Genomic DNA, 72,089 nt, shown 5'->3' with positions numbered 1-72,089 from the left:
GATGACATCACATCCTCTGCCTGTGTGAAACTACACACAGGCAGGGGAGGATTCCTATTGGCTGGGAGCGATCGCGAGGGGGGGGCCACGATCGGATGGTCTCCCCCTCGCCTCCCGACGCTCCCAGTCAGATGCCGACCGCCGATGGCACCGGGGGGGGGTCCAATCGGACCCCCCGCCCGCGGGAGGCAGATCACGTATATATACGTGATTCTGCCTGCCCGTGCCATTCTGCCGACGTATATCTACGTTAGGCGGTCGGCAAGTGGTTAATAGTGATTGCCTTAGCTGCTGCATCCAAAAAACTTCTCATAGAAATAGATTACAGATGCTGTGTGTGTGAATGCGCTGCTCCCATCTAAATACGCTTATATACTATCCATAAAGTGCAAACTTATTCCATATACAACATGGATCCATATAGGATCATTACATTAGAAAATATATCAAAAATTATATAAAAAAATCCAAAAATTCAACAGTTCAATGATGTGTGTCACATTTGTGGCAAAGTCTCCCAGTGATGTATTCAAATCTTCTATCAATTGCCGTGATTGGCGTGCTCTTGTGCTAATTCAATGTACTAGTGACTTAGTGCTCCACCACCACCTGTGAGATTGGCCACTCACCAGATGTTTCTTTAAAACTACACCTTTGGTTCATTCATAGGGATAACCACTCCACTCAAAGGGAACTTCTTCAACAGTTATGATTGGACCTTAGTATTCCTCATAAAACATGAATAAAACGATCATCGCGCAATACCGTTTAAACTGTTTATTGTAACGGGACGGGTACGAGGGGAGGAACGGAGGTTGCACAGCACACAACTAGACTGCTATACCTACCCGTCCCTAACTGTTGGAATAGCTTGGTGCCGGCTCAAGGGCACATATAAATGTGAGTGCACAGTTTTATTTGTTTTTTACAATAAACAGTTTAAACGGTATTGCGCGATGATCGTTTTATTCATGTTTTATGAGGAATACTAAGGTCCAATCATAACTGTTGAAGAAGTTCCCTTTGAGTGGAGTGGTTATCCCTATGAATGAACCAAAGGTGTAGTTTTAAAGAAACATCTGGTGAGTGGCCAATCTCACAGGTGGTGGTGGAGCACTAAGTCACTAGTACATTGAATTAGCACAAGAGCACGCCAATCACGGCAATTGATAGAAGATTTGAATACATCACTGGGAGACTTTGCCACAAATGTGACACACATCATTGAACTGTTGAATTTTTGGATTTTTTTATATAATTTTTGATATATTTTCTAATGTAATGATCCTATATGGATCCATGTTGTATATGGAATAAGTTTGCACTTTATGGATAGGATATAAGCGTATTTAGATGGGAGCAGCGCATTCACACACACAGCATCTATAAGGAGTCAATAAGGCCACCCAAAAATGGAACTTCCGCTTTTCCAGTTCCTCCCCCCCTCCGGTGTCACATTTGGCACCTTTTAGGGGGGAGGGGGGAGCAGATACCTGTCTAATACAGGTATTTTGCTCACACTTCCAGGCATAGATACCCGAGCCACCCGTGGGTATCTACGCCAATTCCGGCACCTTCTCCGTCCCTCTCCCCCGCTGTGTTCTGGGAGACACAAAGGTCCCAGAACACAGCAGGAACCAGTGGGATAGTGCAGTAGGTAACCAGGAAGTGAAGCGCAAGCCTTCACTTTGTGATTCAGTTACCGAAGATGGCGGTGGCAGCACCCGACAGCCGAGGGACAGATCGGCTTCGGGTGCCGACATCGCGGGCGCCCTGGACAGGTAAGTGTCCAAGTGTCCATATTTAAAAAAAAATCAGTGGAACTCCGTTTTAAGGGTTAATAAGGGGTTAAACAGAGGAACAATTTAATAAACCCCCCCCAAAAAAATGTTTTTTTACTTGACAAGGTTGCTTTAAACTGAATTCCTTTACAGACCGAAGTTCATCCCTTTGATCTGTAAGTGAATAGAAAGATAAAATGTTTCTTTTTATTAGACATGTGCAATTCGTTTTGTTCCAAATTAGTTTTTCGACGGAATTCGACAAATTTGTTAATTTGGAAACATTAGAATTAATGAAAATCCGTTTAACACATTTTTCCGAAAAGGTAAATGCGTAAATGCGTTAATTCCCGAATTCAAAAATTCGTAGATTTGAAAATTTGTAAATTCGAAAATTTTTAAATCTGAAAATTCAAAAATTGGAAATCTGAAAACAAGAATGAAAATCCAAAAATTCAAAAGACCGAAAATCCGAAAATAGGAATGAAAATCCAAAAATGTGAAAATCTGAAATAATAACTAACTAACTAATAATAATAACTATTACTCACTATTAAATTGTAGATATTGAAATTTCCTTTCAAATTTGTCTGTTAGTGAACGTAACTAATACAAATTTATCCGAAGTTACGAATTATCCAAAATAACGAATGCCACATCTAAATAAATGGAACATAACAAATTAAAATAAATAATAATAATAAAAACTTTTTTAATTTTATTTTATTTATTATTATTAATTTGTTACGTTCCAATCATTTAGATGCGACATTCATTATTTCGGATAATTGTAACATAAGATAAATTTGTATTCGTTACGTTCATAACAGCCAAATTTGAAAGGAAATTCCAATACCTACAATTTAATAGTTAGTTAATATTAGTTCGTTATTATTTTGGATTTTCTCATTTTCGGATTTCTGAATTCTATAATTTTTTCGAATTCCGCATTTAAACGAATGGAACATAATGAATTCAAATTTTTCCGAAGTTACAAATTTTTTCAAAGTATCGAGTTTCAATTATAGCGAATGACCGAAAAAAACAAAAAAAAACAAACAAATTTTTCGGCAATGCACATGTATACTTTTTATCTCTCTTTCAGCACTGAGCAATGTTGTTGATAAACATTGCCGGCTGCTTCTTTTTTTTTTTCTTGACAGCTGTGAGCACTTGTTACATGAATTGTGGAAATGCGGGATTAAGATCGTGTGGGGAGGTTGAATCGAGATTGCAATCTTTTAACAATTAATCATGCAGCTCTATAACCAAGCTTATAAAATTCTTGCAGGGGCAGCTCTTGGGAACTCCATGCCAACTGAATTATACAAGCCCCCCAGAACTACATCACTCAAGAGCCCTTTCCCTACACACAGTGTGTGGTCAGGCTCTTGGAAGCCAAGGCTGCAAGTGTTTTGCTGATAAGCATAAAGAAATAAGCACAGGGTAGGTGGAGTTCTGTAATACAGTATAGTAGGGAAGAATTGGAGACAGCTGAAATTGATGATTGGGATTTAAAGCGGTAGTGTATTGTGTGCTTTCTAAAAATAATACATTTGAATATAACATAAAACCACATCAAAACATCGATCAGTATAAGTCCTCTTATAATAGCCAGTGCATAAAGTGTCCGTGGTAATCAACTCAAAAACAATAATGTGCTCCAATGTGTCATCCAAAGAACCACCAATCCACTGTCACACTTACCCCTAACGCAGGTGGTCAGGCACTATAGCTGGATTCTGTGTTCACCTATACCAGCCCCCTTTCCCATAAGACAAGTAGGCCTACCGCTACTCAGTTACCCCCAGGACTTATACACACTGCCTGGCCACCACGCCGGGGCAGGTGCAAACTGAGCACAGCAAACAGGTACTTGCAGTAGGCAGCAAGGCAGAGTGGTTCAATGACAGTCCAGGTACAAGGCAGGCAAGGTTCAGAATAGTCGGGGTCAAATTTGTAGTCAAAAGGCAGGCAGAGCTCAGAGAATAGTCGACATCCAATCCAAGGTCATAAACAGGGGAATCCAAACAGCACAACAGGACAGACAGAGCGTTTGAGCATGTATAACACATGCTATCACAAGCACAAGACTGCAGGCTTAGCTGGCTTAAGTCAGGTTTGGCCTCTACCCAGAGACTAGCTGCATCAGTCATCTTGCAGGTGAACAGACAGACAAGGATGTATCATAGCCGAAACCAGGATGCTGGAACCAGCAGCTATGATGGAGCAGGAGCACTACATGCTCCTGACATCCACCAATAGGCGCAGTGCTCGCTCACCTTGGAAATTTACCTCTGTAGGTCAAACACACTTTTGGTATGTTATCCTTGAAGATCCACCATCCAGCTATTTACACCAACTTCCTATGCAGGGTCCCTTTAAAAGGCCTGCTGCCTTCACTTGAAATGTCACTCAAGCAGGAAATGGGGATATACTCCTAAAGCAACATATATACTGTATGATAAAATTTATTTATTCAGCTCATAAATGCACACACATTTAATAAAAAATAGATTGCACAGTGTTTACAAATGATCAGTGCTGTATGCCTCACCACACTTCCGGTTCTAAACTCTGACTGTGACATCACAGGCTCCACCCAATGCGTTGCATCACTGGTCACGCAATTTCCTTGGACACTTTATGCACTGGATATTCTAAGAGGTACTTGTTTATACAGATCAATGTGTTTGTGTGGTTTTATGTTATATATAGATATATTGATTGGAGAACAGCACATAACACGTGTTTCTGTGTGTGATGCCCAGGCCATGGCACAGAAACGGCACTTCTAAAAATATGAGATGATGCCCTCGAAGCTGCAGATGACGGAGAATCATGTCTCCTGATACTGCTAGACCTTAGTGCAGCATTTGATACAGTGGACCAAAATACTCTACTTGTCCGCCTCACAGAAGTTGCAGGAGCCACAGATTCGAGACTAAAATGGTTTGCATCCTTCTTAGAGAATCGCTCTCAGACAGTGAAACATGGAGCATTCACCTCTGGCACCCAGACAATTTCCTGTGGAGTCCCCCAGGGTTCACCTTTGTCGCCAGTGCTATTCAACATCTACATCCGCCCACTCCTCAAAATCATCAAAAAATCAGACCTCTGCTTCCACTCATACGCTGACGATACCCAAATCTACTTTCGCATCACCGGACAAAAAGACCACCATCATCAACTAGAGCAATGTCTCACTTTGATAGATGACTGGATGATCATCAGTTCCCTCAAACTCAACGGGTCAAAAACAGAACTTCTCCTCCTAAACGCTAACCAAAATCCCACAACCAAACTTGGATGGATACCTCCCACCATCTTTGGACAGACCATTTCCCCGAGCACCAAAGCCAAGAGTCTCGGAGTTATCTTTGACTCAGAAATGACAATGGATGCACAAATAGGATCAGTAGTTAGTGGATCTTACCATCTCCTCCGCCTGCTACGCAGACTCATTCCCTTTATCCCAGAAAAGGACAAAGCAGCAGTAGTTGGAACAATTATCAATTCCCGTCTTGACTACGCAAACTCACTCTACATAGGCTTACCCCAATATCAGCTTGCGCGCCTACAGGCCATTCAAAACGCGGCGGCAAGACTGATAACAGGAAAAAAACCCTGGGAGTCCATCTCCCCATCCCTGAGGAGCCTACATTGGCTAACGGTAAAGAATCGGATCACATTCAAGACCCTCTGCCTCACCCACAAATGCATACAGGGATACAGGGAAACGCCCCTCAATACCTCCGAGAGAAAATAAAACACTACACACCCAATCGCAATCTGCGATCATCCAACCAAAACCTCCTCCTCGTTCCCAAATACCGCTACAAAGCAAGGGGAGAACGCAGATTCGCAGTCCAGGGACCTCGGCTATGGAATACTCTTCCGACTCACATCCGCATGGAAGAAAAACATCTGGCCTTCAGGAAAAAACTAAAAACCTTCCTCTTCTAAGAAGCTGCTCAGACACAAAACGCATTAGTGCCTTGAGGCGATTCAGTTCGCATTTGCAGCGCTTTACAAATCATTCATTCATTCACTAATTTAGCACATGTATGCACCATGTTTGTATATCACTGCCAGAAACCATGAAATTAGACCGAGACAGAAGTACAGTTAAATCACACTTGTTTAATAATAAAGGTAAAAAGGTCCTTTTCAGACTTGCAGACCAAACACAAATTACCAAGGCAAGCATTTTATGGGTATCTACAAATACGACATTATGCACTAACTATAGCCCCGAACCTGCAATTTTCACCTCCATCCCCGTTTGAAACCATCATTCTAGCAGGTAATTCGCAGAAGGGACTTATATCAGGAATCTATAAGATTCTGAATGCCATCTCCCTGGAAGAGCAAGGTAAACATTATTACATGCTCAAATGGGAGAAGATCCTTAAGGAACAACTTCCATTAGCACAGTGGCAGGCAATATGGAATCAGACAGCGAAGAGTTCAATGTGTACACTATATAAAGAAAACTCATACAAAATTCTCTACTTCTGGTACATGACTCCAGATGTGCTTCACACAATCTTCCCCAATAGCTCAGATAAATGCTGGCGCTGCCAGGAAGCTAAAGGCACTCTTATACACATATATTGGACTTGCCCACTACTTGCTCAGTACTGGGAGATGGTTCGTCACCTCCTTTCCCGCCTCTTAGAAGTCGAAGTCCAAGCGACTCCAAAATTTTTCCTATTGGGCTTATCACCACTAAAAATATGTAGACCATATAAGAAATTGGTTCGACATATATTTACGGCAGCACGCTGCCTCATAGCCCTAAATTGGAAACGTACTACTCCTCCCTCTGCTGAAGATCTTTACTCTAGAATTAAAGATGTAGAATTGATGGAGAAAATGACAGCTAAAATTCAAGATAGGCTGGAGGCACATAACAGGATCTGGGAGCTGTGGCACCTCCGGGAGGACCCACCATGACCAGGTAATAAAACCAACCAGAAGGCTCATCTTCTCTTTTCCCTCCTTTCTTTTCTTCCCTCCTATCCTATTCCCAATTCCCATATACCACTGGTTCATACAACTTTGTTTTCTTTTTAAAAAAAAAAAAAAAACTTTTTTTCGTGTGTTTCTTGTTCCTTTCCAGTCGAGGAGACTGGAACACAACTCAGCAATTGAATGAACGTTTTTATTTGCTTTCCTGTTTACTATAGAAACTAATACCAGCTAAGTCATATAGAACACATGTTTAATACCACAAATGGATACACTGAACAATGTTTGCAATTTTCCATGTTCCTTTATCTTGTATTACTAAAACCTATAATAAAATTGTTATTTGGAAAAAAAAATAAAGGTAAAAAGAACAAACGTAGTCAAAACATAGCCAAAGTTTAGTAACCGGAATGGATAGTCAGCCAAGCCAGAAGTCAGGTATCAATGTAGTGGAACAGCAAGCAGGATCTGGAGCCAGAAGGGATATCAGCAAAGCAAGTCTTTACAAAGGAACACAGGAGAATGTCTCTATGATGTTGACCAAGGCGAAGGCAGAGATCCTCTGGACTGGACGGCTTAAGTAGGCAGGACTGATGAGCAGGAAATCATCAACAGCTGAGTAACTGTGGAGAGAGATGGGAGCTGGCAAATAGCCGACAACTGAGTGCCCAGCTCTGAGAAGGAAGGGCTGAGCCCAGCACTGACAATCACTTATATCAGGGCTTGACAAATTTGTTGTGAATCTAGCAGCCGGCTAAAAAAAGTTAAATTTTTCTTTTTCTTCAACTAACAAAGCTTAATTTTTAACGACAAAACCCCTTCTCTTATGTAGCCCTGATGTGAATCTTTACATATGTCTCTGACACAGGTTTACACATGGAGAATACACGGAGGTGTCGGTATGTGAAGAAAAAAAAAAAAAACTTTAGCTCCGCTATGGGTAAGCAACAGAGCTACAGTTTTTGGTTTTTTTTCAGATGGTAACCACTTGCCTACCGAGCACTTTCACCACCTTCCTGCCCAGGCCAATTTTCAGCTTTCAGCACTGTCGCACTGTGAATGACAATTGTACAGTCATGCAACAATGTACCCAATTTAGACAGATATAGCTTTATTTTGGTGGTATTTAAATAAGGAGGCACTGATGAGGCTGCACTGATAAGGAGGCACTGATGGGAGGCTCTGATAGGCTGTACTGCTGGGCACTAATGGGCTGCACTGATGTGATCAGCTGCTTGGACATAAGTGATCACATGGTAAAGGGCTGCTGTGATTGGCCCTTTACCTTGATCTGTGATCAGCTGTGTTTGAAGGACACAGCAATCACAACATGTGCCCAATGCTCACCCCGGGGGGGGGGGGAGAGGGTGGGGTTCTGGGAGGACATCAATAGACGCCCTCCCATAACTACTTGACTGCGCAGTCAGCAACTAGCTACTCGGCGCCCGGAAATTCACTTCTGGGGCGTCGGGCAGTAGAAATTGCTCTGGGAATGGGCTAATAAAAGATCAGGCACCAGGACGCAATTTCTAGTCACTATGACGACCTGGCGCTTAGAATTTGCGGAGCCCTGACTTGTATGTTTTAATTATTTGTGTGATATCACTAGCAAATACTATTATTTATTGAAGTTTACTATTTAATTTCATTTAAAGGAGCAGTGCATCTCTATTATACTGTGTTAGAAGTTATTTCTGTTTTAGTGATGGATAGGGATGAGCCGAACACCCCCCGGTTTGGTTTGCATCCAGAACATGCGAACACGCAAAAAATTTGTTCGAACACGCGAACACCGTTAAAGTCTATGGGACATGAGCATGAATAATCAAAAGTGCTCATTTTAAAGGCTTATATGCAAGTTATTATCATAAAAAGTGTTTGGGGACCTGGGTCCTGCCCCAGGGGACATGTATCAATGCAAAAAGAAGTTTTAAAAACTGACGTTTTTTCAGGAGCAGTGATTTTAATAATGCTTAAAGTGAGACAATAAAATTGTAATATTCCTTTAAATTTCATACCTGGGAGTGTCTATAGTATGCCTGTAAAGGGGCGCATGTTTCCCGTGTTTAGAACAGTCTGACAGCAAAATGACATTTCTAAAGGAAAAAAAGTCATGTAAAACTACTATCGCTACTATAACCCTTCAGGTCTGGTATGGATTTTAAGGGGAACCCCGCGCCAAAATTTTTTAAAAAAATGGCGTGGGGTCCCCCCAAAAATCCATACCAGACCCTTATCCGAGTGCGCAACCTGGCAGGCTGCAGGAAAAGAGGGGGACACGAGAGAGCTTCCCCCCTCCTGAACCGTACCAGGCCACATGCCCTCAACATTGGGAGGGTGCTTTGGGGTAGCCCCCCAAAGCACCTTGTCCCCATGTTGGTAGGGAGAAGAGCCTCATCCCCACAACCCTTACCTGGTGGTTGTGGGGGTCTGCGGGCGGGGGGCTTATTGGAATCTGGAAGCCCCCTTTAACAAGGGGACCCCCAGATCCCGGCCCCCCCATGTGAATTAGTAATGGTGTACAAATGTACTCCTACCATTTCACAAAAAAAGTGTCAAAAAGGTTAAAAAACACAAGAAACAGTTTTTGACAAGTCCTTTATTAATTTCTTCTTCTTCCATAGTCTTTCTTCTGGTCTTCCTTTGGTGTTCTTCTTCTTCCTCTATCTTCTTCTTCCTCCGCTCTTCTCATCCCGCAAAAAGACAATGTTGCCAATGTTGTCTTGCCAATGTTGTCTTGAATGACCAAATTTTTCAGTACAGCTGCTTTTGAAACTTTGACCTTGCCTGGCCTGTTACTCAAAGGGTGTAGAGCAAGTAACCGATGCAAGTGTACGCATGGATTCAGTGCTAGGTGCACAGCGGGGCTCCATTGTTACTGGTAGTGCGGTAGCAGAGATACACTGGACAGGTGCTGAGGGCATTGGCTCTGCATGTCCTTCCTAAAAGCTACATGTGACTGTAGTGTATAGTTAGTCAAGTAAAGGTACCCCATGTGTAGGAGAGTGATCTGTATCAAGTGCCTAGCATAGTCCAGAAAAATCCACCCTGGGACAGGCCTTTCATGTGACCCCTGCTTGGTGTCCGATGAGGAGGAAACATGGAAGAGACGCCACTCGCCTACATCCCCGCTAGCCTCCTACATGCTATCATAACTATCCAAGAAGTAAAGTATGCCCTTGGTGGATGTGGCAATCTCTTTTCTTAATAAAAGCCTTACATGCCCAGTGTTCCAGTCTTTAAGGATTGAACTGACAAATGTCTGGAAATGTTTGACTATTTTGTGCCAGCTTCTTCGGAAGCAGTCTGTTCATCTTCTGGAACACAATGTATCTCTCATGGTATGCACTCTGGAGGGCTTTGGTTGGGTCTTCAATCTCCAGAGATCGCCATTGTTTCCTGTCCAGTGATTAAGACAGGTGCACAACATTTTGAAGAGCATGGGCCATTTAAGTGATTTGGTAACCAGTCGAGGGCCACAATGAAATGAAATGGTTCTAAATTTAGAATTTTTTATTTTAAATAGCATAATGAACATTTTCCTCTTGCAGCCGCTGAATGCCAGTGGGAGGGAGAGGAAAAGAAGCCAGCTTTCAGCAGTTGCAGGAGGAAAACGGAGAGGATTGGTTTCTGTATATGCGGCCCCCCACTGCCCCTCCTGTCCAAGTGTAAAACAGAATATGACAGAGAGGCCACATGGAACCCCTGGAGCATGGAGTAGGTTCGCCATTGTGACCCCTGACGCTACAGCAGTGGTTGGGGGTGTGGTAAAAACAAATCTCAACTATTGGGTTTTACCCAAGCCGCAAATTTAAACAAGCCCTGTCCAAAGCTGTCCTAAGCCCCCTAAAAAGCTGTTTTCACACCGATGCACTGTGGTTTACCTGCACAGCAGTGCACCTGTGGTTTTCCTGTGGGTTAGCTGGGCATTGCCATAGACTTCTATTATATCTTGCGGGTATGGTGCACTTTCTCAAAGCGCACCAAAACTCCTGCATTCAGTTTCAGATCGAGGAACACATCAGAGGGCTCTGAGGGCCACGTGTGGCCCGTGGGCCACAGATTGAGCACCCTTGGATTAAGATATCTGGGTCTGCTCCTGAACACTGTCCAGGCAAAGTTGATTTTCCCTCTGGAGAAATGCCTTGCAATAAGGAATTGTGTGGCTTTTCTCAGAACCCTGAGGTATCTCTCAACTTGGCCCTGTATGAGAGTTTTGGGGAAGATGGTGGCCTTATTCGAGGTAGTTCCCTTTCCGCAGTTATATTCCAGACCTCTTTAGTAGAATGATCTGAGGATATGGGACAAAGATAAGAAGTTGTTGGACTCTCCAATGTTCCTGCATCCCCACACTCTTCAGTCTTTGGACTGGTGAATGTCTCTCCAAAGGTTGGAAGCAGATAAGTCTCCCCTTTTCTTGGAAAGGGCTGACGATGGATGCCAGCTTCACAGGATGGGGGGAGTGCTGGATGACATTTCAGTGAAAGTAACTTGGTCTCCACTAGAAAGGTCCTTATCTATCAGGGTGCTGGAACTGTGAGCAGTCCTGCACTGGTCAAATCAACTGCAGGGTCTCCTAGCAAGGGTTCAGTCAGACAATGCCATGACTGTGGCACACATATAGGGGGGCACCAGGAGCTGAGTGGCCCAGAAGAATGTGAACCTCATCTTGTCATGAGCAGAGCTCTATGTTCACACTGTATTTCCACAGTCAATAACAGCTGTCACCAGGGAGTGGGTTCTCCAACTGGAGGTTTTAAGGCTCTTTGTCGATGGTGCTGAAATCCAAACATGGATCTGATAGCATTCAGGGTCAATGTGAAACTGGACAGGTTTGTTGCCAGGACAGGGGATCTTCAGGTGTCTGCATTAGATGCCCAGTTCTCTCCAATGTGTGCCTTTACGCCACTACGCCTTCGCAGGATTCAGGCGAAGGGAAAATGGTATTCTGATATCCTGAATATGTCATTGGATGGTCCTAAGATACTTGCAACTTTCCCAGACTTCCTATCACAAGGTCCGATCTCCTATCTTTCTTGTGGTCACTGGCTTGACAGGATGGCTATTAAAGTCATGGTTTGAAGGAGTGGGGAGTGTCTGATGTTGCCATTTCCACACTTTTGAGAGCCAAAAAGGATACTTTGATGGAAGATTTTATCACAGGACCTGGAAATCCTTTGTGGCCTGGTGTGAGGCTAGTGGGTTCATCCTCATAGTTATGTTATGGGGAATATTTTGGTCTTCTCAAGGGTGGATTGATATGCAACTGCTTGAGTACAATCAAGGGACAGATTTCAGCCTTGACAGTCTTTTTTTTCAAAGGCCAGTTGCTGTTCATTCCTTAGTGTGTACCTTCGTTCAGGGTGTCATGCATGTTATGCCTCATGCCGTGTCACCTTTGACTTCTTTAGATCTGAATATGGTGCTGCCAGTGTTACAGAAACCACCATTTGAGTTGACTATCCACTAGTCCTTTTGACACAGAAGGCTGTGTTCCTGGTTGCCATTATTTCATTGCAAAGGGTGTCAGAACAGGCAGCTCTTTCTTGTAGGGAGCCATTTCTGGTACTTCAGAATGATAAGGTGGTTCTTCGAGCTCAAGTGTCATTTTTTTTCTAGAGGTGATATCAACCAGGACATTGTTTTACCTTTTGTTTTCCCAGGCTTCAGGCACTGGGGGACAAGGGCCTACACACTTGGGATATGGTTCATGCTGTCAGGATGTATCTGAAATTGATATCTGCAGTCAGGCATTCAGACTCTCTTTTTGTCCTTCCTGAAGGACCAAAGACAGATCAAGCAGCTTCCAAGTCCACTATTTCTTGATGGATTTATCACCTTATCTCTCAAGCCCAAGGCTTAAAAGGAAGGGTATCGTCATTAGGCTTCAGTGGCTCACGTCTGCAAGGCTACAACATGGTTTTCAGTTCACACCTTTACAAGATTTTGCCAGGTGGATGTAAGAGCCACAAGAACATTGGTTATGGTAACAGTGTTTTGCAGGCTTCTGTGTACAGTACTTTTGGCCTGTCAGTCGCTGCTGTGTCTCCCTCCCTCATGGTCATTGCTTTAGAACAGGGGTCCTCAAACTATGGCCCGTGGGCTGGATACGGCCCACCAAGGTAATTTATCCGGCCCGTGGGGGGGGCTGTCCAGGTGTGAGCCGCGGCAGATGCTTTGGAAACCAGGTCTGAATGTCTTTTCATCCTGCACCATCCACGATCGTCCGGTGAGCCTCCCACCTTGCTCAGCCTTTCTCCCTCCATCCCCTGCTATTATCCCCGTCACTATTTCCCACCCAGTCCGCTCATCCGCAGTGTTAGTCCGGCCACCGCCAGCTGCATACTCGCGGCCCGCTGTTATCTTGGCCATCTCCTGGGCTCTCTGAGCTGCATTGATCCCTTGGGCACACTCACCAGCTTCATCCTGTCCCTGAGGTTGTCTGGGGCTGGTCGACTGGATCTTGGCTGCTGTTTTCCATGTCCTCACGGCCAGCCACCATCTTGGCTGCATCCTGTGTCTCTGTGCTATACCCATCCCTCTGCTCCCACTCACTGGCTGGACAAACTCATTTGCTCCTACATCCTCCTCTGCTGCATTGATGGACACTGGTGAGGCTACATTGATGGGCACTGATCAGGCTGCATTGATGGGCACTGGTGAAGCTGCATTGATGGGCACTGGTGAAGCTGCATTGATGGGCACTGATGAGGCTGCATTGATGGGCACTGGTAAAGATAGATTGATGGGCACTAGTGAAGCTGCACTGATGGGCACTGGTGAGGCGGCATTGACGAACACTGGTGAGGTTGCATTGATGGACACTGATCAGGCTGCAATGATGGGCACTGGTGAGGCTGCATTAATGTGCACTGATCAGGCTGCACTCATGGGCACTGGTGAGACTGCATTAATGGGCACTGCACAGACTACATTAATGGGCACTGGTGAGGCTGCATTGATAGGCACTGGTGAGGCTGCATTGATGGCCACTGACAGGCTGCATTGATGGGCACTGATCAAGCTGCACTGATGGGCACTGATCAGTCTACATTGATGGGCACCGGTGAGTCTGCATTGATGGGCACTGATCAGACTGCATTGATGGGTACTGGTGAGGCTGCATTGATGGGCACTGGTGGGGCTGCACTGATGGGCACTGGTGAGGCAGCACTGATAGGCACTGGTGAGGCTGCATTGATGGGCACTGGTGAGGCTGCATTGATGGGCACTGATCAGGCTGCATTGATGGGCACTGGTGAGGCTGCATTGATGGGCACTGGTGAGGCTGCATTGATGGGCACCGGTAAGGCTGCACTGATGGGCACTGGTGAGGCTGCATTGATGGGTACTGATCAGGCTGCATTGATCTGGCCCCCCAACAGTCTGAGAGACGGTGAACTGGCCCCCTGTTTAAAAAGTTTGAGGACCCCTGCTTTAGAACATTCCTATGAGTAAGGAATATTACGTCGACTCTGTGTCCTGTGATGTACAATAAAGTAAACTGCATTTTTTACTTACCTGTAATATCCATTTCTTGGAGTTCATCATGGGACACAGAGATCCTTCCTTTCTATATTGACTATGCTTGCTACAAAATAGGGGTACTTCCTGTGTGGGAGGGGTTATATGGCGAAGGCCTTCCTGTCTTTTTCCAGTGTCCAATTACCTGTAGGTGGTGCATAACCCCTATGAGTAAGAAATAATGTGAGCGCTTTGTGTCATACGATGTATTCCAAGAAATGGATTTCAAAGGTAAGTCAAAAATCCAGTTTTTATTAGTACAATGTCACATCAGTCAAGTAAGCCAACATATTTGGGCCCATGCAGGGTCCCTTCTTCAACATTGACATTGCACTAATAAAATAGTATATACGTTTGCAAAGGAAAGCTAGTGATATCTCATCATTTTAAGAAGGGTTCCCCCCCACAATGTAGAGGTCTCCTCTTACTTCCCATTCCCAGGGGTTCTAACCTTTCTCTAACCTTTGACTTTAGAAATACTTTAATATATACACAATTTAGTTTGTGCACTGGCTGCTATAGAGTTCTTATGAGATCCACTGTGCAAAACATACCACCAGTTTCCTCCATCTGCTTGAGGGATTTCCCAGCCCTGGGGATTTAATTATGACAAAGGCTCACCATCTACAATGCTTTACTGTAATACTATATATTGAGAGCACAATGACGATTCCAAGACTCCACCGCAGACCTCCAGAGTATCAGGTATAGTACACAATAGAGACCCTTCCTATACCTTACAGAGAGCAGACCACTGCTCACTACTGGGAACAAAGCAGAGTTGTCAATCTACTGGAAATTCACAGACAGTAGGTCAATTCAAAAGTGTTCACCTATTGGAAATTCACAAACGGCCTGTAAAAATACAGGCTAAAAAATATTGTCAAATCTGTGGGGGAAAAAATCACTACCGTATTTATCGGCGTATAACACGCACCTTAACTTTAAGAGGGAAGTTTCAGAAAAAATCCTTACATTTTAAAATAAGGGTCAGTGCCCATCTGCAGCCTCTAACATGCCCATCAATGCAGCCTTATCAGTGCCTATCTGCAGCCTCTAACATGCCCATTTGCAGCCTCTAACATGCTCATCATTGCAGCCTGTTTAGTGCCCATCTGCAGACTCTAACACACCCATCATTGCAGCCTGTTTAGTGCCCATCTGCAGCCTCTAACATGCTCATCATTGCAGCCTGTTTAGTGCCCATCTGCAGCCTCTAACATGGCCATCTGCAGCCTCTAACATGCCCATCTGCAGCCTCTAACATGCCCATTTGCAGCCTCTAACATGCCCATTTGCAGCCTCTAACATGCCCATTTGCAGCCTCTAGCATGCCCATCATTGCAGCCTGTTTAGTACACATCTGCAGCCTCTAATGTGCCCATTATTGCAGCCTGTTTAGTGCCCATCTGCAGCCTCTAACATTCCCATCTGCAGCCTCTAACATTCCCATCTGCAGCCTCTAACATGCCCATCTGCAGCCTCTAACATGCCCATTTGCAGCCTCTAACATGCCAATCTGTAGCCTCTAACATGCCCATTTGCAGCCTCTAGCATGCCCATCATTGCAGCCTGTTTAGTACACATCTGCAGCCTCTAATGTGCCCATTATTGCAGCCTGTTTAGTGCCCATCTGCAGGCGGGACTGTGTGGGACTGAGCGCCGGATACACAGGAGATTGCAGCTGTGTGTAATCCTTCAGCGCTCGTCCCCTCCTTCCACTCCGAGGCAGCAGGGATCGGCGTATAACACTGATTTTCAGGAGGAAAAAGTGCGTGTTATATGCCGATAAATACGGTAATCCATATCGATTGGAAAAAAATAATACAATGGGTGAAAAAAATTATTGTTATAGTAAATAACATATGGAGGCACCAATTCAGTTACCCTTACCTGTATACCCCCCAGAGGTATAACACGCACCTTAACTTTAAGAGGGAAGTTTCAGAAAAAATCCTTACATTTTAAAATAAGGGTCAGTGCCTATCTGCAGCCTCTAACATGCCCATCAATGCAGCCTTATCAGTGCCTATCTGCAGCCTCTAACATGCCCATTTGCAGCCTCTAACATGCTCATCATTGCAGCCTGTTTAGTGCCCATCTGCAGACTCTAACACGCCCATCATTGCAGCCTGTTTAGTGCCCATCTGTAGACTCTAACATGCCCATCATTGCAGCTTTTTTAGTGCCTATCTGAAGCCTCTAATGTGCCCATTATTGCAGCCTGTTTAGTGCCCATCTGCAGCCTCTGATGTGTCCATTATTGCAGCCTGTTTAGTGCCCATCTGCAGCATCTATTATGCCTATCTGCAGCCTCCAATATGCCCATTTGCAGCCTCTAACATGCCAATCTGCGGCCTCTAACATGCCTATCTGCAGCCTCTAACATGCTCATCTGCAGCCTCTAATATGCCCATTTGCAGCCTCTAACATGCCAATCTGCAGCCTCTAACATGCCAATTTGCAGCCTCTAGCATGCCCATCATTGCAGCATTGTTTAGTACACATCTGCAGCCTCTAATGTGCCCATTATTGCAGCCTGTTTAGTACACATCTGAAGCCTCTAATGTGCCCATTATTGCAGCCTGTTTAGTACACATCTGCAGCCTCTAACATGCCCATCAGTGCAGCCTGTTTAGTGCCTATCTGAAGCCTCTAATGTGCCCTTTATTGCAGCCTGTTTAGTGCCCTTCTGTAGCCTCTAATGTGCCCATTATTGCAGCCTGTTTAGTGCCCATCTGCAGACTCTAACACACCCATCATTGCAGCCTGTTTAGTGCCCATCTGCAGCCTCTAACATGCTCATCATTGCAGCCTGTTTAGTGCCCATCTGCAGCCTCTAACATGCCCATTTGCAGCCTCTAACATGCCCATTTGCAGCCTCTAGCATGCCCATCATTGCAGCCTGTTTAGTACACATCTGAAGCCTCTAATGTGCCCATTATTGCAGCCTGTTTAGTGCCCTTCTGCAGCCTCTAATGTGTCCATTATTGCAGCCTGTTTAGTGCCCATCTGCAGCCTCTAACATGCCCATCTGCAGCCTCTAACATGCCCATCTGCAGCCTCTAACATACCCATCTGCAGCCTCTAACATGCCCATTTGCAGCCTCTAACATGCCAATCTTCAGCCTCTAACATGCCCATTTGCAGCCTCTAGCATGCCCATCATTGCAGCCTGTTTAGTACACATCTGCAGCCTCTAATGTGCCCATTATTGCAGCCTGTTTAGTGCCCATCTGCAGGCGGGACTGTGTGTAACTGAGCGCCGGATACACAGGAGATTGCAGCTGTGTGTAATCCTTCAGCGCTCGTCCCCTCCTTCCACTCCGAGGCAGCAGGGATCGGCGTATAACACTGATTTTCAGGAGGAAAAAGTGTGTGTTATATGCCGATAAATACGGTAATCCATATCGATTGGAAAAAAATAATACAATGGGTGAAAAAAATTATTGTTATAGTAAATAACATATGGAGGCACCAATTCAGTTACCCTTACCTGTATACCCCCAGAGGGATTTTTTACATTTCCACTATGGTCCTGCTTATTTGGCAGTAACTTTGCTATTACTTAAAACCCAACCCCAGACAAAACAACAACCCCGTCCCATCTGACCCTCCGTCTACCCTATAGCCATACCTCCCAACATTTTGAGATGGAATTCAGGGACAACTATTCGCAAAAGTATGTAGGCACAGGACACACCCCCTGCCACGCCCCATGAAAAAGGCAAAATATACACACACAAAAATTTGTTAAACCCACAAGTGCTTTTTTTTACAACTACTATTCCTTTATATTGGCTTTTGAAATATACAAATGCAGCAATTTAGAAATTGGAGTAAAGGTTTAGCACTGGGAAATACTTTTTGAAAGTTAAAAAGTGCATTTTATATCTAACTATATAGATCAGACCAAAATGAGGGACAAATTAGGGGGGAAAGAGGGACAGAGGGACTTTGTTCCAAATCAGGGACAGTCCCTCGAAATCCGGGACAGTCCATCAAAATCCGGGACAGTTGGGAGGTATGCTATAGCTGATCCCTGGCATGAAAAATGAACAACAAATCGAAATACCCTTTTTTGTTTTCTACGGGTGGAGTATTTCCTTATTTCCACAACACTGACTTCATGATGTGGACACTTCCTATTGGCTGTCCAGTGGCGGGTCCTCCTAAGATTCAAAGAACGAGTGAGGTATTGATTGGGATGAGGGAGTGTGGGAGGGTGGTAGAGTGGTAGGGACCCAGAACAGTGAGGGATAATTTTCACATCTGGATTGGATTGGAGATCCCCGCAGAAGGAAACCAATAAGGGAGGCACACAGGGGGGTTAAATACACTGACCGGCCACTTCATTAGGTACACCTTTGCTAGTACCGGGTTGGACCTCATTTTGGCTTCAGAACTGCCTTCATTCTTTTTTAATTCTATATTTTTATTCGAGTTTTAAAGAGTACATTGTACAATTAAACATTGTACGTCGTGCAACGACGTCTGTATAACAATCATAGATATGAACTTCTATTCACATATAGGGATCTAGTAGAATCATGTATATACGAATGTAAGTAATAATCGTGTCATTTCGTATAATGCTAACAGGAAGAAAACTCTGAAAGGTCGTATTCGGTCCACTTCACAAGTGTGTCACCCCATGTGGGACCTTTAGTGGCACAGGAGCGAAGAGGACCCTTTTGTGGTGGACACGAAAGTTCCAAACAGTGGAAAAAGAGAAAAAAAAATTTTCAGTTACAGAGGTAACATAACATTCCTAAGGAGTGATAAGTATTGCTCGGTCAAGAAGGAGGGTCAGAATAACCGTTCTTTTGTGCGCGGGGTGCGCAGTTTCTAGTCCAGTCGGTCCAAGGTTGCCATGCTTTGCGTATTTTAGTGGCTTGCCCAGATAGTGTGGCTGTGGTGGTCTCGTAACTGTAGTGTAGTGATACCAAGTCTGTGACTTGAGTAAGCGTCAGATGTGTGTCAGATTTCCAGTGTCTAGTTATATTAAGTCTGGCTGCCATGAGGATGTGGGTGATTGTGAATTGGAGGGGGTGAGGAAAGTCCTCAATAGTGAGGTTGAGGATCGCTAGGGCCGGTGTTGGAGGGGTCGTGATTTGAGTGATGGTCGAGATTAAGTGGAAGGCGTCTTCCCAGTATTTGCGGAGTTTGGTGCACGACCAGAAGACATGTAGTAGGTCGCTTGTGGAAGATTTACATCTCCAGCAAGTATTAGGGATTTGAGGGTTAAAAGATGTTATGCGGGCAGGGGTCAGATACCATCTTAGTGTAATCTTCTGTGTGAGTTCCCATAGGGCCGCGCATTTGGTGGATTTGTAAATAGTCTTGAGGGCTTGTTGCCATTGTGTGTCTGTAAAAATTGTGGCAAGGTCTTTTTCCCAGGTGTGGTGGGGTGGCATTTTGGTAAAGGTACGTTTTTGGTGTAGGTTGTTATAAAAATATGAGATCCCTTTGATTTTTGTGTCGGGGTTGGTGAGGTATTCCCAAGTCTTGGGATGTATATTATAGATGGGGAGTGGTATAGTTTGCAGGCAGTGACGTATACGGAGATAGGTGAAGTATTCGGATGCGGGTATGGCGTATGTGTTTTGTAGTTGAGGAAATGATTTGATGTGGTTTTCTTGTAGTATGTCTTGTATGTAATTTATACCTTTGAGGATCCAAGGTGAGAGTGAGATTTCTGGCATTAGATGGAGTAAGGATTGTATGGGGATGTGGGATTGTGGTGTGGTGGGAGAGTATTGCATTTGGGATGACGCTTTTTTCCATGCCTGTGCTGAGGCTTTCACGGTGGGAGATAGGGATTTTGGGATTGGAGCGCCTAGGGGAATGCTTAGTAGCCATGTTTGGAGGTTTGGTCTTATGAGTGAAGATTGTTCAATGTGGCCCCATAGAGTGGACGGGGATGGTTGAAACCAGCAGGGTAGTTGGGCTAGAATAGCCGCCAGGTGGTAGTCTTCAAAGTCTATTGAGCTCGAGCCTCCTACCAGTCTGTGTTTGATCAGTTTTGTGTGGGCACATCTGGGTCTTTTTTCTTTCCAGAGGAATTTATTAAACAGCGTCTGGAGGGATCTGAAGAATGTGGTGGGCAGGGGAATAGGTAGGGTTCGAAAGTAGTAGAGTATTTGGGGAAGGCAGATCATTTTAAAGGCCGCAAGGCGACCTGTCCAGGAGAGTTCGTGTTTCGCTATGTTTTGTGTGGTCGCTTGAATGTTTCGGAGGAGTGGCAGATAGTTACATGTATAGAGTTTTTTAGTCGTCCTCGGTAATTGTTGCCTAGATATGATATGTCAGAGTCTGCCCAAGCGAATGAATATTGTGCTTGTAGGAGGTTTCTTATAGTAGCGTCCACCTTGATGTCTAGTATGAAGGATTTAGTCGTATTGATTTTATAATATGATACCGAGCTAAACCAATTTAGCATCTTTTGTACTTCTGCCAAGGAAACAGTCGGGTTGGTGAGGATGAGGATAACATCATCCGCAAACAGGCTAATTTTGTGGTGGTGAGGGCCAATCCTTAGGCCCGAGATGGCGGTATTAGAGCGGATATGTTCTGCTAGGGGTTCCATGATCATGTTGAATATGAGGGGGGATAAGGGGCAACCTTGGCGGGTGCCGTTTGTGATTGGGAATGGTCGGGATAGCATGCCTTCCGTGTAAACCTGAGCTTCGGGGTTGGAATATAAAGCCATAATGGCTCAGAGAATCTGGCCTTGAAATCCAAACTTCCGTAGGACCGACGCTAGGTAGGACCAGTGAACCCTATCGAACGCCTTCTCTGCATCCAGGGAAAGGAGCAGAGAAAGAACTGCCTTCATTCTTCATGGCATAGGCTCAACAAGGTGTTGGAACCATTCCTCAGAGATTTTGCTCCATAGTCACATGATAGCATCACGCAGTTGCTGCAGATTTGTCGGCTGCACATCCATGATGCAAATATCCCGTTCCACCACCTCCCAAAGGTGCTCTATTGGATGAGATGTGATGAGTGTGGAGGCCATTGGAGTACAGTGACCTCATTGTCCAGTGGTGAGATGATTGGAGCTTTGTGACATGGTGCATTATCCTGCTGGAAGGAGCCATCAGAAGATGGGGACACTGTAGTCATAAAGGGATGGACATGGTCAGCAACAATACTCAGGTAAGCCGTGGCGTTTAAACGATGTTCAATTGGTAGTAAGGGGTCCAAAGTGTGCCAAGAAAATATCCCCCACACCATTAGACCACCACCACCAACCTGAACCAGTAATACAAGGCAGGATGGATCCATGCTTTCATGTTATTTACACCAAATTCTGACCCCACCATCTGAATGATGCAGCTGAAATCCAGACTCATCAGACCAGGCAACGTATTTCCAATCTTCTACTGTCCAATTTTGGTGATCCTGTGAGAATTGTAGCCTCAGTTTCCTGTTCTTAGCTGACAGGAGTGGCACCCGGTGTGGTCTTCTGCTGCTGTAGTCCATCTGCTTCAAGTTTCGATGTGTTGTGCATTCAGAGATGGTATTCTGCATACCTTGGATGTAACAAGTGGTTATTTGAGTTATTGTTGCCTTGCTATTATCTCAAAACAGTCTTCCCATTCTCCTCTGACCTCAACAAGGCATTTTGCTCCACACAACTGCTGCTCACTGGATATTTTCTCTTTCTCCCACCATTCTCGAGAGATGGTTGTGTGTGAAAATCTCTGTATCAGCAGTCTTTGAAATACCAACCCGTCTGGCACCAACAACCATGCCACGTTCAAGGTCAGCTAAATCCCCTTTCTTCCACATTCTGATGCTCGGTTTGAACTTCAGCAAGTCATCTTCACCATGTCTAGATGTCTAAATGCATTGAATTACTGCCATGTGATTGGCTGATTAGCAATTTGTGTTACCAAGCAACTAACAGGTTTACCTAATAAAGTGGCTGGCGAGTGTATATCTTACTTCACAAGGTAAGACAGAAAAAGCAGCCTTACATGATGGATTATGAGGAAGGGGGGAGGGGGGTGGTAGAAAGGTATAGAAAGAATTTAATTTTTGCCTGGATTTGGTCTTTAGAGGGTCAGTTCACCTTTAACAATATTTCCCAGATGCATCCCTATGCACTACAATGTACATTAATAAGCTGTCCTCCATGCTATAATGAATAAGCATGCCCTTAACCCCCTCAATACTGGACCCTTTCACCCTCTTCCTGGTCAGGGCAATTTTCAGCTTTCTGCGCTGTCACACTTTGAATGCCAATTACTCAGTAATGCAACACTGTACCCAAATGTAATTTTTAACATTTTTTGAGAAAGACAGAGCTTTCTGTTGATGGTATTTAATCACCACTGATCTTTTTTTTAAAAATTTTTATTGCTATATAAACATTAAAATAATGAAAATTCCAGGAAAAAAAAAAAAACACGTTTTTCTTCATTCGTTATTAAATTTTGCAAATAAATCATCTTTCTTCCTAAATTTAGGCCAGACTGTATTTTGCTACATTTCTTTGGTAAAAAATAACCCAAATCAGTGCCGCTTAACCGCTTGGCGACCAGCCACCGCAGTTTTACTGTGGCAGAATGGCACGGCTGGGCGAAACGAGGTTACCTTACGTCGCTTCGCCTTTTGGCCACTAGGGGCACACGCCCCCTTAGTGTGTGCCCAGAGCTGATGCGAGTGCCCGGTGGGCGCGATCGTTCATGACAGAGCGAGAATCGGGGTCAGGATGTATAAACACCCTGATCCCGGTTCTTTCAGGGGAGTAGAGACAGATAGTGTGTTCATACTAAAAAAACAGAGGTGATCAAATTCCACCAAAAGAAAGCTCTATTTGCGGGAAAAAAGGGCATAAATTTTATTTGGGTACAGCGTCGCACGTCCGTGCAATTGTCAGTTAAAGTCAAGTGGTTAAGTAAAGTGTCAGAGATAAGATGGGCTTCTGCCCGCTCACCAATCCGGCCAACATGGGTCCTGGGAGACAGGATGTCCCAGCACAGGCTCTTGAATGTGTACAGCGAGTTGTTGAGTGCCCAACTGGCAACCTGTAGGCCCAGAAGTCCAGCGATGACTACGTGGGTGTGAAGTGGATCCGATCAGCAACACAGCGGATGCGGTGACAGCGGCAGCAATCCTGTGCCCTTCGATGCAGACCTCAGGGTAAGAGGTCCCAGCTCTGCCTAGACTGCAGTGCCTACCAAACAGCACCCTGAGTGACAGCCTCTTGCTCTTGCAGCTCTGAATCCCAGATCCCAAGAGAGTGAGCCTGCCCAGGACAGTTCAATTTATCTGCTTGCCCAGAATTCCTTTCCCTTTGTTTCATCACACTGGAACTTGTTTTTAACTGTATTAAGTCTAGTATACAGTAAATCCAGGTGACCAGACTACATGTCCCACAATCCTCTACTATCAGTGAGTAGCTTCTCCTCTGCAGTCAGGAAGTGATGTGATTATTCCCCATGGTGAGCACTAGAGGGAAAAAGTTCCATGCATAGCCCACGAAGGAATGTCCCTGAGTGAAGGTGATAACCCAGTCAGCACTTGGCTACACAAGAGAAGATCCCTTCCAGGCACATATGCCCCAATGTTAGAATGGCTCCCTTTGACAGTGCCAGGATCCGATTCCAGTTATGATAAACAAAGCTCACCAAGAAGCCATTAAAGCTGATAATAGTGTAGTATTTTATTAAAATGATGGTTAGTCCGCAATACTCAGTACACAAGCAGCCGAATACAATAAAAAAAGCATGTGGGACCTCACACAGAGAGACGCTGCTGATCCTGGTCGTGCAGAGGTGTGACATCAGCATAGAGGCTCCGCCCCGGCTTGTCTCGTCCAATCAAATGTTCTCAAGGCCCCTGGTGCTGTCAAAGGGATTCTAAGATTAGTGCATATGGGCCTGGCAGGGACCTTTGCTTGTAAGATCAGCTGTGACTTCTGTATTTGTTACAGCTTATAGTCTAGTGAGTGTCTTGAGTCCCATAGAAAGCACACAGTTGCAGGGCTGAATTCAGCAGTACTAGTTGCCAAACTTTACAGGGGGGGTCATTTTTTCTCCAGCATACAACACCATCTACTACCTTTGCTGTTTAAGAGGGGGCAGTTGGCAAGTCGGTAAAAATGCTGCTGAACCATTTTTACCACCCCCCCCCCCACCCCCCCAACTACAAGCCTAAACGAACCCCTGGTCAGTCAACCCTCTGACTAGAACAATACATGAATTATACAATAATCTACTATAGACCAGAAGAGTGTGTCCGTGTTCTTAGGTTCAACTTGGTCAAAGTCTCCTCGTGAGGTTACAACTTGCCAACTCCTCATGGTCAGCCAGTTTCTCCATAACAAATGTAAGTTATATGGGAATCTACTATAAAGCTTGCTAAAATTCAGTATATATGTAGCACTACCCCCAAAGGAGCCACTGAAAATTGCCCAGTTTCTTTTCTCAGTAAATTGCCCTAAAGCCAGGCACACACTGATAGACACTATTTGCCACAAAATCAGTCTAGGGGTGTTGTTTTTGTTGTATTTATTTTTGGAGAACTTGAATAGAGATACTCCAAAAACAGAACTATGAACAGATTGAAGGGAATAAACTCCAATCTGAAAAGTTGAACCAGAAGTCCTTGTGTCATGTACTTTCTGTTCTGGCAGAGCCTGACGTGTAGAGGGAGGCCTCTCGTACAGCCTCGTCCTGAAACCACTGATGTTGCGACAGTGGCCGCAAAAGCACAGCGAGGTATGAGTGCCTGTAGGATCAACCATCAGCTGCGGCAGCAGGTAGAAGGTGCATTGCCAGGGACAGGTCAGACCACTGAATCAGCGGATGGCAGCAGACCCAGGACTGGGTAGGTAGCAGGCAGCAGATGCTTGACTGGGCAGCTAGCAAGTGGCTGGTTCGGCAGGATTGGTAACACTCAGCAGGTGAAAAACCAGCAGGGACCAGGTAGCTTGCAGAGTAGAGCTGGCGAATAACTGGATGCAAGATCAGACCAGGTCAGCAACAGACAGTCAGATACAGGCATAGATGACAGGCAGAGAACGGTCAAGGTACAAGCAGGGGTCGTCAACGTAAAATCAGGCAGATGAACAGGAGACAGAGCAAATCCAGAGACAGGCCAAGGTCAGGGCAGCAAGAATTCAAGCAAGGTCAAGGCAAGCCAAGTCAATAACAAGGGTCAATACAGGAACAGATGAAGGAACACAGCTAATAGCACTGCACTGAAGTGCTGCAGTTTAAATAGTGTCATTGACACCAACATTAGCGGCGGGTGCACGGGGGGGGGTGCACAGGAAAAAGGGCACCCGCACATCTGTGCCTGCGCACCTGTGGACGTCTAGATGTTTCAGCTGTACTAGTGTTAGTGCCTTCCTAAAACCTTGTTTTTAGCAACTGTGGACTTGACTTTGTAGAGGAAACAGTTAAATGCTGGCTTCCTTCTTCAAAGCAACAAGAGAAGATTCCCTTCACAGTGAACCAGATAGACTGAGCTCCTCAGGACACCAGGAGATGTCCCCATTTAGACAAACACACAGTTAACTCTCTAGCACAAGAGGAGTGGCAGCAGCCCAAAGGTCTCTAAGATCTCTCACAGCCGTCTGTACTCACAAAATGTCCAGGGACAGTTGGTTGCCTCCTTCCAACTTCCAAGCAACACCTTGCTCCAGTGATACCAGACTAGATCTTCAGCAGACAGCCCCTCAGTCAGGCCTCTGTACCTTCAGCATCTGGGCCCTCAGGTCACTTACCTGAATCTCACAAACATGGCAGTGTTGTCCTATAGGTCAGCAGCCATCCAGGCTGGACTGATCCTCTGCAGGCAAAGACCCAAAAGCTCAGTGTCTCAGAGTATTTATGCCGACTCCCAGGGCCCAGCTCCCTGGGATTGGCCAGGGCTGCATAAATATTCATGCTGCCATTTGCATTGCCCCACATCTACTGTATGTTCTGGAGAATTCTACAGCTCTCTGGAAAGCTGAGGGGGTAGTCAAATCAGCAGCAGCTGAAACACCGAACAGACCTAACTAATCAAAATCAGCTGCACTGGTTACAGTGAGCACAACTAAATTTACACGTACACACAGCTCCACTGAACACAGTGAGCCAGTACAAAATCCTAGCACTTATCTTGGAGGATGCTACGTCTGACTTTTCTTGAGAACTGAGCTTCTAGGGGAATGTTTTTATCAATTATGTTAAACTAAGATTATTTATTTGATTTCAACAGATAGTAGCAAGATGGAGATCATAGCAAACGTCAGCACTAGTTTCGTGCTCCTGGGGCTGGTAGAGATGGAGATCCAAAAATATCTCTACTTCTCATTTTTCACAGTGATCTATCTATTTACTCTTATGATAAATAGCATCATTGTGCTGGTGGTACTGAAGGAAAAGAGCCTCCATGAACCTATGTACATTCTCATAGCCAGCCTGGTCTTCAACGGGATTTTCGGAAGCTCTTCATTCTTTCCAAAACTTATAGTTGACTTGGTCACCTCCTCGAAGACGATTTCTCATAGCGAGTGCCTGATCCAAACTCTTTGTGTTACCACTTTTGCATTGTTAGAAATGAGCACTTTTACCGTTATGGCCTTCGACCGTTATTTGGCAATATGTCAACCTTTTCAATATTACACCTTGATGACCAATGTCAAGGTCCTGAGGATCACTGCTACATGTTGGGTCACAACCTTCATGTTTGCTTTCATAGCTATTGTTATGGCATGGCATCTTTCTCTTTGTGGGAATAAAATTAAAAGTATTTATTGTGACAACATGTCTTTCATTGTCCTGTCTTGCCTGGACGCTTTAGTGAATAGAATGTATTCAACTGTTGTAACCTCTTCTTACTTTTCCATTACAATTTTGGTTACCATCTTCTCCTACTTCAGAATATTTATTGTCTGCCTGCAACTCTCCAAAGAGTCCTATCAGAAAGCCATCCACACCTTGGTGACGCATTTACTCAACTTTTCCATATTTTTGATGGGATTTTTATTTGTTTTTTTGAGGTACCGATTAGAGGCAGTAAACCTCCCTCTTATGGTCCATGTTCTCCTCTCTGTGACTCCCCTTGTGTTCCCACCACTCCTTAACCCTCTGATATATGGAATTCGAACACATGCCTTGAAAATGAAAGTTGTTCAATATTTGCAGATACTAAATGAGGGGCCAAAATGGTCAAACTTTCAGATGAAATTATCTGCCAAATTAGTTAAACATAAAGAAGTACACTGATATGATGCACAGGATAATTTCATGAAATGTTGTGCTGTAAAGAGCGGGTCTGAGGAAACTATAGGGCTCATGTAGACTTGCGGTTGGGGGATGTTAAGAACAGATGTCTGAGATGCATTTTTGGCATCCATTTTCCACATCCACTTCAGACAGCAGATGGGGGTGTTCACATGCCACTGTCACAATGCTTTGCTTCGCACCATGACAAAAATGTCACGTTCAGCAGACAGTACCACCAGCAAACTTGGCCCACTAAAGTAAATAGGAATGTAGTGCGCTGGTACCTCATTTATGGGGTTAAATCAGGAGGTGGGAAGGCATCATATCACCCCGTCACCACCTGTCAATTTCAAACATGGATCGTTTCTCAGAGCTATGGCAATTTAGTCACACGTCTAAACCTAGTCATTGTTTTGGGTCAATTTTTTGAGTGTGTGTGTGTGTAGCACTACCCCTGTATCTTGGGTTCCCCTTATTCTGCACAGCCAGGCAACATGCATTTTCAGAGACAAGGAAACTATCCCAGAACTTGTGAACTTGTTTTTTGTTGTTTTATTGGAGAAAACAACTTGGATAGGGTATGGGATTTATGGGATGCCCAATTTGACTTGAAGAACATTGATGAGGATAACTTCCTTCTCTATGTGATTCAGAGAAATGAACATACACTTGAGTGCATTCTCTTAAAAACAGGAACAGTCTTTATGAACTTGTCAAAGAAATTCCCCTTTACAGGAGCTCTGTTTCCCAGAGTAGAATTTTAGCAGAATCTCAACTTGCAGGAGCCCTGTGTCCCCTTTCTTGAAAATACCAGCCCACCTGGTTGCCTAGTGAGATGTCTCAGGACAAGGGATTGGGTCACAGCTTGCTAGCACAGTCCCAGAAAAGCTTACTAAATATTACATTCAGCAGCTTTAACTCTTTCTGGCCCTGGGGAAGGTAGAAGTACCCACACTGTCCCCGAAAATCCTGCTGTCCCAGAAGAGACTACTGTTCAGGCCTCCAACTGTACAGGTTCTTTCCAGCAAGCCAGGGTGTCTCCCAATGGAGACCACAGGATAGTAGAGATCGGTCTGTACTTCTTCCTTTCCCAGCTCAACAAGGGGTCCCCTCCCAGGCCACAGGACACAGCTTCCTCGCTTCATCTTCCACCTGACCGCCCTGCTGGCCAGGCTCCACAATATTTAAGGGCTGATCCAGCAACCCTGCCAGGGCCTTCTGCCTGGGGATTGGCCAGATTCCCTCAAGTATGAAAAAAGTTATCTCCTGGCCTCTGCCCACTAGCTTCCAGAAGCTTCTCCAAGCTTCCAGAACCAGGGAGGAGGTACCCAAGGCCTGACCTGTAGATTCCTATAGTAACCCGGTCTGATTACAGACTCACACAACTACCATGAGTAACAAAAAACACATTTACCTGCACTAGTCTAGCACTAGAGGGTGCCACACACACACATCACACACACACACATATATATATATGATTTGCTTGATTTAAACTCTGGACCGGGCCACCTGATAAGGTAAGAGACACTACTCTGAGAGCTAGGAGTGACTGTTCTGATTGATTCACTTATATGTGTATATTTTCACTTGAGTTATTGCTGTTTGTAAACTTTTTTTCACACCAAAGTATGTATTTTTAAATGTTCTTTTTTTAATCCTGACTATAATAAAGAAAAAAAAACTACTAATTTTTAACTCTTCAGTTATGAGGATTGCGATAATAAATCACAAATATCACTCTGAATTTGAGGAATAAAAAGTTGCACTCATCTTATTGGGTGCATACCAGTGTCCAGCAGAGGTCAATCATGAGTCCAGGGTCACACCCAAATTAGAATTATATAATATAGTATAAGCTTTAATCTATAGAGCCATTCTTATTTTTGCCCAATTACTACACATACACATTTCTTGTCAAAAACACAAACCAATTATTTTTGAAGTTTACATGCAAGCTAATGAAATGGAACATTCCTTGTCAAGTCTCGGCAGAAGCTTGCAAAACTTAAAATCATAATTCTTGTAAAACATGGGCTTTCCCTGAAGTGTCTCCCCATGGGATGTTGAGGAGGAGATCCAACCTGATGACCTTTTTCCTACTAACCACCAATTTATAGGGCATTTTTCCCATTAACCACTAATCTAAGAAGTATTCTTCCCACCGACCACCAATGTAAAGAACAATATTCCCACTGACCATCTATTTAAGGGTTGCAGTCTTCCCCTTGACCACCAATGTAGGGGTTGCATTCTTCCCACTGTAGGGGACTTTCTTTCTACTGACTACCAACATAAGGGACACTCTTCCCACTGACCACCAATGTAAGGAGCATTCTTCTCACTGACCACCAATGTAAGGAGCATTCTTCCCACTGACAAATTTAAAGTGAGCATTCTTCTCTTGACCACCAAAGTAGGGGTGCATTCTTCCCACTAACCACCAATATAAGGGGCATTCTTACCATTAACCTCCAATGTAAGAAGTATTCTTCCCACCGACAAACCAATGTAAAGGACATTATTGCTTTACATTGGGGGAATCTAGGATGGAAAATGACCTGGGGGTCCTAGTAGATGATAGGCTCAGCAATGGCATGCAATGCCAAGCTGCTGCTAACAAAGCAAACAGAATATTGGCATGCATTAAAAATGGGATCAACTCCAGAGATAAAACGATAATTCTCCCATTCTACAAGACTCTGGTCCAGTCGCACCTAGAGTATGCTGTCCAGTTCTGGGCACCAGTCCTCAGGAAGGATGTACTGGAAATGGAGCGAGTACAAAGAAGGGCAACTAAGCTAAAAAAAGGGTCTGGAGGATATTACTTATGAGGAAAGGTTGCGAGCACTGAACTTATTCTCTCTGGAGAAGAGACGCTTTTATCAATTTATAAATACCGTACTGGTGACCCCGCAATAGGGAATAAAACTTTTTCACAGAAGGGAGTTTAACAAGACACGTAGCCACTCATTAAAATTAGAAGAAAAGAGGTTTAACATTAAACTACGTAGAGGGTTCTTTACTGTAAGAGCGGCAAGGATGTGGAATTCCCTTCCACAGGCAGTGGTCTCAGCGGGGAGCATCGATAGTTTAAAAAAACTATTAGATAAGCACCTGAACGACCGCAACATACAGGGATATACAATGTAATACTGACATATAATCACACACATAGGTTGGACTTGATGGACTTGTGTCTTTTTTCAACCTCACCTACTATGCAACTATTCCCCTTGTCCACCAATGTAGGGGTTGCACTTTTCCCACTGACCACCAATGTAAGGAGCATTCTTCCCACTGACCACCAATGTAAGGAGCATTCTTCCCACTGATCACCAATGTAAGGAACATTCTTCTCACTGATCACCAATGTAAGGAATATTCTTCTCACTGACCACCAATGTAAGGAGCATTCCCCCCCTACTGATCATCAATGTAAGGAACATTCTTCTCACTGATCACCAATGTAAGGAATATTCTTCTCACTGACCACCAATGTAAGGAGCATTCTTCCCACTGATCACCAATGTAAGGAACATTCTTCTCACTGATCACCAATGTAAGGAACATTCTTCTCACTGATCACCAATGTAAGGAACATTCTTCTCACTGATCACCAATGTAAGGAACATTCTTCTCACTGACCACCAATGTAAGGAATATTCTTCTCACTGACCACCAATGTAAGGAGCATTCCCCCCCTACTGATCATCAATGTAAGGAACATTCTTCTCACTGATCACCAATGTAAGGAATATTCTTCTCACTGACCACCAATGTAAGGAGCATTCTTCCCACTGATCACCAATGTAAGGAACATTCTTCTCACTGATCACCAATGTAAGGAACATTCTTCTCACTGATCACCAATGTAAGGAACATTCTTCTCACTGATCACCAATGTAAGGAATATTCTTCTCACTGACCACCAATGTAAGGAATATTCTTCTCACTGACCACCAATATAAGGAGCATTCTTCCCACTGACCTCCAATGTAAGGGGCTTCTTCCTAATGACCACCAATGTAAGTACCATACTTCTCACTGACCACTAATTTAAAGGATGCATTCTTTACTTGACCACCAAAGTAGGGGTTGCATTTTTCCCACTGACAATCGGGGTAAGGGTTGCGTTCTTCCTACTTACCCCCAATGTAGGGGGCTTTCTTCCCCCACTGACCACCAATATAAGGAACATTCTTCCCACTGACCACCAATGTAAGGAGCATTCTTTCCACTGACCAGATATGTAGGGGACATGCTTTACACTGACCACCATTTTAAGAGCCTTTTTTCCCCACTTCCAATAAATTAGTTTTAGCATGGGTTGCCCAAGATCTAAAATTTATTTTAAGGGTTCCTCTGGAGTAAAAAGGTTGAGAAAATCTGATGTGGGTAATGGTAAAGCGCCCATGTTTTTTTACCGTGTCCCATTAGAGAGATTTTGCTTCACTTCCTACCCCAGAGACACAATGACAAGTAAGTGGGAACCTCTTCATTGTGAGGGGAAATCTCTCTTAGATTGTTGTCACCAGAATGGATGCTAAAAGATTTCCCCTCACCTCCTACTCCGATGACAACTGTAACATTTTGGAAATCCCATCCCTTTTTTTTCTCAGTAATAATAGTTACCAGGCATAGAAAAAAAACATGGCAGGGGTTCTAACCTAAATCAGAACACAGCCACACAGGGTCCCTTCCTCAACTAACGTTATGTTGCCATGAGGAAGGGAGTCTGAATGGCTTAAAAATGGTGGCTTACTCGACTGATGTGACATTGCACTAATAAAAAAATGTATATACATTAGTAGACTGGCTTCTATCAATTTATTTGTGGAGACCCACTATGCAACACCTTCTGCCAGTTCCTTCATTTGCTTGAGGGATTTTCCAGCCCTGGGGATTAAATATGACAAAGGCTCACCAACTGCACAACGACGCTTCCAGGCTCATGCTGCAGATCTTTAGAGTATCAGGTACAGTAGTTAATACAGTACATACAGTGCCTTGAAAAAGTATTCACACCCCTTGAAATTTTCCACATTTTGTCATGTTACACCCAAAAACGTAAATGTATTTTATTGGGATTTTATGTGATAGACCAACACAAAGTGGCACATAATTGTGAAGTGAAAGGAAAATGATAAATGGTTTTTACATTTTTTTACAAATAAATATGTGAAAAGTATAGCATGCATTTGTATTCAGTCCCCTTTACTCTGATACCCCTAACCAACTTTACTCTGATACCCTTAGCAATCGAATGGAACCAATTGCCTTAAGAGGTAACCTAATTAGTAAATAGAGTCCACCTGTGTGTAATTTAATCTCAGTATCAATGCAGCTGTTCTGTGAAGCCCTCAGAGGTTTGTTAGTGAACCTTAGTGACCAAACAGCATCATGAAGGCCAAGGAACACAACAGACAGGTCAGGGATAAAGTTGTGGAGAAGTTTAATGTGGGGTTAGGTTATAAAAAAATATCCCAAGCTTTGAACATCTCACGGAACACTGTTGGAAAGAGTATGGCACAACTGCAAACCTACCAAGACATGGCCGTCCACCTAAACTGACAGGCCGGGCAAGGAGAGCATTCATCAGAGAAGAGCCAAGAGGTCCATGGTAACTCTGGAGGAGCTGCAGAGATCCACAGCTCAGGTAAGAGAATCTGTCCACAGGACAACTATTAATCATGCTCTCCACAAATCTGGCCTTTATGGAAGAGTGACAAGAAGAAAGTCATTGTTGAAAGAAAGCTACAAGAAGTCCCGTTTGCAGTTTGTGAGAAGCCATGTGGGGGACACAGCAAACATGTGGAAGAAGGTGCTCTGGTCAGATGAGACCAAAATTTAACTTTTTAGCCTTATGCCGCATACACACGATCGGACTTTACGGCACACTTGGTCCGGCGTACCGGATTTCGTCGGACAATTCGATCGTGTGTGGGCTCCAGCGGACTTTGTTTTCTCAAAAGTTTGACCGACTTAGATTTGAAACGTGTTTCAAATCTATCCGACGGACTCGAGTCCGGTCGAAAAGTCCGCTCGTCTGTATGCTAGTCCAACAGACAAAAACCGACGCTAGGGCAGCTATTGGCTACTGGCTATCAACTTCCCTGTTTTAGTCCAGTCGTACGTCATCACGTAAGAATCCGTCATACTTTGATTGATCGTGTGTAGGCAAGTCAGTCCATTTGGAAAGTCCGTCGTAAAGTCCGTCGAAAAGTCCGCTGGGCAAAGTATGCCGTAAAGTCTGGTCGTGTGTACGCGGCATAAAAGGAAAACGCTATGGGTGGTGGAAAACTAACACTGCACATTACCCTGAACACACCATCCCCACCATGAAACATGGTGGTGGCAACATCATGCTGTGGGGATGCTTTTCTTCAGCAGGGACAGGGAAGCTGGTCAGAGTTGATGGGAAGATGGATGGAGCCAAATACAGGGCAATCTTAGAAGAAAACCTGTTAGAATCTGCAAAAGCCAGAGCTACAATGGAATGGTTTAGATCAAAGCATATTCATGTGTTAGAATGGCCCAGACCTAAATCCAATTGAAAATATGTGGCAAGACTTGAAAATTGCTGTTTACAGACGCTCTCCATCCAATCTGACAGAGCCTGAGCTATTTTGCAAAGAAGAATGGGCAAAAATGTCCCTCTCTAGATGTGCAAAGCTGGTAGAGACATCCCCAAAAAGACTTGCAGCTGTAATTGCAGCAAAAGGCGGTTCTACAAAGTATTGACTCAGGGGGGCGCCATACAAATGTACCCCACACTTTTCACATATTTATTTTTAAAAAATTTGGAAAACCATTTATCATTTTCCTTCCACTTCACAATTATGTGCCACTTTGTGTTGGTCTATCACATAAAATCGCAATAAAATACATTGGGACACCCTCCCAAATCATTGGATTCAAGTGTTCCGATCACCTCCATGGCTACAGGTGTATAAAGTCAAGCACCTAGGCATGCAGACTGCTTCTACAAACATATGTGAAAGAAAGGGTCGCTCTCAGGAGCTCAGTGAATTCAAGTGTGGTACCATGATAGGTTGCCACCTATGCAACAAATCCATCAGTGAAATTTCCTTGCTGCTAAATATTCCAAGGTCAACTGTTATGCCCTGTACACACGGTCGGATTTTCCGACGGAAAATGTGTGATAGGACCTTGTTGTCAGAAAATTCCGACCGTGTGTAGGCTCCATCACACATTTTCCATCGGATTTTCTGACACACAAAGTTTGAGAGCAGGCTATAAAATTTTCCGACAACAAAATCTGTTGTCGGAATTTCCGATGGTGTGTACACAAATCCGACGCACAAAGTGCCACGCATGCTCAGAATAAATAAAGAGATGAAAGCTATTGGCTACTGCCCCGTTTATAGTCCCGACGTACGTGTTTTACGTCACCGCGTACAGAATGATCGGATTTTGCGACAACTTTGTGTGACTGTGTGTATGCAAGACAAGTTTGAGCCAACATCCGTCGGAAAAAATCCATGGATTTTGTTGTCGGAATGTCCGAACAAAGACCGACCGTGTGTACGGGGCATTAGTGGTATTGGAACAAAGTGGAAGCAACTAGGAACAAAAGCAACTTAGCCACGAAGTGGTAGTCCACGTAAAATGACAGAGCGGGGTCAGCACATGTTGAAGCTCACAGTGCGCAGAAGTCACCAACTGTCTGCAGAGTCAATAGCTACAGACCTCCAAACTTTGTGTGGCCTTCAGATTAGCACAATAATAGTGCGTAGAGAGCTTCATGGAATGGGTTTCCATGGCCGAGCAGCTGCATCTAAGCCTTACATCACCAAGTGCAATGCAAAGCGTCAGATGAAGTGGTGTAAAGCATGTTGTAACTGGACCCTAGCAGTAGAGACCCGAGCAGTAGAGACATTTTCTCTGGAGTAACTAATCACTCTTCTCTGTCTGGAAATCTAATGGACTTGTCTGGGTTTGGCGGTTGCCAGGATGGTACTTGCCTGACTGCTTTGTGCCAAGTGTAGAGTTTGGTGGAGGGGGGAATTATGGTGTAAGGTTATTTTTCAGGGGTTGGGCTTGGCCCATTAGTTCCAGTAAAAGGACTTAAGGCGTCAGCATACCAAGACATTTTGGACAATTTCATGCTCCCGACTTTGTGGGAACAGTTTGGGGATTGCCCTTTCCTCTTCCAACATGACTGCGCACCAGTGCACAAAGCAAGGTCCACAAAGACATGGATGAGCGAGTTTGGGGTGGAGGAACTTGACTTGCCTGCACAGAGTACTGACCTCAACCCAATAGAACACCTTTGGGATGAATTAGAGCGGAGACTGCGAGCCAGGCCTTTTCGTCCACATCAGTGCCTGACCTCACAAATGATCTTCTGGAAGAATGGTCAAACTGAAAGGAAATTAATAAATGGTTTTCAACATTTTTTTACACATAAATATGTGAAAAGTGTGGTGTATATTTGTATGGCGCCCCCCTGAGTCAATACTTTGTAGAACCCCCTTTCACTGCAATTACAGCTGCAAGTCTTTTGGGGATGTCTCTACCAGCTTTGTACATCTAGAGAGGGACATTTTTGCCCATTCTTCTTTGCAGAATATCTCAAGCTCTGTCAGATTGTATGGAGAGCGTCTGTGAACAGCAATTTTCAAGTCTTGCCACAGATTCTCAATTAGATTTAGGTCTGGACTGTGACTGGACCATTCTAACACATGAATATGCTTTGATCTAAACCATTCCATCGTAGCTCTGGCTTTATGTTTAGGGTCGTTGTCCTGCTGGAACCTCTGCCCCAGTTTTAAGTCTTTTGCAGTCTCTGCCGCGTACACACGAGCGGACTTTCCGGCATACTTGGTCCGGCGTACCGGAGTCCGTCAGACAATTCAATTGTGTGTGGGCCCCAGCGGACTTTTTTTTCTCAAAAGTTTGATGGACTTAGATTTGAAACATGTTTCAAATCTTTCTGACGGACTCGAGTCCAGTCGAAAAATCCGCTCGTCTGTATGCTAGTCCGACGGACAAAAACCGACGCTAGGGCAGCTATTGGCTACTGGCTATGAACTTCCTTGTTTTAGTCCGGTGTACGTCATCACGTACAAATCCGTCGGACTTTGGTTGATCGTGTGTAGGCAAGTCTGTTCATTTGGAAAGTCTGTCATAAAGTCAGTCGAAAAGTCCGTCGGACAAAGTCTGCCGTAAAGTCCGGTCGTGTGTACGCGGCATAACAGGTTTTCTTCTAAGATTGCCCTGTATTTGGCTTCATCCATCTTCCCATCAACTCTGACCAGCTTCCCTGTCCCTGCTGAAGAAAAGCTTTCCAACAACATGATGCTGCCACCACCATGTTTCACAGTGGAGATGGTGTGTTCAGGGTGATGTCCAGTGTTAATTTTCCGCCACACACAGCGTTTTGCTTTTAGGCTAAAAAGTTAAATTTTGGTCTCATCTGACCAGAGCACCTTCTTCCACATGTTTGCTGTGTCCTCCACATGAATTCTCGCAAACTGCAAATGTGGCTTCTTATGACTTTCTTTTAACAATGTCTTTCTTCTTGTCACTCTTCCATAAAGGTCAGATTTGTGGAGAGCACGACTAATAGTTGTCCTGTGGACAGATTCTTCCACCTGAGCTGTGGATCTCTGCAGCTCCTCCAGAGTTACCATGGACCTCTTGGCTGCTTCTCTGATGAATGCTCTCCTTGCCCGGCCTGTCTGTTTAGGTGGACGGCCATGTCTTGGTAGGTTTGCAGTTGTGCCATACTCTTTCCATTTTCAGATGATGGATTGAACAGTGCTCCATGAGATGTTCAAAGCTTGGGATACTTTTTTATAACCTAACCTATATTTCTTCACAACTTTATCCCTGACCTGTCTGGTGTGTTCCTTGGCCTTCATGATGCTGTTTGTCTCGTAAGGTTCTCTAACAAACCTCTGAGGGCTTCACAGAACAGCTGTAATTATACTGAGATTAAAATTTTCACTTTTTCAAGGCACTGTAGATATTTGCTACTAATAAGTTTCTTTTAGGGATACCTTTAGCAGTTATTATATACTTCCTTATCGTTTCCTGTGGTCCACTGCTTGCTACTGTGTCTGGGTATTGCTGGGGTGTCCGGGGACCTTCCTTTGCGGTTGGTCCTGGGGGTTTCTGGGGGCGCACATAAGTATGGGCAGACTTGGCACATCCTTTTTCTCCCCTCTTGCTATTGCACACACAAAGTATTGGTGATAATATGGATGATGGTAATAATAAAAATTGTATGGTATGATCTTTAATCGTCCTTTTTTTTGTGAAGCATTTTAATAAAGTCTGTTTTCTGATAGCAAAACATGATAAAACCACGAATGACAAGTAGAACTTTGTAACTGCCTGTGATGGATAATTGAAGTTTTGTATGACATCTGGAGTCCACCGCTGAACAAATGTATTAATGTTCAAGTGTCCTCTATCGTCAGCTTTAAAGGTTTGCATATATTTGTATTACATTTTTGCAATAAAAATAGTTTTTATTGTAATTACCTGCATGTGTTTAATGGCACCTTAAAAGACCTTAAAAGTCCCATTCTGCTTTTTTTCTGGTTTGTAACTTTTGACAAAGGTTGTGAATGTTCCGTGGTCTAGCTTTACCCCGAACTTTGCCCAAATCAGCAGAGGGAATAGTGTCCCATCATTGGTATCAGTGGGAGGAATATTGTCCCATCATTGGTATCAGTGGGAGGAATAGTGCCCCAACATTGGTATCAATGGAAGGAATTGTGCCCCATCATTGGAGGAATAGTGCACCATCATTGGTATCAATAATGAGGAATAGTGCCCCAACATTAAAATCAATTGGAGGAATAGTGCCCCATCATTGGAGGAATAGTACCCCATCATTGGTATCAATTGGAGGAATTGTGCCACATCATTGGTATCAGCATTGGAGGAATAGTGCCCCAACATTGGTATCAACGGGATGAATAGTGTCTCATCATTGGTATCAGTGGGAGGAATGGTACCCTATCATTGGTGTCAATAAGATGAATAGTGCCCCATCAATAGCATCAATTGGAAGAATAGTGCCCCATCATTGATATCAGTGGGAAGAATAGTACCCCATGACTGGTGTCGGTGGAAGGAATAGTTCTCCATTGTTGGTGTCAGTGAGAGTAATCTTGCCCCATAATTGGTGTCAGTGGAAGGAATAGTGCCCCATAATTGGTGTGAGTGGAAGGAATAGTGCCCCATAATTGGTGTCAGTGGAAGGAATAGTGCCCATCATTGGTGTCAGTGGAAGGAATAGTGCCCCATTGTTGGTGTCAGTGGGAGGAATAGTGCCCCATCATTGGTGTTAGCAGAAGGATAAATACCCCATTGTTGCTGTCAGTGGGAGGAATAGTGTCCGACCATGAGTTACAGTGGGAGGAATAGTGCCCCATCTTTGGTATCAATGGGAGGAATAGTGCCCCTTTGTTGGTGTTATTGAGAATTGTAGTGTTCTATCATTTATATCAGTGGGAGGAATTTTGCCCCATTGTTGGTCTCAGTGGAAAGAATGGCGCCTCATTGTTGGTGTCAGTGGGACAAAGGCAAGCAAAGGTCCGCAGATTGGAGAGAACTTCCCTATACTATCCATTCTTCCTCTCATTTCAGGGTGCTAGGTGTAATCCTGGACTCCGACCTCTCCCATCAGCCCCACATTCAATCACTGCCCAATTCTGCCACCTTCACCTAATATTTCTAAAATTTGCAGCTTTTTAAGCAATGCCACTATCAACATATTAAATTACTCCCTTATTATCTCACCCCTCGACTACTACAACTCCCTCTTCATTTGCCTACCTTTACACAGACTATCCCAAACTCAGCCTATAATGAATGCTGGTGCTAGACACCTCCACTTTACCAAATAAGAATCAAATTATTAACAACTTACAACATCTCTAAATATCACCCAAACTATTCTTTCCACTCCCCCTTGCCCTCCTCCAGAACTTCCCGGAGCCTCTTGGAACTCCTTACCTCAATCTGTCTGGCGATCTCTTACTCTGCCTTTCGGCAACCCCTGAAAACCCATCTCTTCAGACAAGCCTATCTTCCCTCCAGTTAACAACTGAATTTTGCTTTCTTGAACACATCCACACAGTTATTACCTTTTGCATCACTTGTCCTTCCCTTTAGATCAACCATTCTCAACCAGGGTTCCATGAAACCCTAGGGTTCTTCCAGAGGTTGTTAGGGGTTCCCTGAGCTGTAGATGATTGACCTCCCATTGATGGTACCTTCCATAGATCCATGTCCATCACCACCTAGCCAGTAGTATGACATGATGATCTTTAAACCTTTCTTCTAACCACAAATGTAAGGGGTGGGGGGCATTCTTCCCACTGACCACCAATGTAAGAGGCCTTTTCATAGAGACCTTCAATAGACCTTACCTTACCAGGGGTTCCCTAAGACATGAAAATAATTTCAAGGGTTTCTCTGGGGTAAAAAGTTTGAGAAAGCCTGCTTTTTTAGATTGTGAGCTCTCGGAGACAGATCCCGCTTGTCTTGATTTGTGTTGTAACTGTACTGTCTCCCTTTATATTGTAAAACGCTGTTCAAACTGTTGCCGCTATATAAATCCCATATGATAATATGATGTAAAAAATTATAAATGGTTACAGTTTATTAGTGGAAGGTTCTCAAGAATACTTACTACAATTCCAAACATAGCTGAGATACCCTGTTTCCCCGAAAATAAGACCTAGTGTGGTTGTCGGTGATGGTTGCAATATAAGCCCTACCCCCCAAATAATCCCTACCCTGTTTCCCCCGAAAATTAGCCCTACCCTGAAAATAAGACCTACAAGGACTTTAACTAGGGCTTCTTTGAGGGGGTAGGGGTTATATTGCAGCCACCACCGACAATCACGCTAGGTCTTATTTTCGGGGAAACAGGGTAGCTGGTCTTTTACTGTATATCAGCTTATTTTTTACCTACCCTGTTCTCTTGTTGTATCACATACCTATGTAAGGGTGTCACACCTTTGACCAATAGGTTCTAAGATGTGCCTCAGGTTGACCTGATAAGGTTACTACCTCACTGCAACATACTTACTTCTCTCTGCTAGAGTGTGAGAGCCCCCGGGTTACCCATCCCTACTTGCAGGTCACCTCTTCATCCCCAAAGTATAATGTGCCCTACCATGTGCACTCCCTCACTCCCATTTACTTCCCCACCCCTACTTGCAGGTCATCTCCTGATCCCCAGAGTATAATGCACCCTGCCCTATACACTCCCTCACTCCCATTTACTTTCCCATCCCAACATGCAGGTCACCTCCTCATCCCCAAAGTATAATGCGCCCTACCCTGTGCACTCCCTCACTCCCATTTACTTCCCCATCCCTACTTGCAGGTCACCTCCTCATCCCCAAAGTATAATGCACCCTGCCCTGTGCACCCCCCCCCCCCCCCACTCACATTTACGTCCCCATCCCCAATTGCAACCTGGCATTACAGCAAATAGAGTTTACCATTTTTTTTTTCTATTTTAACCACTTTTTGCGATTCGGCACTGCGTCGCTTTAGCTGACAATTGCGCGGTCGTGCAACGTTGTACCCAAACAAGATTGACGTCCTTTTTTCCCCACAAATAGAGCTTTCTTTTGGTGGTATTTGATCGCCTCTGCGGTTTTTATTTTTTGCGCTATAAACAAAAAAATAGCATCAATTTTGAAAAAACGCATAATTTTTTACTTTTTGCTATAATAAATATCCCCCAAAAATATATAAAAAAACGATTTTTTTCCTCAGTATAGGCCAATATGTATTCTTCTACATATTTTTGGTAAAAAAAAATCGCGAATAAGCTTATATTGATTGGCTTGCGCAAAAGTTATAGCTTCTACAAAATAGGGGATAGATTTATAGCATTTTTATTTTTATTTTTCTTTCACTAGTAATGGCGGCGATTTGCGATTTTTATCGTGACTGTGTTATGGCGGACACATCGGACTATTTTGACACATTTTTGGAACCATTGGCATTAATACAGCGATCAGTGCGATTAAAAATGCATTTATTACTGTAAAAATGTCACTGGCAGTGAAGAGGTTAACTGTGTTCCCTGGGAGGTGATTCTAACTGAAGGGAGAGGGACTAACTAGAGGAAGTGACAGATCGTGGTTCCTAGGTAATAGGAACACACGATCTGTCACTCCTGTCTGAACAGAACAGGGAAGTGTGTGTTTACACACACTCGTCCCATTTCTGTGTCTCCTGGTCAGGACTGCTCGTGGCCGGTGGTCATCGCGTCCGTCGGCCACGAGCATTGGCACCCCAGTTGTGCAGTGCACGAGCGCCTGCTATCCGGACCCCGCGTGCCAACGTACAGTTACGTGGCTTCGCGCAGGGGAGCCAACCCACCGCAGTAAAACTGCGGTGGCTGGTCCAGAAGCGGTTAAAGTTGCACTTCTGTTTGTTTGTTAAAAAGCAATATTTTTGTTTGTTTATGAAGTTTGCATTTTTTTTAAGAAGTTATATATCACAACAGCTAAATCTGTGTTTGCATGTTCAAACCTTAAGGCCTCTTGCACACTGGAGCTTGAAAAAGCTCAGCACAGCTTTTCATTTTACTGAGCTAAAGTACAGCCCATTCATTGTAATGTGCCTATGCACACAGGCGCCGCGCATTCTTCAGTAAAAAAAAATAAAAAAATAGAAAAATTAGCTTTTTTGGTCAGTAATTTATGCATCATCTGCACAAATGCATGTGAATGTCCATTTACATATTGTGCAGAATGAGAAAGCGAGAATATTGCGCATTTTTGCGCTAATGTGCGAGTGTGCGCAAACACATTTACGCGAAAATGCACGTAAATACCTGAGAAAACATATAAAAAGAAAACTTCTGAAAAAAGTAGATGCTCAATCATCATGTATCATGTGTAAGAGGCCTAATACTGTACCATAAATAATAACATACTAGATTTTTACTCCAGGAGCATGTAAAGAGTTTGGAAATGGTGAAGAAATGCTTAAATAATGCATTACAATTTAACTAAACACCTTAGATTTTTTTTTTAAATCAGATCTTAGTTACATAGTTACATAATAGGTGAGGTTGAAAAAAAAAACAAGTCCATCAAGTCCAACCTATGTGTGTGATTATATGTCAGTATTACATTGTATATCCCTGTATGTTGTGGTCGTTCAGGTGCTTATCTAATCTTATCTTTTTGAAACTATCGATGCCTCCCGCTGAAACCACTGCCTGTGGAAGGGAATTCCACATCCTTGCCGCTCTTACAGTAAAGAACCCTCTACGTAGTTTAAGGTTAAACCTCTTTTCTTCTAATTTTAATGAGTGGCCACGTGTCTTGTTAAACTCTCTTCCACGAAAAAGTTTTATGCCTTTTGTGGGGTCACCAGTACGGTATTTATAAATTAAAATCATATCCCCTCTCAAGCGTCTCTTCTCCAGAGAGAATAAGTTCAGTGCTCGCAACCTTTCGTCATAACTAAGATCCTCCAGACCCTTTATTAGCTTTGTTGCCCTTCTTTGTACTCGCTTCATTTCCAGAGTCTTGTAGAGCGGGAGAATTATAGTTTTATCACTGCAGTTGATCCCCTTTTTAATGCATGCCAATATTCTGTTTGCTTTGTTGGCAGCAGCTTGGCATTGCATGCCATTGCTGAGCCTATCATCCACTAGGACCCCCAGGTCCTTTTCCATCCTAGATTCCCCCAGAGGTTCTCCCCCCAGTGTATAGATTGCATTCATATTTTTGCCAACCAAATGCATTCTTTTACATTTTTCTACATGAAACCTCATTTGCCATGTAGTTGCCCACCCCATTAATTTGTTCAGATCTACTTGCAAGGTTTCCACATCCTGCGGAGAAGTTAGTGCCCTGCTTAGCTTAGTATCGTCTGCAAATACAGAGATTGAACTGTTTATCCCATCCTCCAGGTCGTTTATGAACAAATTAAATATGATTGGTCCCAGCACAGAACCCTGGGGGACCTCACTTTCCACCCCTGACCATTCCGAGTACTCCTCATTTATCACCACCCTCTGAACTCGCCCTTGTAGCCAGTTTTCAATCCATGTACTCACCCTATGGTCCATGCCAACGGACCTTATTTTGTACAGTAAACGTTTATGGGGAACTGTGTCAAACGCTTTTGCAAAATCCAGATACACCACGTCTACGGGCCTTCCTTTATCTAGATGGCAACTCACCTCCTCATAGAAAGGTTAATAGATTGGTTTGGCAAGAACGATTCTTCATGAATCCATGCTGATTACTGCTAATGATACAGTTTTCATTAATAAAATCTTGTATATAGTCCCTTATCATCCCCTCCAAGAGCTTGCATACTACTGATGTTAGGCTAACTGGTCTGTAATTCCCGGGGATGTATTTTGGCCCTTTTTTAAATATTGGTGCTACATTTGCTTCTCTCCAATCAGCTGGTACCATTCCAGTCGGTAGACTGTCAGTAAAAATTAGGAACAATGGTCTGCCAATTACTTGGCTGAGTTCCCTAAGTACCCTCGGGTGAAAGCCATCTGGTCCCGGTGATTTATTAATGTTAAGTTTCCAAGTCTATTTCTAATTCTGTCCTCTGTTAGCCATGAGGTTGCTTCCTGTGATGTGTCAGGAAGATAAGCACTGCAGTTTTAGTTACTGAAGCCCCCCAATTCCCTCGTGAAGACTGAGGAGAAGAAAAAATTCAATACCTTCGCCATCGCCCCATCCTTTGCAACCTTGATGTCCTTCCTCATTCTTTATGGGGACAATATGGTCCGTCCTCCCTTTTTTACTGTTTTTTTGCTCTCCTCCGCTATGTGTCTTTCGTGTTCTATCTTAGCCACCCTAATTGCACCCTTACGTTTCTTATTGCATTCTTTGTAAAGTCTGAAGGCCTTCTCCTTTGCTTTTATATGCATTTTTACATTAGAGTTAAGCCATCCAGGACTTTTGCTCGCTCTTTTAAATTTATTTCTCAATGGGATGCATTGGCTAATGCCCTTATTTAATATGCTCTTAAAGCAAACCCATCTCTCCTCCGTGTTCTTCATTCCTAAGATTTTATCCCAATTTATATCTTCTAGCAAGGTTCGTAGTTTAGGGAAGTTGGCTCTTTTGAAATTCAGTGTCTTTGTATTCCCCCTATGTTTCCTATTTGTGTGATTTTATACTGAAGCCAATTGACCTGTGATCAATGTTTCCTAAATTGCCCCATATTTCCACATCCGCGATCAGGTCTGTATTGTTGGTAATCAGTAGATCTAGTAAAGCTTTGTTTCTAGTTGGTGCATTTACCATCTGACCCATGAAATTGTCCTGCAAGACATTTAGGAACTGGCGAGCCTTAGAAGAATACGTGGTTCCCTCCGCCCAGTCTATGTCTGGATAATTAAAATCCCCCATTATGATAACACTTCCCATCCTTGCTGCTAATCCAAATTGTGATAGGAGATCCGTCTCCCCCTCCTCTCTCAGGTTAGGGGGCCTATAAAATACTCCCAGTATTATTTTCCCCTTAGCTTCATCCCTTTGAAGCTCTATCCATAAGGATTCCACCGCCTCCCTAGCTCCCTTATTTATGTCATCTCTCACATTCGTACGTTATTCTTGATATATAGGCATACCCCTCCCCCTTTTTTACCCTCTCTATCCCTGCGATAAAAGGAATACCCTTGAATGGTTTCCACTCAATCATTAGAGCTGTTTAACCAGGTCTCTGAAATTCCCACAAAATCCAAATCCTCCCCATACAAGAGTATCTCTAGTTCACCCATCTTGTCCGCCAGGCTCCTGGCATTGGTGAACATACCACGTAGTTTAGACCAGTCTCTTACCGTCCTCCTATTGGGTGTTCCGAGATTGCAAGTAGGACTTGTTACTATACTTACATTGGGTTTATGTGCTTTAGTCAACCTACCATTAATGCCCACAATACTACCCTCTGGAATATGTTCCGCGCTCACTATCTCTACCTTTGGACCCTCCCCCCCATCGCCTAGTTTAAAAACCCCTCTAACTTTATGACCATCTTCACTCCCAGCAGATCTGCACCCTCTTCTCAGGGCTGACAGTTGCTTCCCCAGATTTGGAACCTGGACTTCCAGGGAAACAATGTGCTTACATTTTGCACAGCAGTATTCGCCCTCAATCAGATGATCAAGGAACGCATACATGCCGCAAGATGTACACCGAGTCGCATCTCCACACCCGCCGGGTCGTACCTACTAATTTAATGAGGATTGGGGATTATACCCTGTCCAAAATTACCTAACAACTAGCTTCCTAAAAAAAATACTCAACAATACAACACACGGGAACTCAAGAAGACAATACACAGGTACTCGCAGTCCACGTGCACTCACAGGCCATGCGCACTCACAGTCCATGTGCACTCGCAGACCACGTACACTCGCAGTCCACGTGCACTCGCAGACCACATGCACTTGCAGACCACATGCATTTGCAGACCACATGCACTCGCAGACCACATGCACTCTTCTTTTATTAATTTTATATTCAAACAATACAAATCACATACACATTCCATGTACATACTAATAAACACTATATCATATGTTCCAAACTTTTCACAAACCAAGGAGAAAAAAAGGAGAAAAAAATAAATAAACAACCCCCCCCCCCCCAAAAAAAGGAAAAAAGGTTACCCCCTTAGGTTAACCAATTAGATTTTAATTGACTAAGTAAAAATTGAAATAGATTTTCGTCATAGTTTTCATCAATTGACGTAATTCTAATTTTTTTTTCGCGTAGTTTTCGTCACTAAAAACATGCAGCTGGCAAAAACTATGATGAAAATATTTTCATTGACAAAATTTACTCTGCCTGCTTTAGTTATTCTGGTTAACCACAAGCACTTGTAGTATGGACAACTGTCTAGTTTTATTCCTTTTTTGTTGTACCTTTTTTTCCAGAACAGTTTTAGAGCACAACCCCCTCTGTGCCCCTGACTACTCTACTGTATATTTTGCTGTGGCTGCGAAGCAGAGCTTCATAGCAATGGCATCTATACACCCCCATTCGCTGCCTTTGCAGTCTGAGGAGGATGGGGACTGGTAAAAAATCTCAACTATATGTTCCCCCCCCCCCCCCCCCAACAAGTCAAAACAAGTCCTTAATCAGTCTACCCTCTAACTAGAACCATGCCTGCATTATAACATAAACTACTATAGACCAGAAGGGCATTTCCTTATTCCTTTATCAGGTTGATGGTCAAGTCGGTCAATGTCTCCTTGGATGTTCATACCTTGCCAACTCCATGTATTCACCGAGTTTTTCTATAACAAAAGTGAGGTATGTGGGAATCTACTATAAGGCTTGCTAAAATTCACTTTTTACATCTGACTTTTCCTTGAGCACTGAGCTTCTACAGAAATAGTTTTATCTATTTTGCACAATGGGTGATTAAATTAAGATGATTTTTTTTTAATTTTAGCAGATAGTAAGATCATCTCCAACGTCCACACAACTTTTGTGCTCCTGGGGCTGGTAGAGATGGAGATGCAAAAATATCTCTACTTTTCATTTTCTACAGTGGTCTATCTATTTACTAGCATTATTGTGCTGGTGGTGTTGAAGGAGAGGAGCCTCCATGAACCCATGTACAATCTCATAGCCAGCCTGGTCTTCAACAAGATTTTTGGACGCTCCTCTTTTTTTCCAAAACAGATTGTTGACTTGATCACCTCCTCAAAAACTATTTCTCATAGCAAGTGTCTGATCCAAACTCTTTGTGATACCCTTTTTGCAATTTTGAGATGAGGACTTTTACCATTATGGTCTACAACTGTTATTTGGCAATATGTCAACCTCTGCAGTATGCCACCTTGATGACCAATGACAAGTTTCTGAGGATCACTGCCACATGTTGGGTCACATCCTTCATGATTGTTCATTTAACTATTCTTATGGTGTGGCGTCTTCCTCTTTGCAGGAATAAAATAAACAGTATTTTTTGTGACAACATGTCTTTCATTGTCCTGTCTTGCCTGGATGCTTTAGTAAATATAATTTATGGAGCTGCTGTAACCTCTGCTTTCTTTACCATTACTATTTTGGTTACTGTTATCTTCTACTTCAGGATATTTCTTATCTGCTTTCGAATCTCCAAAGAGTCCTGTCAGAAAGAGAGGCCCGTAGTACACCCCAAAAGCAATAAACAAAGGGCCGGCATGACAGGGGTTAATGGGGCTTGAGACTGGGAGTAATGGTAAGAGGGGAGGGAAGTACATGGTTAGGTTTTTGTTAGGGTGTTTCTAAATGGTTTAGGAGATATGGGTGGAGCACTGGGGGGAATTGAGCTGGAGAGGAAAAGGGAGTGGTTATTCAGTTGCAGGGGAAATGCTGGAGAATCAGCTTCCCACTCTCCCTCCCTACAATTTTGGGGGAATTTGTCATGTTGTGGCGGGGTGCAAGGTCCTTTTAGGTCATATGGGCACTTAAAATGTATGGTGTAGGGACCCGTCTGAGGTACTGCTCCCAGTTGGTAGGGACCCGTATGAGGTACGGCTCCCAGTTGGTAGGGACCCGTATGAGGTACGGCTCCAAGTTGGTAGGGACCATATGAGGTACGGCTCCCAGTTGGTAGGGACCCGTATGAGGTACGGCTCCCAGTTGGTAGGGACCCATATGAGGTATGGCTTCCAGTTGGTAGGGACCCGTCTGAGGTACGACTCCCAGTTGGTATGGGTACCTGCTAGTTGTCTCCCAGTAGGGGATTTCGCGACTGGAGGCCTGATAAGACTAGCAGGTATGGTTATGACTTTGGGCTACGTTATCTTTAATAAAGATATATGTTATGTTTTGTAAGGTTATTGACATGTTAATTATTGGTATTTATATTTGGTTAATAAAACGGCTGCTATGGCCAATTTACTCCAGTTATGTGTGGTGTGGTCATTAAAACAAGCCATGGGTAATACCATAGTCAAGCCATCCACACCTTGGTGAGGCATCTACTCAACTTTTCCATATTTTTAATGGGTGTTTTCCTTGTCATTTTAAGGTACAGACGAGAGGCAGTAAACCTCCCTCTTATGGTCCATGTTCTCCTCTCCGTGACTCCCCTCGTGTTCCCACCACTCCTTAACCCTCTGATATATGGAATTTGGACACATGTCCTGAAAATAAACATTGTGCAGTATTTGCAGAAACTGCGTGAGGGGCCAAAATGGACAAACTTTCAGATCAAATTATCTGCCAAACTTTTCAAAAGCATTAAACATAAAGAAGTACAGTACACTGAAAGGACGCACAGGATAATTATATGGTCACATTTTAATTCTAGTAATTTGTAAAAAAACAAAAGTGATAAACATAACTATTAAGTGTTGTGCTGCAATGAGTTGGTAAAGGGAAACTATAAGGGTTCATTTAGATGTGGGCATTAAAAACACACAGTTGAGATGTTTGTAGCCCCCCTCAGCCACCCCCACCTAAGGCAGTGAAGAGGGATGTTTGCATTCCATGCAGTCCGTATTCCTATCGCACACATTCCTAGAATGAGCTGTTAAGTTACCGGGTGCTGTAGCAACTGCCAGCTGGATACTGGAACATGCCAGATAGTGTAAATATTTGCCAACACACCAGGGATCTTCAATTTCATCCAAATGTTTTTTTTATTAACCACTTGCTTACTGGGCACTTAAACCCCCTTCCTGCCCAGACCAATTTTAAGCTTTCAGCGCTGTCACTCTTAGAATGACAATTGCGCGGTCATACAACACTGTACCCAAATGATACTTTTATCATTTTTTTCACAAAAATAGGGATTTTTTTTGGTGGTATTTAATTGTTGCTGGTTTTTTTATTTTTTGCCAAATATAACGAAATAAAATTTTGAAAACAGGTAATTTTTCTCCTTTACCAATGTGCGCTGATAAGGCTGCACTGATGGGCACTGATAGGCGACATTGATTGGCACTGATAAGACGGCACTAATGGGCACTGATAGCAAGGAGCATTGATAGTTTCAAAAAACTATTAGATAAGCACCTGACCGACCACAACATATAGGGATATACAATGTAATACCGACACATAATCACACATAGGTTGGACTTGATGGACTTGTGTCTTTTTTCAACCTCACCTACTATGTAACTATGTACAGAAAGCTGACTTATATTTTTGTCCATTTTTTAAACAGACACACAAGATCCAGGTATGTTTCTATAGGAAGACTAGGTAAATAATTGTAGCTAAAAAAAGGTGAGGCTTAAGGGTAAAGCAGACATAAGACACAGGGGGCCATGATGCCATTGGTTGGCACATGACTACTAGAAAAGAGATTTTTATTTCTGTTTTGAATGGTATTTCTGAATGTATTGTATCAGGAAACTACAGTAAAAGTGAGTTTTCCTAGAAGTGGGAATAAGTCATTTGTTTTACTCGTCACAGTCTGTATCCCCCGGGGAGTATCTTCTCCAAGGATTCCATTAGCATTTATACAAAGCAGTAAACATAGCAAGTATATAAAAGCAGAAATTGAGTATAGCTCTTAATTTCATCTCCTGAGATCCTGGCATTTAAGGTATGGTGCTCATGGCAATTGTACAGTGTGTTATACTGCCTGGTAGGAACTCAACTAACCTATAATAGGCAGAGGAAGGTTATGTTAGGTGGTTTTCACATAGGCAACCTAGACAGACAGTTTTTATTTCAATAATTTATATAGTACATGGAAACCATCATATTGGTACCTGCCCCTGGCCAACTTTATACTCTAATTTAAAAAAAACTTAGTGTGGACAGTCATTGCTGCACCCCTTTTGAAAAATGCTAGCTTTCTTACCCAGAAGTTGTATATACATCTAGAGCTCTGCCTATGTTGGCTACGTACTTGTTCCAGATCAGTATGATGGTCAGGCAAGGAGGTCAGTTCAACCTACCCAAAGTACAGGCGTCCCAAAAAGTGTATGTAAAGACAAAGCTTTTATTTTTTTAGCTTTGAATAGATTGGGAAAGAGATGGACTCTCTGTCAAGTTTTTGCTTGTTTGGAGAGGAAAGAGTCTCACATGGTTTTTAATATGCAGATATTTGTATTGTTAAAAGTTATGTTCAACAAGAAGTCAGTGTGTTCTCAGTGTTCATAGGGTTCCAGTTCATCAGGGCTATAAAAAGATAACACAAAGAATAGATTAGGTATACCCGGTACTTGCTTGCTTGGTCAGTATTTTAAAGAAGAATTTCAGGTAGGGATATTCTTTACATAGTTACAGTACATTTGTCAGCATGTCATAGACTCTGACTCTCCATAGTGCAACTGCAAGCTAGTGGCAGATAACACAGAGAACCAAGGCAGCCATCCGATATTTTGGGGCCCTTTACACAGCTTTAGGCCTGGGCCCCCCCAGGCCTGACCACCAAAATTCCTGAGGGCCATTCCACTGAACCCGCCCGTTGGCCATCACATCGAGTCCTTAATTGCACCAACTTTTATTTTGACACTCTTAAAACCTGATATATCCTCCATTCCATGTCCTCTTACTCCAGTCCCATCTACTCCTCCTCCAGTGCCATCTCCTTCAAACCCATCTCTTCCATCCCACGTCCTCCTCTTCCTCCAGTACCATCTCCCCCATCCCATGTCCTCCTCTTCTAGTCTCATTTCCCCCATCCCATGTCCTCCTCTTCCTCCATCCAATGTCCTCTTCCTCCTCCAGTCCCATATTTTCCATTCCATGTCCTCCTCCTCCTCCAGTCCTATCTCCTCCAGTCCCATGTCCTCCTCTTCCAGTCTTATCTCCCCCATCCCATGTCCTCCTCCGTCCCATGTCCTCTTCCTCCTGCAGTCCCATCTCCTCCATCCCATGTCCTCCTCCTCCTCCTCCTCCAGTCCCATCTCCTCCATCCCATGTCCTTCTCTTCCTCCAAGTCCCATCTCCCCCACCCCATGTCCTCCTCTTCCAGTCTCATCTCCCCCATCCCATGTCCTCCTCCTCCTCCATCCCATGTCCTCCTCCTCCTCCATCCCATGTCCTCCTCTTCTAGTTTCATCTCCCCCATACCATGTTCTCCTCCTCCTCCATCCCTTGTCCTCTTCCTCCTCCAGTCCCATCTTTTCCATCCCATGTCCTCCTCCTCCTCCAGTCCCATCTCCTCTTCCTCCTCCAGTCCCATCTCTTCCATCCCATGTCCTCCTCCTCCTCCAGTCCCATCTCCTCCATCCCATGTCCACTTCCACCTCCAGTCTAGAGAGAGAGAGAGAGAGAGAGAGAACAAGGGAGAGAGCGAGAGAACTTCTCTCACAGCACAGGTGGCTGGCGTGTGGGCGGGGTTGGGAGGACACAAATGGGAGGCAGAGCATCTGATTGGACAAACAGCGGAGTGAGGGAGAGACTAGGAGGACAGTAGAGACATGGTGACAGGATGGGAGCCGGAGCGGATACAGCCCAACTCCTGTGCAAGCTACTTTTCTGTCTCTTTGCTTCTATGCTAGGCTGCCAGTGGCTGTGGAGGGCTGGAGCTAGAGGGGTATAGCCGAGTTGGCCATGGTGCCTTGGGGAGAAAACAGTCCTGCAGCTACACACACAGACTTCGCCTCCTGCTCCTCCTCCGGGTCTTGTTTATCTGTGCGGCTTTTTAGTGGGCATCAGAGCAGTCCCCTAATCCAGTTCACCCGTACCCTCAGGATGCCCAGGCCCCTCAGGATGCTCGGACCCCCTACATGTATATGGGCCATCCCCCGCTGATGGTGGCATTTCTCCCTAAGTAGTACCTCGGAGGGGACAGTGAAGCCAATTGGTTGAGCCGTGTTTGTTTTCACTGACCCTCAACCGCTCCCCCTTTAGCTAGAAAGGCAGTGCCCAGGGATGAACACATGTTGCAGGCATGGTGCTTTGATTTGCAGACTCAACAGGAAATATACCCCCTGTCGCATTCAGAACTACTGCCTGCCAAACATAACCCATTCAAGTGAATGGGGTTGTGCTGCAACTCCCCATGATTAAGCTCTGAGGGGCAAAGTAAAATGCATTGGGGGTGTGGCCTGGCGGGAGCCCAGGCTGAGGTTGCCCCATGCCATTACAAGTGGGTTTGCTTTGATGTGCAGCTTAAGTATTAGTCATACTTCTACACATTGACGTTTGGAGCCAGGGTGGGCTCCCTCTCCCTCCCCAGCCAGCACTCCCTCCCCAGCCAGCACTCCCTCCCCAGCCAGCAGTCACAGCAGTGAACCAGGAACCATCACACTTTCCTAGCCTGAGCAGCTTGCACACTAGGTTTTTGGTCGCTGTGCTGCAACCGCCATTCAACCATGTGCATTTGGGGGTCAAAACAGGCGGCTAGGAGGCGATAGAACGCCTTCTCACTACCTGTCAAATGCTCTATGAAGTGCGGCCAGAATGTGGAAACTTTATTTATCAATTCCTTTAAATGACTGTAGAACCTTTGGCACTGACTGAGCAGGGACAAAGGTTATGCACTGCATTATAGGTTGTTATATTTAAAATGATTAAAGGGACTGTAAAAGAGTTTTCTGTTTTTTATTTTATGTACCATTGTAGAGCTAACAAATAGAATTTTTGAAAATATTTTTCTTATTTGTTAAATTTGAAAAATTATATATGATGTTTTTGTATTTTTAATTCCAGAGAGCAGACAGAGCTCTGGGCCACTTTTCACTCCAGGGTACGTTTTTCTGCTTGATTATAGAGTTCTATTTAAGCATTTGCTACATTGTCCATTACTAAAAAAACAAAAAGTTTTGCCTTTAAATCAGCTTTTTTTGATCTTTTTAACATGTAGGTTCCCTTGAAACCATTTTTAGGTCTCAGGGAACTCCCGTCCAAAAATTATTATATCTACAGCAACACAATAGATTAAACTGGTGGTAAATGGGTAGATTGCCCCTTACATTGGTGATCAGTGGGAAGAATATTCCTTGCATTGGTGAATAGTGGGAAGAATGCTCTTTACATTGGTGATCAGTGGGAAGAATGCTCCTTACATTGGAGGTCAGTGGGAAGAATGCTCCTTACATTGGTGATCAGTGGGAAGAATGCTCCTTACATTAGTGGTCAGTGGAAAGAATGCTCCTTACATTGGTGATCAGTGGGAAGAATGCTTCTTACATTCGCGGTCAGTTGGAAGAATGCTCCTTACATTGGTGGTCAGTGGAAAGAATGTACCTTACATTGGTGATCAGTGGGAAGAATGCTCCTTACATTGGTGATCAGTGGGAAGAATGCTCCTTACATTGGTGGTCAGTGGGAAGAATGCTCCTTACATTGGTGGTCAGTGGGAAGACTGTTCCTTACATTGATGATCAGTAGGGGGGAATGCTCCTTACATTGGTGGTCAGTGAGAAGAATGCTCCTTACATTGGTGATCAGTAGGAAGAATGTTCCTTACATTGGTGATCAGTGGGAAGAATGTACCTTACATTGGTGATCAGTTGAAGAATGCTCCTTACATTCGTGGTCAGTGGGAAGAATGCTCATTACATTGGTGATCAGTGGGAAGAATGCTCCTTACATTGGTGATCAGTGAGAAGAATGCTCCTTACATTGGTGGTCAGTGGGAAGGATGTTCCTTACATTGGTGATCAGTGGGAAGAATGCCCCCCACATTGGTGATCAGTGGGAACAATGCCCCTTACATCAGTGGTCAGTAGAAAGAATGCTCCCCTTACAGATAGCTAAAAAGATAATTGGTATCATATTACTTATCTGAGAGGTGTAAATTGCTCGATGCTAAAGGAACCCCTAGCAACCTCTGGAAGAAACCTAGGGTTCCACAAAACTGGTTGAGAAAGACTACTTTAGATATATTAGTAATTGTGTTAATTGGTAGCCATACAGTATCTAGTCATTAGTGCCCTGCACAAAATTGGTGCATTGGCTTACACATTTTTGTATTGTTTGAAAATATATTTAATGTAATTACTATTTTAAAATATTTACTGGGCTTTTTCCCTATTAAAACAGGTCCTTTAACCTCCATAAGCATGTTCTGGCTGGGCACCTGTACAAGATCTTTGATCTAAACACAAAAACTCCAATGGAAAATGTCTCCACCAGCTTCATTCTTCTGGGACTTTCTGAGATGGAAGGGCTGCGATATGTGTACTGCACTTTTTCTTTTCTTGTCTATCTATTCATATTGGGTATGAGTTTTATGGTCGTTTATGTGGTCATGACTGAACCAAGTCTACACGAACCAATGTACATTCTTATCTGTAACTTGGTTCTCAATGGGATATTCGGGAGTTCCTCCTTCTTCCCAAAATTGCTGATAGACTTGTTCACTTCTTCGAAGAACATCTCCCGTGATGCCTGTTTTATCCAATTTGCTTGTATCACCATTTTTGCCTATTTTGAAATAGGCACGTTTTCCATCATGGCATATGATCGGTACCTGGCTGTCTGCCACCCCTTGAGATATGTCACCTTGATGACCAATGGCATGGTGTTAAAGTTTATCTTTGGATGCCTAGCGTTCTCAGTGATGGCCGTCTCAATTGGTGTATTTCTTACAGATCAGCTTCATTTTTGTGGAACACATATTAAAAATATCTTCTGTGATAAAATGTCACTGTTGGTTTTGTCCTGTGCAGATTCGACAATGAATAAAGTCCATGGAGAAGCAGTTTGGAGTGTTTACCTGTCCTTGACAGTATCAGTTATCATTTTTTCCTACATTAATATATTTTTCATTTGTCTCAAGCTCTCAAAAGCGTCCCGCAAGAAGGCCATTCACACCGTGATGACCCATTTACTAGGCTTCTCTGTATTTATAATGGGAGTCTTGTTTGTCTTTATGCGCTATAGGCTAAACGGTATTGATCTCCCTATCACCGCACACAGTCTGATCTCTGTAATTGGTCTTGTTACCCCTCCACTCTTTAACCCTCTTATATATGGAATACGGACAAAAGCTCTGAAGATGAAGATGATCCAAAAACTGCAGAAATTATATTTGTTGATGACTTTTCGGTACAATATTTACAGCCATAAATGTCATGTAAAAACTTTGTTATGAAACTTGATGTTGATCCAGATTTGGACTTCGATTTCTTTTGAAAATTAAGCAATGATAAAGAGTTCTACAGCCATCAATACCAGAATTAGAACAGAGTAAATAACGTTTATTGGCTAAGCAAATTATACTCAAAGTTTTGAAACAGCTCAGGCCTCAAGCATTGAACAGTACACAAAATAATTATACTTTATACACACCAAATCAGACAACAAAATCATTATCGCTTTTGTTAGAGATGAAGACCACAAATGCTACATGTCATAGGAATCTTGCTCGTGGGGGGACTTAGGACTGGTCAGTATCAGCGTGTTGTTGTAAAAAAGGTCGTAAGTTAGCAGAGGAGCCCTGCTAGCATTACGAGATGAGTCATCACAGAGTCAGTGGACTGCAAAATGGAATCATTTATTGAACACCAAGTAACGCGTTTCATGGCTAGATGCCGCTTCTTCAGAGAAATGGTGTCGTGACAACTTTGTCAGAGCTGAGGGCATGTGGAAAATGTTTCCTACAGGCTGAACATTCCATATGCTCTCAGTTCTGACAAACATGTCACCACACCATTTGTCTGAAGAGCAGGCAATTAGCCCCAAAACACATTATTTGCTGTTCAATAAATGATTCCATATTTCCTCTCTCAACTCCCTCGATTTTGGACACTGTTCATGTCAATGAATGATGAGGAATTACTTCATGTCCAAAGCAAGGCTTGACTATTGTTCACATGGAGGAAAAACAACAATATCCAAAGCGAGTCTTTGTTATTATCCATATAAAAGCCGCGATGACCCAGTATGGTGTTCATGCCCTGGAGCACGTCAGGCGTGACAAAACACATAGGGCGGAGCCTGCTGTGATGTCATCGTGCTACCGGAAGTTTATGTGCAACCATTTTGGTTACTGGCCGGATTTGATGTATTGAATGCTTAACCATTCTGCTTTAAATGTGAGTGCCTTTTGTTATATTATTACATTGGTACACACTATGTGGCACTTCTTTTGACATATTTACCAATGATCCCGTGATTGAGAGTGTTCAGAGTTACTTTCCTATGACGAGTGACACTGTCCTATTACCCAGAGAGGATCCAGGTTTAAAGACTAACCCTGCCTTTGGGGTAAATGTACTGTTTGACCTTTCCGTCATAAGGAGGTTATGGCTATCTGGTAAGCCTCTTTGGATGCACTTGGGTGGAGGAGTTTCATGTCATCTCTTTTCAAGCACTATTTTCAACTTTTTTGCTTTTTTTTCTTTCTAACTTGAACTTTATTTTTGGATTGGACTTATGAACTGTTTATCACTTGAATAAAGTTAATGATGTTTTTCAATTTATCTAGAGTTAGCGCAGCATGTTTTATCTTTTAGATTTAGCAAACAGTTTGTAAATCCAGAATAATATGAATAAATGATGATGTATTTGTGTCCACTAATAATGATTTTAGTGTATTTTTAGCAAAAAAAATTGGGGTGGGGGCCCTGTCAGATAGGCTGTACAGGGCCCCGTAATTTCTAACAGCAACCCTGAGTGCAGAGATTTGTCACTGGTTGTTAGGACGCTGGCAGGTGCCAGCCCCTTAACAACTAACTTCTATTACAGCATAAGCAGATAATGAATTGACATTTTAATTATTGCATGTGACGTTTGATTAAAAAGAGTCACATGATCCAAATATTGCATGCAATATTGCTTTGTGTATTGAGCCCTCAGTCTCCTACAAAGGTTACATAGTCAAAAAACAAAATAGGATACTTACTAACTTCCCACACTTACCGATCATTGTGGCAAGAGATTGATTACTTGAATATCCCACACCCCTGGTGTCTAGGAGGAAGAGGTTGTGTAATTATGTTTCACCTATAGCACTGCCTACAATGGAAACGGGATATTAAGCTTAATATGTTTAAATACACTATATTGTCAAAAGTATTGTGACGCCTGCCTTTACATGCATATTGAACATTAATGGCATCCCAGTCTTAGTCCGTAGGGTTCAATATTGAGTTGGCCCACCCTTTGCAGCTGTAACAGCTTCAACTCTTCTGTGAAGGCTGTCCACAAGGTTTAGGAGTGTGTCTATGGGAATGTTTGACCATTCTTCCAGAAGTGCATTTGTGAGGTCAGACACTGATGTTGGACGAGAAGGCCTGGCTCGCAGTCTCCACTCTAATTCATCCCAAAGGTGTTCTATTGGGTTGAGGTGCAGACCAGTCAAGTTCCACCACCCCAAACTCGCTCATCCATGCCTTCATTCACCTTTAAAGAAAAAAGCGTTGTGGGCCCCCCAAAATCCATACCAGACCCTTATCCCAGCATGCAGCTCGGTAGGTCAGGAAAGGGAGCGAGCAGCGCCCCCCCCTCCTGAACCATACCAGACCACATGCCATCAACATGGGGAGGTAGGTGCTTTGGGGCAGGGGGCTCTGTGTTCCCCACCCCCAAAGCACCTTGTTCCCATGTTGATGGGGACAAGGGCTTCTTCCTGACAACCCTGGTGGTGGTTGTAGGGGTCTGCAGGCAGGGGGCCCCTAGATCCCAGCCCCCCCTATGTGAATGAGTATGGGGTACATTGGACCCCTACTTATTCACCCAAAAAAAGGGTCAGAAATAAATAAAAACAGTACACAGGTTTTTGACAAAGTCCTTTATTAAAAATGAAGAATGTCCCCCGTCGTAGCTCCAATGTGTCTTCTTCCTCCGGTTCTTCTCCCTCCGCTGATGTCTTCCTCCTCTGGTTCTTCCTTCCGTTCTTCTCCCTCTGCTGATGTCTTCTCCCAATGCTCCGGTGTGTGCCATTTCTTATATAGCCATGGGGCTTGTCCATCCAGTGACATCATCCAAAGACTCTGCCCCCTGTGACTCCCCTCCCTTTCCTGACTTGCTGGGCTGCATGTTCGGATAAGGGTCTGGTATGGATTTTGGGGGTGTGGGGGGCCACTCATTTTTCTTTTTTAATTTTGGCATTGGGGTTCCCCTCAAAATACATACCGGACCGAAAGGACTGGTATGGACTTGGGGGGGGGGGGGGGGGCGCCATTTTTGTTTGGTTTTTTTAATTGCCGTGGAGTTCCTCCCTCAAGAATCATACCAGACTCAAAGGGCCTGGTGTGGTCTGATCAAAGTCGGTTCACGTTCAAGTCCCATAGAAATTGGACGTGAAGTTGCATGGCACAGTTGGATCAGAAGTCATTTGACTTCCATGTCGGAGCAGTGTGAACCCAGCCTTAATCTATATACAGAAGGAGAAGGACTTATTAGAAAACATAAGCCAATATCAGGACATCTATCAAATTTAAAGATCGAATGCTTTCTGCTGAGATGCCTCCCAAGACACATCAAAAGCTGGAGAAGGCCATCCACATTGGCTGTCCACAAAGGAATCAAGTAAGAGGAGCAACAACCTGAGCAAAGTGTTTATTTAATATATCACTGGATAACGAATGAGACCAAAAAATGATTTCACACACAGGCTTCAGAATGTCCCAGTGAGTCAAAGCAGCCAATTTATCCAGATCTGGGGTATACCTTTAGCATCAATGACATGTCCAAGATATTTAAATTGCATACAAGCTAATACATTCCAAACTTGAGATTTAGCCTAAACTTGGCCAGCCTTTGAAAGATCCATCAAGGTGCTGCAGATGTCTGTCAATGTTTTTGAAAATAACACATTGTCCTTTTCTGAGCAGCACTTTATAAGATTTAGAAAAATGCTGGAGTTGTTCATAGCCTAAAGCCTAGTACACACAGGCTGAATGTCAGACGGCATCGGCCGACATTCAATAAAAACCGGCCGACATTAGGCCCGTGTGCAGCTGGCGGCAGTTTGGCCGGCCCACGTCAAAGGGGCATATCCAAAAAAGGCTTGTCAATCAGCTGCTGAACAGCGCTCTCAGCCAATGGCTGAGAGCACAGACTGGTGCGTTCTGGTGGGGGGTCCGTTCCCCTGTCAGAACACAATAGCTCAGCAGGGGAGATCACTGTACTAACATTGGATTGTTAGTACAGCGGCTCCTCCCAAGCTCTTCAGTTTTTTTTCATGCAGCCCGCTGGGTGGAATAAAAAAAAAAAACTCACAGTGTGTACCAGGCTAGGCTTTAAAGACACAAGGTTAATTCAAAGAGCCCCAAGAGAATAATAAACTGGGATGGTTATCCTTGAAAAGAACCTATCAATACTCACATCTAAATTGATGTCGGAAATACAGTGGGCTTGACCCAACAGTATTGAGGATTTCTCTATACAAGGTAGAAATATGGTTCCTAATTACAGCAAAGCCATTGTTATCTTTATTGGTAAAAAAAAAAATAGATGCTTTTCCAATCCATAGCTACAGTAAAAAGTCTTTGAAACTGAAATCCTAAGCACCTTCTCTTTATTGTACAGGTTTTATATACAGTGGGTATAGAAAAGAATCCAGCTGTATTTACTGAGTGCAACTTTCAACATTCCAATGAAAGCTATAACATTTACATGTCAGAAAATAATAAAAAAAAAATCAAAAACAGAATCACTGAGTTGGAAAAAGGATCACTCCCTTGTGTCAGTATTTTTTGGACCACCTTTTGCAGTAATTACAGCCTTTGGTCTGTTGGGATTGTCTCTACTAGCTTTGCACATCTAGACTTTGCAATATTTGCCCACTCTTCTTTGCAGAACTGCTCCAGTTCAGTTAGACTTGATGGTGACTGTTTGTGGACTGCAGTCTTCAAGTCATTCCACAGGTTTTCAATGGGCCCTGACTAGACCATGCAAGGCCATTCACCTTTTTAACCTTCAACCACTGTGTGGTCATTTTTGCTGTGTGCTTTGGGTCATTCTCATGTTGGAAGGTAAACCTTCTTCCCATTAACAACTTTCTAACAGAAGGCAGCAGATTTTCCTCAAGAAATTAGGGTATTTTGCCCCATCCGTTTTTCCTTCTATCCTGACAAGTGCTCCAGTCCCTCCTGCAGAGAAACATCCCCATAACAGGATATTACCACCCCCCCCCCCCCCCCCCATAACTGGATATTACCACCTCCCATAACAGGATATTTCCACCACCCATAACAGGATATTACCAACTCCATGCTTTACTGTAGGAATGGTGTTATTTGGATGGTGAGCTGTATTGGATTTTCACCAGACCTATCATTTGGTGTTGAGAGCAAACAAATTAAATTTTAATCTCTGCAGCAGGGACTGGAGCACTGGTCAGGATAGAAGGAAAAATGGATGGGGCAAAATACCATAACATTATTGACGAAAATCTGGTGCCCTCTGAAATCTGATGGAAAAATCTGTAGAATGACTTGAAGACTGCAGTCCACAAAAGGTCACCATCAAATTTAACTGAACTTAAGCCCTCATGCACACAGGCTGTTAAAAAAACATTATGAAAATGCCAGTATCTTTGCAGTGATTTTTTTTAACTTTTTTCAGCTTTTTTCAGCGTTTTTGCAATAGCGTTTTTGAGCGTTTTTCCGCGTTAGATGGCGTAGGGGCCCCCCCTCAATCCATACCAGGCCCTTTATGGTCTGGTAAGAATTTTAAGAGAAACAACACACCAACATTTAAAAAAAAATGCTGTGGGTCCCCCCCCCCCCCAAATCCATACTAGACCCTTAGGTCTGATATGGATTTTGAGGGGAACACTCACACCAAAATTTTAAAAAAATGGTATGGGGTCCCCCCAAAATGCATACCAGACCCTTATTCGAGCATGCAGTGCAGCAGGCCAGGAAAGGGGGGGGGCGAGTCAGCGCCCGCCCCCCTCCTGAACCATATCAGGCACCTGCCCTAAACATGGAGAGGGGTGCTTTGGGGCCGAGCTCTGCCCCCCCACCCCAAAGCACCTTGTCCCCATGTTGATTACAAGGACTTCTTCCCCACAAACCTGGCCGGTGGTTTGGGGGTCTGCGGTGGGGGGCTTATTGGAATCTGGAAGTCCCCTTTAACAAGGAGGCCCCCAGATCCCACTCCCCCTATGTGAATGAGTATGGGGTACATCGTACCCTTACTCATTCACAAAAAAAAAGTGTCGAAAAGAAATAAAAACGCACACACAGTTTTTGACAATTTCTTTATTAAATATAAAAAAACTGTGTCCCCCGATGTAGATCTATCGTCAATCACAATGCCCGCTGCTGCATCTGAAAAAAAGAAGCTCTGTTCACGACAATGGCTACAACCATCTGCCTGCTCCACCATGTGACAGTTCTTAAATAGGTAAGGGGCGGGGCCACCTGGCAAAGTCACCTGGTGGCACTGCCCCCCTGTGTTCTCACTGAGCTGTGCATGGTGGGCTGCTGACATCACAAGGGGGTGGTCCCACCAGGAGACATTGCCGGGTGGCCCCACCCCTTACCTATTTAAAAACTGTCACATGGTAGAGCAGACAGACGGTGGTAGCCTTTGTCCCGGGTGGAGCTTTTTTTTCGGGTCCAGCGCTGGGAATCGTGAGTGACGGTGAATCTACATTGGGGGCCATTGTTTTTTATTTTTAATAAAGGAATTGTCAAAAACTGTGTGTGTTTTTATTTCTTTTTGACACTTTTTTGGTGAATGAGTAGGAGTAAAACGTACTCCAGGCTCATTCACATAGTGGGGGGCCGGGATATGGGGGCTTCCCGATTCCGATAAGCCTCCTACCTGCAGACCCCGACAACTATCGCCCAGGGTTGTGGGGAAGAGGCCTTTGTTCCCATCAACATGGTGACAAGGTGATTTGGGGTGGGGGGGAGCAACCCCCCCCTCATGTTGAAGGCATGTGGCCTGGTATGGTTCAGGAGGGGGGGCGCTCGATCGTACCCCCCTTTCCTGGCCTGCAAAGCTGCATGCTCAGATAAGGGTTTGGTATGGATTGGGGGGGGGCGTCGTTTTTGCAACCCAGGACGTTGTTAAGTAATCTCACCCACAATTCCTTTTCATTTCTCTGTTGCCTTGTTGTCTCTTTGTTATATCTTATTTTTTGTAATATATTTTATTTGCACCATTGTTTACCCTTTCATTATTAAACTATGCTTTGAAAAGTCTCTAGTGCCTTAACGCAACTCAAAGAATCCCTGTCTCTTGAAGAGTGCTACTGTAATATAAATCTCTGAATACGTCTGTCTGTGGTGACTGTGTGTGTACAGACGTTTATTTTTCCTAATTGTATTGCTAATCTTGTGAAAGTTCTGACTCTTTCAGTAAAAGTCAGTGGTGGCAGTTTAAAGGGCTACTGTAACTGCTTAGTTAACTTAACCCAGTAACAATCGCTCTCAGGCTGCAGGCACCTAGATTGTGGTCCCGCGAGCTGGAGAATCTTTGTGCAGGGTGCAGCTGAGAGTGTCCTATCAGTGACAGTGTGGTGTGAGCAGAGGCGCTGCCATGGGGGTGCGAGGGAGGTTGGCGGACCTGATGACACCAGGAAGCAGTTCCAGTGGGTGCCGTCTAGCCCCCCCCTCCTCCAGTAAAGGGGGCTCTTTTCCTCAGCTCAGTCCGCCCAGTGAACACAAGTGGCGCTGTGACAGGGGAGAGAGGCGAGCTGCGGGGCTGTCAGTGTATCTCCCCCGCTCGCCCCCTCCTTTCTCCTGTCAACAGCGAAGAAGGGAGAGTGGATCTCACCTGGTTTGTCGCTTAGATTGTTGCCCGGTCGGTTTCCCACAGAGGAGCCAATCAGAAGAGACTAGGGTCTAGGGGAGCATCATGGGACATGTAGTCCCAGAAGATTGACAGGTCCATTGTTGTGCACAGGCAGCAGACTTCAGCCCCCAGCATACACTCTTCTGGGGGAGAGAGAGAGCCTGGAACCCAGGAAGAAGCTGAGGGACTGAATGCTACAGGAGACAGGAAAAGGAGAGGACTGTGCTGGGGAAAGCCAGAGAGGGAGCCACCCTTTACCCGTGCCACCAGAGAGGGAGCCACGCTGTACTCGTGCCACCAGAGAGGGAACCATGCTGAACCCGCACCACCAGAGAGGGAGCTACTCTGTACCAATGTCACCAGAGAGGGAGCCATGCTGTACCCGCACCACCAGAGAGGGAGCTACGCTGTACCCATGTCACCAGAGAGGGAGCCACGCTGTACCCACACCACCAGAGAGGGAGCTACGCTGTACCCGTGTCACCAGAGAGAAAGCCATGCTTTACCTGCACCACCAGAGAAAAAGCCACGCTGTACCCGTACCACCAGAGAGGGAGCCAATCTTTACCCGCTGTCAGGAACAGTGTCATTACTGGTTTCACCTGCTGGTGGCACTGTTATGCTCAGCACCAAAGGGTGTAGTTCTGGTGGCCACCAGCGGGTGTCTCCTTGCCAGGACTACCAACCAGCTATCAAGCACACCTGTTGTGGGTCTGCTGGACTATATAAGCCCGCCCTTAACCAAAGCTCAAATGCTTCAGAATTCCTTCTGCTAGCCTTGTCCCTGCCTGAACCTGCCTTTGTTCCTGCTTTGTCCTGGACCCCGTTCCTTGAGACCTGTTCCCTGTTACCTGCTCCCTTTTACGCCTTTACTTTGCTTGTGTATATATATTAGTTAGACAGTTAGTTAGGTGTTTTGGGGGTTTCCTGTGTCTTGCATTTATTTACTTGTTTATGGTTTGCTGTTTGGTTTGCACGTGTGTCCTTATCTTAAATTAACATACTTTTTTCACTTAATTGTTTGTTCCTAATTCCTTGGTGCAGCCCAACGATCTGATCACCTGTATTGGATGTCTGTGTGTGGCATCCCTGACACCCGCACCACCAGAGAGGGAGCCACTCTGTACCCACATCACCAGAGAGGGAGCCACGCCGCACCCATGCCACCAGAGAGGGAGCCATGTTGTACCTGCATTACCAGAGAGGAAACCACTCTGTACCCGCACCACCAGAGAGGGAGCCATGCTGTACCCATGCCACCAGAGAGGGAGCCACGCTGTACCTGTGCCACCAGAGGGGGAGCCACACTGTACCCATGCCACCAGAGAGGGAGCCACACTGTACCCATGCCACCAGAGAGGGAGCCACACTGTACCCGTGGCAGCAGAGAGGGAACTATGCTGTACCCGCACCACCAGATAGGGAGCTACTCTGTACCTGCACCACCAGAGAGGGAGCCATGCTGTACCTGTGCCACCAGAGAGGGGGGCACGCTGTACCTGTGCCACCAGAGAGGGAGCCATGCTGTACCCACATCACCAGAGAGAGAGCCACGCTGCCCAGCACCACCATAGGGAGAAAGACTGAGCCACTGCCAGGGTAAAGACATGCTACTCTACTGACCAGAGTTGGCCTGGGCAACCCAGAGTGAGCAAACGTCCAGGTGGAGGGATCATGGCTGCAGTTTCGCTGGGTCTGGTAAGGTGGCCTGTTGACCATTATCCATTACTGCTTCTAGGGACTGAGCTGTTAGGAAGTGCCTAACCTGCTATCTTCTAAGCCTTATTAACCGCTGTAATGCGCGCCAACAAGCTCCAACGCAGGGCTGCCTACCCAAAAATAGGGGGGTGGGGGGGATACCATATTTTGCAGCACCAAGTGACACCAACCCTAATGATGCCACTGGGTGTGAGGTCGACCAGTCAGTTGTCACCAGTTGGTGAGAAGGGCAGCGGTCTGATACAGCGTTTGTCACACAGACATCTGTCCCTGATCCCCCCCCCCCCCCCCGAGACTAATTAAGAAGTCAATTGTATTACATCATTTCCAGATTCACATTTGTCATTCCTTGGCTACTGTAGACAAGGATGCAGCAATTTAGGCATGACCTGTGTTTGATTAGCTGCACTGGAGAGCAGGGGAGACATTGGGGGTCTAATAAACCCCTGACATCTCCATAAAGAGGGCCTGTCACCTGCCAATGCTATCACATAGGAGGCTTGTTAGTCCCCTTGTTAAAGTTATAAATTAGATTTAAAAAATAAAATTAAAAATAAAAATAGAGAAAAAAAATCTAAACATACTCCCTCTTCCCTGTACACACACCCCTATTCTCACCCCTGGGCATTCAGAACCTTTTAAAGGGACTGCAGGGCAGTCAACATTGATGTAAAGTGTATCGAAACTGTAAACACCCGTTGATCCTGCCAGTTTCTCTCCTCCAATCTCCTCCTGCTTTCCATGAGTACACTGGAATGTCCAAATTCCAAGCAGTGACCAGTGATTGCTGATTGGATGTTATGAATATGGTGGTGCACGGGAGCCTCGGCTGTCCCAGGTCTCTCTCTCCTCATGGGCTGAGACACTACAGTGGAAGCCATTGGCTCCCACTGCTGTTATTAACAGCCAGCAAGCCAATGAGAAGATAGCGGGTGCAGGGCCGAGCCACGGCTGTGTCTTATGGACACATAGAGCGAGGCTCGGGAGTGAGCATGTACCAGAGCCCCCATAGCAATTGCTATGGGGGCACTGGTCAAGGGAGAGGAGCCAGGAGTGCCAGCAGGGGACCTGAGAAGAGGAGGACCGGGGCTGCTCTGTGCAAAACCATTACACAGAGCAGGTAAGTATATGCTTCTGATACTTGCCCCCCATGTCAGAAATGATTGGTTCCCTGTATAGGCTATAGGGTTAACAGCTTGACCTTTGACTTCCAGATTTTCATTAATTTGGTTTTAATTAATAGGGAGTATATGACCTTAACCATGACCTCCCCTGTCTCTACGACAGAATGGGTGGCCTGCAGGCAGGGATTCCCAGTGTGTTTGTGCTGACTCGAGTTTGTTACACGTGACATCATCTGTGTGTGGCCAGTTGAGCCAAATAGGTTTGAACCACCTATCCAAGTTCCCGAGACGTTTGGCCGACATGGAGTCAGGTTTATTACACAGTTACATGGTTGCAGAGTAGGTGAGGTTGACAAAAAGTCCATCAAGTCCAACCTATATGTGTGATTATATGTCAGTATTACATTGTATAGCCCTGTATGTTGCGGACGTTCAGGTGATTATCTAATAGTTTCTTGAAGCTATCGATGCCCCCCCGCTGAGACCACCATCTGTGGAAGGGAATTCCACATCCTGGCTGCCTTTACAGAAAAGAGCCCTCTACGTAGTTTATGGTTAAACCTCTTTTCTTCTAATTTTAATGAGTGGCCACGAGTCTTGTTAAACTCCCTTCCACAAAAAAAATGTTATCCCTATTGTGGGGTCGCCAGTACGGTATGGTATTTGAAATTGCCGTAGCTGTTTCTCCACCTGGTCTGGGAGACATAAATTAAGCTATTGCCTCTTTTGATCCAGTCTGCAACCTAAAAAAAAAGAAAAAAACACCTCGAAGATGGGTGGGACTTTAAAGGCAACAAAGTAATAAAAAATGATTTTATTGATACAAATATACAAATGTACAAAAAATACACATAGAAGGGTCTGATACAATTCATTAAATAAACAATAGAATAATAACAAACTGGATATGCTGATGTAGAATTTGAATGTATATTCATGTAGTCTTCCACCTTGGCCTAGGTGGAAGACTACATGAATATACATTCAAATTCTACATCAGTATATTCAGTTTGTTATTATTCTATTGTTTATTTAATGAATTGTATCAGACCCTTCTATGTGTATTTTTTGTACATTTGTATATTTGTATCAATAAAATCATTTTTTATTACTTTGTTGCCTTTAAAGTCCCACCCATCTTCGAGGGTTTTTTTCTTTTTCTCATATAAGGGATGGTGGCAACCTCTATGACCTATTTGGATGGTACTTCCTTTTTTATATTGCAGTCTGCAACCTAGGTCTAGGGTGGGATTTGTTTTTTATTGCTTTGAGAGGTTGCTAAATTGTGATTCCAAGTCCACTACTTTAGTCAGACAGGGCTTCTTTCTTTGGGAGGCTTATAGTATGAATTGTATTATTGTACTCAAAACATTTTTTCTCACACAAAAGAGGGGCACAAGTGTTTAAAAAATACTGGACTTGGTCTTAAAGACCACTGTCTTCCATGAATGGATAGCCTTTTGCAGCCTTCCAACCACCTTAAATGATGTTAACTCTCTATAAGGACTCCAATGCACTTTGTTTAAATTGCAAACGTTTTGCTCATCCCTATCGATTAGGGAATGTGTTTTATACATGAATTTATTCTGACATAAATCAAAACGACGTATGAACTTCTTACCTGACTATGCACACAGAGATGTAAGGTCCTTCGGGAGTGTAAGCCAAACTAGCTAATGAGAAGGAAATCCCCAATGCAGTTGTATTTAAATGAGCCAGTTGGACGTCTTGCAGAGCAATGAGGAGCCTGAGAAGGTACGGCATAAATCTCTGTTGGAAAAGATGGGGATGATTTGAAGAACCTGCTACACAGTACTGTGCAAACGTTTTGAGGCGGGTGTGAAGAAATGCTGTAAATTATAAATGCTTTCAAAAATATATTTTATTTTTGTTTATTTTGCATCAATTTACAAAATGCAAAGTGAGCGAAAATCTAAATTAAATCAATATTTGGTGTGACCAGACCACCTTCAAAACAACATCAATTCTTCTAGGTACAGTTGCACACAGTTTTTGAAGGAACTCGGCAGGTAGGTTGTTCCAAACATCTCGGACAACTAACCACAGATCTTCTGTAGATACACCTATCAAAAATAAAAGCCACGCTTAGCCAATGAAATAGTGCAAATCAAAGACAATCAGCTAAAACAAGAAACCATATTCCATGTGAAAACATGAAAAATCCAAACCAATTGATATTGTGCACAAATTAGTCTCTCTCAAAGGGGAATGTTGGTGGTGAATCATTTTAGCACTATAGAAGATCACAGCATTTAAAGCACAAGCACGGCTTTGAGAGCTGGCACTTTGAAAGAGACTAATTTGTGCACAATATCAATTTTTTGGATTAATTATGTTTTCACACAGATTATGGTTTTTATCATATTAATTATTGCTTTAGCTGACTTTGATTTGCCCTATTTCATTGGGTAAGAGCGGCTTTTATTTTTGATTGGTATGTTAATGTCAGCACATTATAGCAGCTGAGGCTACCCATATCTGCACTAGCATTATTGGCATTGCGCAGGTTTTATACTATATTATCTTTAACTTCTGTGGATGTCGGCTGCCTCAAATCCTTTTTCTCTTCATGTAATATCAAACAGACTTGATGATGTAGAGATCAGGGCTCTGTGGGGGCCAAACCATCACATCTAGGACTTCTTTACGCTGAGGATAGTGACACTGGCTGCATGTTTGGGGCCATCGTCCTGCTGAAAAATACATTTGGGGCCAACCACAAGCCTCCCTGATGGTATAGCATGATGGATAAGTATCTGCCTGTATTTCTCAGAATTGAGGACATCATTGACCCGGGCAACATTGAAGATTGTAGACACAGTGGGGTTGATTTACTAAAACTGGGGAGTGCAAAAAGTGGTTCAGCTGTGCATGGTAGGTTTTTTGTCAAAGCTTAATTGAACAAGCTGAAGTTAGAAGCTGATTGGCTAACATGCACAGCTGCACCAGATTTTGCACTCTTCAGTTTTAGTAAATCAACCCCAGTGGTCAGCCAAGGAAACTTAATGCAACAGATGAAAGACACATCATGCTTACTCCCCTTCAAAGTAAATATTCGGCAGCAGGACAACAACCTGTATCAAATGGCTTGCTGAAATCAAGATATGCTATGTCCACAGCACCTCCCTGGTCCAAAACATTGGTAATATAGTCAGAAAGTTCAATCAGATTAGTCTGACATGATCTGCCCTCTGTAAAGCCATGCTGCATTGCGTCCAACAAGTTGTGTGTTCAGTGATCAATGATCCTTCTTTTCAGAAGCGATTCCATTAACTTGACTACAACCAATGATAAACTCACTGGCCTGTAATTGCCAGCTTCTACCTTGCTGCCCTTCTTCTGGATGGGTACAATATTAGCTGTCCACCAGTCATGGGGAACTTCTCCTGTTAGAAAAGATAGATTAAAAAGATCTGTTAATGGTCCAACAAATATATCCCAAAGTTCTCTTAGAACTCTGGGATGAATACCATCAGGGCCCATTGCTTTATTAAGATTTAACTGAGTTAGTTCCTCTGCTACCTCTGTCTCCAGAAATCCTAGAAATGAACCATCATTACTACAACCAATATGATTCCCCAACTTGTTATCGTTAGTGCAATTTATTTCTGAGAAAACTGAACAGAAGTAATTGTTTAAATGGTTTGCTACATCCAGTTCTCCCTCAACATATGTGTTGTGCCCAGTTTTCATTTTAGTGATCCCATTGTATTTTTTCCTTCTATCACTAATGTACCTAGAAAAAAATCTGTCTTTATTACCACCACCTGATTAGTCTCAGTGTAAAAACAAAATGATACATAAAAAAAATGTAATCCTTAACAAGCTCCACACAACTAGCTAAGTCAATATAAGATGTGCCATATTTCCCTAAAATATCAGGTAAGTACAATAAAAACGATGTCAATGAGCTCTAGGCTTGTGTCCATGGGTAAATGCAGTGTGCTTACAGGTGCATTCTGCTTGCATATGATCATTTTAAGACCCTTTTGGAGATTATTTGGAATTCATTGACGCCTGCTTGTGACTTGCCATTCTAACCTGTGTTTGACCTGCTACTAAGCTGCATCAACCTGCTGTTGCATTCTCATTGACCTGTATGCGAAGAGAAGCAGTTCTGCCCAGAACAAAAGTCCATTAATAATTGTAAATACAAAGAATCTAGGGATGGGACTTTGAAGGCACAACAGTATTGAACTACAAAAAGGTAAGTTTGTTAGGGTTTTTTATTTATAAAGTATAAAAAGACAATGGACAAACGTCAATATTTAAAAACACATCAGACTAGGCATAGAACCTGATGTTGGTACACCGTATGGAACCTATCCTGCAAGCTTGTATAGCATTTGAAAAGATTGTAGGTGTATAAACAGATCACTTAATTAAAGTGGAGGAGAGATACTTCCCCAAACGTTAAACAGTAGACAGTCATACAGCTATAACAAATAGGGTGCTGCAGGTTTGGTGATCCACGGTGGGGTGCTCTCTGATTGCTCTACATGTTTCGCGTTTCGCAGAACGCTTCCTCAGGAGCTAGAGATTCTAGATTAAAATACATGAAAAAAACAACAGAAAGACAGAAATTCAAAAAATGCAAATACTACAAAAGATTATACATAGAAATTACAAAATTGAAGGTATAACCACCGCCAGGTATAATGACTCATGGGACAGGCCCTATAAAAGATTATGGTCTCCAAATGACACATAGTAAAGCCCAGTGGTCAGGGTCAGCCAAATTAGGGGAAGCGGAGGGTATGTACTTAAGTGAAAGATTTTCAAATACTATATATATATATGTTTGTGTGTAAACAATATATAATCAATTTAAATGATGGAACAAAGCGAGAGAAGAAAAGGACAGGGAAAAGAGAGAAGGGGAGAGGGAATGGAAAAAGGAAAAAGGGAGGGGGGAGGGGGGAGGGGGGGGGAAAGGGGGGGGGGAGCAGAAGAGGGGAAGGACAAGAAGGGAGAGAGGAGGGGGGGGAATGTTTAAAGATCATTGGTATTGTTTATTGGTGTTTATTGATCCCCCACGGGATATTATAACCATAGAATAATGCTATAAGCACAGTGTATAGTTGTTTCTATCCTTCTCCCCACCATCTTGATGTCTCAGGAAGCGGTTCCTTAGTGTTGGTCTCCCTCTGTTATGCATGGCCCCTGCCTCAGTGAGTTCCGTTGCCCCGCGCCGCACATCCGGTTCGACTCTTTGACCGGATGTGCGGCGACTGGCGGAGACACGGGGACTTCCTCCTTTCCCCAAATCTCCACCTCTGCTGCCTGCGTATTGGCCTGGCCCCGCTCCCCCTCGCATTACCTCTCGGCGCATGTGCGGGATCTTCCCAACATTGCGTCGTCTGTACGTGTGGGCGGCGTTGCGCATGCGCGATAGCCTGCTACGGGGCCGGAACACGGCGTGCTCGTCGGAGCCGCCTGTTTCCGGCCAGAGTCACCTTATATAGGGGCGCAGTAGTGTGTGCCTTCATGTGCTCACAGCACCGGTCCCTGTTTGATCGGACGGCACATCCTTACGCTTTCTCTCAATCACTCTAGGGTAAGTTCAGGTCATCCAAATCTATACTTCTTTATCTACAAGCAAACCATTACTACTTATGCATCCCTTCTTAACTGCAATATTCTACAACACTAATGTGTTTGTTTACCCCCCTTTTCTTTTCGCATATACCAGCATTATAACTATAAAGCCCCTGCTTTCTTACTCATGGACACCTGACGCTACATTTCTCTGAGAGAATCCAGGTTGTGGCCGGTTGCGGTCTCTATTGTATTTCAGACAACGGTTACTTTTGATCGAATCGCGATCATCTGCATTTTATCATCATCGGCAGTTTCTAATCTTACCATTTCTAAATGGTAAGTGAACCTTACTTTCTCATACACCTTTCATACATTCTTTCCCTTTCTCCTTCCTTTTTCCCCTCTCCCCCCCTCTCTCCCCTTCTCTTCCTTTCTTTTCCTTTTCTCCCCCCCTCCCCCTTTCCCTTTCTTCCCCCTCCCCCTTTCCCCTCCCTTCCCCCTCACCCTTCCCTTTCATTCCCCCTTCTCCGTTTCCCTTTCCTTTTTTCTTTCTCCCTTCTTTTTTTCTCT

The 72,089-nt window shown here is 44.0% G+C and overlaps 2 protein-coding genes and 1 pseudogene across 2 annotated transcripts; all 3 read left to right on the top strand.

Annotated features, from left to right (window-relative positions):
- Nucleotides 1–26,512: 26,512 nt before the first annotated feature.
- LOC141126490 (olfactory receptor 6Y1-like) lies at nt 26,513–27,511 on the top strand. The gene has a single exon (XM_073612430.1). The coding sequence runs from the start codon at nt 26,513–26,515 to the stop codon at nt 27,509–27,511; it is 999 nt and encodes a 332-aa protein (XP_073468531.1).
- Nucleotides 27,512–32,423: 4,912 nt separating this feature from the next.
- On the top strand, nt 32,424–49,968 carry LOC141126489 (olfactory receptor 6N2-like; annotated as a pseudogene).
- Nucleotides 49,969–54,529: 4,561 nt separating this feature from the next.
- On the top strand, nt 54,530–55,510 carry LOC141129701 (olfactory receptor 14A2-like). The gene has a single exon (XM_073617795.1). The coding sequence runs from the start codon at nt 54,530–54,532 to the stop codon at nt 55,508–55,510; it is 981 nt and encodes a 326-aa protein (XP_073473896.1).
- The last annotated feature ends 16,579 nt before the right edge of the window (nt 55,511–72,089 follow it).

This window comes from Aquarana catesbeiana, linkage group LG02 (assembly GCF_042186555.1).
Source record: "Aquarana catesbeiana isolate 2022-GZ linkage group LG02, ASM4218655v1, whole genome shotgun sequence".
NCBI lineage: Eukaryota > Metazoa > Chordata > Amphibia > Anura > Ranidae > Aquarana > Aquarana catesbeiana.
This window is presented reverse-complemented; position numbering and strand designations above follow the sequence as displayed.

What these genes read in the sequence shown, in the direction of transcription:
- LOC141126490 (XM_073612430.1), top strand. Translation starts at nt 26,513, where the DNA reads ATGGAGATCATAGCAAACGTCAGCACTAGTTTCGTGCTCCTGGGGCTG.
- LOC141129701 (XM_073617795.1), top strand. Translation starts at nt 54,530, where the DNA reads ATGGAAAATGTCTCCACCAGCTTCATTCTTCTGGGACTTTCTGAGATG.